Here is a 70,547-nt window from a genome sequence, read left to right as displayed (position 1 = left end):
TATTAGCTATTTTCTGTAGCACGCCGTTTGTTAAAAGTCAACTATTTTTTAAAAGACACATTCTTCCTGCCTCGTCTCCCACAGGTTCCTTTTGGTGGAAAAATCTCTCCTCCTCCTTCTCCTCATTTTTCTTAAGAATGCCCTAGTCATTCTGGATCTTATGCATTGCATTTCCTTATAAAATTTAGAGTTAACTGGTTAATTTCTTCCGGGAGATAGATAGATAGAGAGAGATGTAAAGAAAGAAAGAAGGAGGGAGAGAGGAGAATGTAGGGCAGGAGGGAGGGATTAAGGAAGACATTTAAAAAGCTGTAGTAGTTGGGGCGCCTGGGTGGCACAGTCGGTTAAGCGTCCGACTTCAGCCAGGTCACGATCTCGCGGTCCGTGAGTTCGAGCCCCGCGTCGGGCTCTGGGCTGATGGCTCGGAGCCTGGAGCCTGTTTCCGATTCTGTGTCTCCCTCTCTCTGCCCCTCCCCTGTTCATGCTCTGTCTCTGTCCCAAAAATAAATAAACGTTGAAAAACAAAATTAAAAAAAAAAAATAAAAAGCTGTAGTAGTTTTTCATTTGGATTGTACTGAATCTATAAATCAATTTGGGAGGAATTGATACCTTTATTGCTATTGAGTCTTGTAATCAATGAACATGCTATATCTTTATTTTAGGCCTTTTTAATGGCTCACAATGGAAACAAGTTCTTTCTTTTCTCTGTAGAAGTCTTGTACACGATTTGTTTTATTTGCCCCAGAACTTGATTTTTTAAATATTCGATTACGAACATACAATTACAAAATCAGTTTCTACCCATTTGGTCCTGGTATATACAAGCACAATTCACTTTTGTATTTTCATTAAAACAATTTTTGTCATAAAGAAACTTTGTTTGGGGGGGGCCCTGGGTGACTTAGTTGGTTAAGCCTCCACTTCAGCTCAGGTCATGATCTCATGGTTCTTGAGTTCGAGCCCCACTGGAATCCTTGCTTCGGATCCTCTGTCTCCCTCTCTCTCTCTTTAAAAAATAAATAAACATCTAAAAAAAAAAAAAAACAAAACCCTTTGTTTTGGATGAATTTCGATTTACAGAAAAGTTGCAAAGATAATACAGTTTCTGTATACGCCTCGCTGAGTTTCCCCCATTGTTAGCATCTTACATAACCGTGACACAGCTATTAAGGCTAAGAGATCAACACCAATACATGACTAATAAATAAATTCCAGATTTTATTTGGATTTCACCAGTTTTTCCAAGAGCGTCCTATTTTTTTGTTTCCAAGATACAATTGTGGCTACTTCATTGGATTTAGTGGGGTTTTTTGTATTTTTGTTTTTTTTAAAGTAGGCTGGGTGTAGAGTCCAATGTGGGGCTTGAACTCATTACCCTGAGATTAAGACCTGAGCTGAGATCAAGAGTTGGACGCTTAACCCACTGAGCCACCAGGTGCCCCTCGTTTAATGTGTTTTGGTTTTTGAAAACAGCTACCTGTGAAGCCCTCTTGTTAAATCTAATATTTATATATGGATTTCTCCGAAAATTTTAGGTATATAACCAGCAAATAGTGACAATTTTGTTTCTTCTTTCCTAATCCTTATATTTTTTGTTTCCTATTCCTGTTGTATCATATTAGGAAGGACTCTGATTTCTAGAAATAACAGTGGTGGCTATCCATCCGTGCTTCTTCAGTCCTGATCGTAAAGAAAAAGCTTTCAACCTTTCACCATTAGGGTCTGAGGTTTTCGTAAGCCTTTCTGAAGACTCTTTATCAGATCATGGACGTTCCCTTTAATTCCTAGTTTAAGAAGTGTTTTTAAAAATGGTGAATGAAGGGGCACCTGGGTGGCTTAGTGGGTTAGGCATCTAACTTCAGCTCAGGTTATGGTCTCCTGAGTTGGAGCCTCGTGTCGGGCTCTGTGCTGACAGCTCGGAGCCTGAAACCTGCTTTGGATTCTGTGTCTTCCTCTCTCCCTACCCCTCCCCTGCTCATGCTCTGTCTCTCTCTCTGTCTCTCTCTCAAAATAAATAAACATTTCAAAAAATTAAAAAAAAATAACCCATTAAATTTAACAAAAATAATGTACTTTCATGAAAAATAACTGTACTTTCCAAAATAAAAAAAAAATTAATGAGAAGAGTGGCATTGTTTTATAATTTTGCAAATCTCTTTAATTTCTGGCTTATTGAAGATACCTGATTCTCATGTCTGTTTCTAGCATTCAATCTGTTACAATAAGATTTTGGGTTCTTTGCTACAGTATGTGATGAAAATTTAGTTGGAAAAGGAGGAACATTTTAATAGCTTTTGGGATAATTATGGATATTCTTTTTTGACTTCTCACTAAAACTTGACCATATTGGTAGTGTCCTTTTCTTTTTTCTTTTCTTTTCTTTTTTTTTTTTTTTTTAAGTAGGCTTTACACCCTGCATGGAGCCACGTATTGTCATTTGTGGCCTCTTAAGTGATCTGCTTTCTTTTTTTGTTGTTGTTTTTTAATGTTTGCTTATTCTTGAGAGAGAAAGTGCAAGCGGGGTAGGGGCACAGAGAAAGTGGGACAGAGGTTCTGAAGCGGCCTCTGCTCCGATAGCAGAGAGCCAATGTGGAACTTGAACTCATGAACTGTGACACCGTGACCTGAGCCGAAGTCAAGATGCTTAACCGACTGAGCCACCCAGGCACCCCAAGTGATCTATTTTCAAGACTTTGTCTGCTGAACACCCATAGTTTGTAAAATCCAGCCCCCTTCACAAAGTAAAAATAGTGTTTGAGGGGCACCTGGGTGGTTCAGTCAGTTGAGTGTCTGACTCTTGATTTTGGCTCAGGTCGTGGTCTCATGGTTTGAGTTCGAGCCCCGCGTCCGGCTCTGTGCTGACAGTATGAAGCCTGTTTGGGATTCTCTCTCTCTCTCTCTGCCCTTCTCCCGCTTGCTCTCTCACCCTCTCTAAGAATAAATAAATAAACATTTTTTAAAAGTCTCTAAAACATGGTGTTTGATGAAAAAGCGGCTGGTTCAACTCATAACTCGGTTGCACAAGAGCTTTTCCTCAAGACAACCATCATGTTTCAGCTCACAGTAGAAGTCCTTTTGCTTTCTTTCCGTTTCATCACAGAATATTTTAAAAATGTATTCAAGGGTTGTGGTTTAATAAAAGTAATAATTTGTACTGCTTCACCAAGGACCTGTTGAAGGAAAACCGAATTTCCTGTGTGTGTGTGTTTTTTAAGTAGGCTGCATGCCCAGTCTGGAGCCCAACATGGGATCTGAACTCACCACCCTGAGATCCAGACCTGAGCTGAGATCAAGTGTCAGATGCTCTGCCCCTGGATTCTGTGTTTCCTGAGAGCACCTGGCAGAGAGAATTCAGTGGTGCTGGTAGAGCTGGGCACTGCGGCCTTGATTTGGCCAAGGCACCAAGAGTCTACCACTGCTTTTGGGCCATCAGGACTAATGGCGACACAGCAAAAAGGGGGCATGCCATGTCAGAATTGCAGTGAGAGTAGTTGTGACCTTGCAGACTTCGAGACTTGCAGAGGTAGGTCTGTGGACCACACTTCGAGAACAGATGCACTATGACCTTGACTTAACTGGGCCTAGAAATACTTGAGAGTCGCAAGAAACCTTAAGCCTTCAAGATGACGATGACGAAGATGATGGTGACTTCCACCATTTATTGAGTGCCCAATATGTTCTGTGTCTTGCTGAATCACGTATCGTGAACTCTTTCAATCACCGCCCTCTCCTTTTTAAAAAATGCACTGATGCTTTACTGGCGAGTGAGTGGAAAGGGAAGAGAGGCAGAGAGGAAGGAAGAACGCTTACTGGATGGTGCCACTGAGCCGGCCAAGGCCGGTTATGGGGTCGTGAGGGATTTTTCTGGAGAGGCCATCTGGAGTCCGTCCAATGCAGATCAGTGGCCTTCTGTGCAGCTGTGCCGTGATTCAGGGATCCAGGCCACCTGCATCCTGGGAGGCCGCCCTCTCCGCCATCTTGGCTCCAGTTAGGGGACAGACTTTATTATTACTTTCATTTCACAGATGGGAAGACCGTATGGCTAGTGAGTCAGGGAGCTCTGAGCTCTAGCTCTCTGGCTCTCCTGAACAACCTGGGGGGTTTGAAGGTAGCAGGAGTGGTCATAGAACAAGTTGAGTATGGTGATCCATCCACCATAGAGGTCCCAGTGAATCCTATGCTTGTGGGGTGATGGGGTGGGACTCTGGAGCTGGGCTGTTAATCTTGCTGCGAGCAAGGGGATCACCCTTCATCCCGTCTCTGCCCAGCCATGGGATGCAGACTGCCCTGGGTAAGGGGGCATGGTCCTGGGTGAGGTGGCTTCCTTGGGTTAAGGTCAATTCCCGGTGGTAGTGGGGGAACCTAAGCAGAGAGCTGTCAGCTACCAACTCTCTCAGTAGTGGTAGTGATGAATGCCTGGGTATGTGAAGGGGGATCTGAGAGGATCCTACTGTAGGGTCTGAGGCTCAAGATAGTTGACTACTTTAGTCTAGAGCCTGACTCCCAGTGAAAGGAGAGCTTCGCCTCTGGGGAATGAACGTAGCCAGGATGATAGGTCTGCGTGAGCTCTTATGAAACCCAGCAGTCTTCATTTTTTTTTAAACAAAGCTCTTCTAGTGATTCTGAGAAATCCACTGGGCATGGTGAGTTCCCAGCTCATGCCATATGCAATTCACCATGTCAGTTTCGCAATACTCAAGATGCGTCCTGTTCACTGATATGGGTCCACTGACCATGAACCTAGATGTCACAGAGAGTATCAGATTTTTTTTTTAATATGTATCTATATTTTATTTTATTTTATTTTTTCAACGTTTATTTATTTTTGGGGGGACAGAGAGAGACAGAGCATGAACGGGGGAGGGGCAGAGAGAGAGGGAGACACAGAATCGGAAACAGGCTCCAGGCTCTGAGCCATCAGCCCAGAGCCCGACGCGGGGCTCGAACTCACGGACCGCGAGATTGTGACCTGGCTGAAGTCGGACGCTTAACCGACTGTGCCACCCAGGCGTCCCATTAATATTTATTTATATTTTAGAGAGAGAGAGAGGCAGTGTGTGAGCAGGGGAGTGGCAGAGAGAGACAGAGACAGAATCCGAAGCAGGCTCCAGGCTCTGAGCTGTCAGCACAGAGCCTGATGTGGGGCTTGAACCCATGAACCATGAGATCATGACATGAGCCGAAGTCGGATTAACCGACTGAGTCCCCCAGGCGCCCTGTCAGATGGTTTTAAAAGCTTCCAAAAGCCCTCGATTTCTGTACTTATCCCACAGCAACCCATGGACAAAAACATTTCACAGGTGAGCGCTGGTCTCCGGACCGCAGTGTGAGTAGAATCGCTCCAGATCTGTGCTTCTCAAATTTAATGTGCTCGAAAATCACCTGGAGGTCTTGTCAAGGGGCACATTTGGATTCGCTACGTCTGGGAGGGAAATTGTGCATTTCTAAGCCCCAAGGGATAGTGATGCTGTGGCACCACCTAGAATAGCAAGGCTTTAGACTACAGCCTGTTCTTTGTTGTCATGAACATCTACCTAAGTGTCTGAAGCTGGCAATCACGCTCCCATCCCCAGGCATCTTCTCCAGGCTAACTACGACCAGTTGCCTCAACTATCCTTCAGCCAGTCAGGTTTCCACATGCCAAGCTCTCCCACGCCGCACCCCCCAATTTCGGCTGGTCCCAGAGACAGTATCCACTCCCTGGCCCTCATCCTGCACTGTCTCTTCTCTCTTTGCCCCTTTCCCCTCCTCTCCGCATTTGGAGCTGTTGCCTTCAGGATCTCCTAGGCTGGCTCCAGCCCCGGGGGGGATTTTCAGATTGCTCATGCTTCTGGGAAACTTTTTAGGCTAGAGGAAGGAAATCACTCCCGGGCTGGACAGAGCAGTATGCATCTGTCCGACCTGGACCAACGCCCTGGTGAGCTTCCTGCCCCCACCGCCCCGCTCCGAGGACTCCCGCCTACCCCCTCCGGAGTCACCCCAATTCAACACTTTGTTCTCTCTGCGGTCCCTTATCGCATCCTGGGGCCCTTGAGGGGCTGGAGGGTAGCGACAGAGCAGGAGAGGGGTCTTCCTCTGACCAGGCCAAGACGAAGCAGCCGTTGTGACTGAGTTGACAGTTTTGTGACACTCTTCCTACCACCCTGTGGTCTCCTGCTCAATCTCTTGTGACTGCCCAGAGCCAACTGCACTCCCGAAAAGCCAGCCTCCACCAGGGCTTTGTTTCAGAAGAAGGAACGGAATGGGGCCCGTCTCACGCCTGACCATCTCAGCAAGGATTCATCCGTCAAATTAGCAAAGAGTTTGCCCCGTCCCAGGGGCATTAAACTCACAGGTAGATGACCGTAAGAAATTACAAGCTTCACAGAGAAATGAAGACTCAGAAATTAGAAATTCCTTTTCATTTACCCTGACCATGGGCCTGTCAGACACATCCATATGTTTTCACAAGGCTAGGATCAGTACAGATATATTGTCTTTTGTTTCATTTCTTTTTTTTTTTTTTAAGCAGAGAGAGAGAACTTTCTTTTTTAATTTTTATTTATTTTTGAGAGAGAGAGAGAGACAGACAGACAGGCAGAGCATGAGCAGGGGGAGGGGCAGAGAGAGAGGGAGACACAGAATCCGAAGCAGGTTCCAGGCTCTGAGCTGCCAGCACAGAACCCGATGTGGGGCTCAAACCCACGAACCGTGAGATCATGACTTGAGCCAAAGTTCATCGTCCAACTGACTGAGCCACCCAGGCCCCCCTTGATTAATTTCTTTTAGCAAATACATTAATATATGCATCTCGATGTAGCCATATATTGTTTGTGCTTTTGTTTTTTTTTATCATATATATATATATATATATATATATAACCCTCCCAAGTAATCCTAGACCAGCACCGGGGTTGCAAGCTCGAACCCCACGACTGACTGGCTGTGTGACCTCAGGCCACTTCTTAACCTCTCTGAGCCACAGCTGTAAAATGAAAATAAAGTAAGAGGCGTCTTGTCAGAAACGAGGCGAGGCACGTAAAACTCTTTTAAAAACCGTCTGGCGCATAAAAAGAGCTCAGTTAATGTTAGCGGGTCTTATTCTAATGTATTCCCATGAATGCCGGCCGTCCTCTGTTACTGAGCATTTTGGGTTATTTGGAATGGTTTTCTTATAAAAGCGCTGTTATGGGCAGTCATCCTTACTGGCAACGCGTGCGGACTGCTTCATCCACCCCAGAACACCCTGAGACGGTGAAGAGCTGGAGGGCCCTTGATTTGCGTGGTGGAGAGAAACCCGCGCTGGCGGGGCCCCCAGAAGATGTGCTGTGCATTCGTGGCGGGCCCGGAGACAGCGCGTGAGGCAGGTGAGAATCAGGAGACTCTCAGCGGAGCAGCTGACATTTCAGATACATTTGGACCGTCTCCCAGAGGAAGGCACTTCGCACACTTGTTCTCTGTTTCACGACCGCGTTCCCGGGGCTCTGAAAGGCTCCTGGCTTGTCCCACAGCGTCTGTCAATTCCCCGCTGAATGCACGACGGTGGCCCCGCCTGCCTGCCTGTGGTGGGTTCAGATCCTGATCTGGGTCCAGATGTTTTGTCTGGCCCCACCCAGACCTCTCCTTCCTGACTCATGGGACAGGAAGCTCCCGGGGGGCTGCGGGGCAGAGACTCTGAGTCTTTCTCCCGTGTCGGCAGTGAGAGGCCCTACGTGGAATTTAGGTCACTGGCGGGGGTGGGGGAAGAAAGGACTTTCTGTGATGAGAAGCTAGACTCTTCCCAGGAGTGTGTGGAGGGGGGAGAGATGTCTGCTGGGTCCGCCTGCCAGCTGGTCCGACAGCGAGTGAGGGAAGATCTGGATATATCCTGTAACTCCGAGGCTGAGGTTAGCAGCAGTGACTCTTTCGTGGAAGGACATGAGCAGGGACAAGCAAAGCGAGGAAGGGAAGGGAAATGTTCACTGGCGTTCCTACATGGCCCACTTTGTGCCGGGTTCACAGCCGTGGTGCAGACGCGCCCACACAGCGGCCCTGTGGGAAGGTGCCATTAGCCCAATTCCAAAAGTGGGGAGCAGACTCAACAGAGCCCACAGCCACGCGCTGGTGAGCCCTCATCCTGGACGGTGGTGTTCTTCTCCAAGCTTCTTCCTTAGGGAGCAGGAACCTCTCCTAATAGGAGGATTAAGGCACACCCCTCCTCGCTCTCTCGGTTCGTGGGGTTCGGGCAGGGCTGACCCCCATGACTCCCACCTGACCAGTCTAAGCTCCCACCCTCCTCCAGCCACCTCCCGACAGGGCCCTGGACCATCAGAGCCAGCCACAGCCAGCCCTGGGTCGTTCTCAAAGAAAGAGAATTTCTTTGCTTTCGGCTGCCAGCTTAAGATTCAAAGATATAGGATCTAAGTGTGGCTGTTTTGGAGTCACAAAGGGGCAGCCTTCTTGGGAATAAAGTTAATTTAGAGGAATGCAGAAATGAGAGATGGAAAGAAAGAGGAAAATAAGAAATCATCTGAAAACCGAGCCCCCACCACATATTGGTGCATCCAGGCAGCTTGAAGATTGACTACCCCCGGAATTTTCATTTAGGTGAGCCGATAAATCTTCGTTTTTGCTGGACACCCGAAGCTGACTTCCCGTCAGAGGGGAATGAATTCTCACGACCAGGGCAGAGCACTGGAATTAGGACTGGGCCGGGAGGGTCCACGTTCCTTCTTGTTCTTGGTGCCTCACTCTGCAGGACGTAAACCCTTGTCTCTGAACAAAGACCTCTCACTTTGCTGCCTTGTATAGGTCGACCTCGTCCCACTAGGTGGGAGGCTGGTGGGGAGGGAGGTCTGGCCCTACAAACCCCGATACCTGCATGTACAGAATTGCAGATTGCAGATTTCATTGGTTCCACCTCATGCTGGTGAACGTTTAACAAGCGAACAAACAAAAAAGCTCTGTTCCGTTTCTGTGGTGTAAATATTTCCACCGCAGCCAATGCCAAGCTGCCAACCTGACATCAGTGAATGTGGGCGCAGGAATAAATGTAAGGAGCACCCCATTAAATAGTATTCCCACCATGGAGTTGTAATAGTTGTGAATAACCGTAAGATGATAAGAAGTAGGGATACTCAGCCAGTTATGCATCCGACTTCAGCTCAGGTCACGATCTCCCGGTTTGTGAGTTCAAGCCCCTCATCGGGCTCCACGCTGACCGTGCGGAGCCTGCTTGGGATTCTCTCTCTCCCTCTCTCTCTCTCTGCCCATCCCCCGCTTCCAGTCTCTCTCTCATTCTCTCTCTCTCCCCAAATAAACATTAAATTGCCTTTGCTTTTCATATATTTTATCCCCTTGTAAGTTTATATAATTTAATTTTTAAAGTTAAAGATTTTTTAATATTTATGTACTGTTGAGAGAGACAGAATGTGAGCGGGAGAGGGGCAGAGAGGGAGACACAGAATCCCAAGCAGGCTCCAGGCTCTGAGCTGTCAGCAGAGCCCCACGCAGGGCTCGAACTCCTGGACAGAGAGATCATAACCTGAGTGGCAGTCAGATCCTCAATCTACTGAGCCACTCATGCACCCCTTGTTCTGGTTTAAATTTTTTAAAAAGGCGGGTGGGTACAGGCGGGTAGGGGGGAGCTGAGAACCTGGAAGCAATCCTGAAAGCTTGATTTTGGTGAGGGTCTGTACCAGGTTGAAGTGAAACTGAATGTGTAATTAACTATCTGGATAGAATTTATGATCCAAAGGTGTCTGTGGGCAAAGCCAGGTAGCACTCTGTAAAAGGAGATTGCCAAGTGCAGGAAGCCCCTCCAGAGAGTCCTGGGGATGGGGCAGGGAGGACACTGAGGAAGGGGGCCTAAGCATCCCCTCCTGTTGCAATTTTTGGAACACCTTGGACTTTTCACCTTTGTTCCTTGCAGCTTGTGAATTACACCACCACCCTCCTGGAACACACCCTTCTACTTTGCACTGAAATAGAGATAATGTTGCATCTTCTAGCTGAATAGCCAGTCCTGCAGTAAACAGTTTAACTGTGTCAGGGCCGATCATCATTCTTTGAAAACAACTCCTTGTAACCTTGTGGTTTTTGCCTTTATGAGCCTGTTGATTCTGCTAGGCTGGCGTGCCTCCCGGATTTCAATCCTAAAACCTCAAATAAACGCTCTGGTTCCTTTGCAGCCTCTTCTTGGTCCACAACTCTTCCTGGGCGAGGTCTGCTGGTTCTGCTCCAGAGGAGGGTCTGGGAGCCCTGAAATAGGTGTGCGGGGGGCCATAGGTGAAATAGGTCTTGTGTCGGGCAGCAGTCCAGCAGGAAGTAGAGGGCACGTCCACATTAGCATGATGTGAGGTTTTCCGGAGATGCGCTTTACAGAGGTGCGGTTAGGTACCCAGATACAGTAGGGGGGCAGCTGGACTCCAGGCCCGATAACATCCAGGTTCCGGGACCCTGGGTGTGAATGTGCAGGCATCGAGGGCTTGAGGACCAGTCACCGGAGATGGGGACAGAGGGGTCTGGGGAGAGTGGCACGTCTGCTCAGAAATGGGACCTTTCCCTGCGGATCTGCAGGGAGGGACCCAGGGAACAAACACTCTTGACCTCACTCTCCTCCTTCCTTCTGCGTTTCTATCTCAACGTGGCATTGGCTGGACCCGCTCATAAGCCAGAGGGTAAGGAAGCTGGCCATTTTCAGCCTCTGCAGGAGACCGCAGGGGTCTGAAGGTCAAATGGCACCGGTCTTGACCTTGGGTATCTCGCCGAGTCGTGGACACCCTGATCCTCTGTCTTGGGGCTAGGAAAAGGGCCAAGGAACATGGCTTTTGGAACCACCCTGGGCCACCTTTATCCCAAAGGCATTCAGGATCTGGTCACCTCCCCTGCTAGGGGCAGCAGGGTGTTTCTGAAGGTGCATTGCCCTCCACCCTGGGGCCAATCCTGCTTTTCCAGCCTGGCAAAGCTTCCTGGCATAAGGAGAAGGGGTCTGGGGGGCAGACCCCTGGCAGTGGTCCCAGCCTTTGTTGCCAGAGGCATCGCCAGGAACCGCTGGTTGGTGCTCGCCCTGCATCTCGAGATTCTACAGGGGCCTCTTCCATGGACACTCAGACGAGGGAGCCCTTTCCTGGGGGATCCTCAGGGACTGTAAGACCTTCTTGCTAATCTGAATTTTCTCATCTGCAAAACTGGAGGGCCTGGACCAGATGATCCTGGTTCCGAAGGATACCTCCAGCGCTCCGAATGTCTAATGTCTGGGAGTGGAGTCTCAAGGTCATTCCCATGATGGCAAGTGTGTCCTTCTACAGCCAGGAGGTGGCAGCAAAGCCCTGTAGGCTAGGGGGAGGTTCTGCTCTCCAAAGCACGGTTTGGTGGTTGGGCTTCTAGACTGAACAATAGTAATCAATGATAATGGCAACAATGTCATTATCGTTGCCACTATTGTGAGCAAATAGCAGCAGTGCCTCCTGAGGTTCACTCTGTACTGTGCAGGTGAGGAAACTCCTTGCACAGTATCACATAGGAATTTTCCAACAACCCCATCCTGTCCGTGGGTATAGTGCCAAGACTTCCAGCCCCATGTTGAGGCTCAGGGACATTACCTGACCTGCCCAAGGACTTCTAGAAAGCAGGACACGCCAAGACAGGAACGCACACTTTGATCCTATGCACTCTCTACGTCACTGCACGGGAGACCCGAGGCGAGGAACTTTCTGCCACCCTCTTGGTTTTTCCAGAGAGTTAGAGGGGTCAGAGGGGCTGAACCAAAGAGTCTGAGTGAGGCTCTCCCTGGAATTTGGTAAGGAGATGCCGGGAAATAAAACTCAACACAGGAGCCTCTTTTTTCTTATTCCAGTCCTTAGAAAAGAACTTTATTAAAAAATTTTTTTTTTATTCTCATCAGGACATACTTGGTGTCTAGGTATGGAAGATTCTCATTCATTCATGCATCCCTTCATTCAAGGACCAGGATGCTGATGTAGAGTAAGACACTGGAATGCACTGGGAAGCTTATAGGAACGTTCTTTCTTTCTAACTCAGAAATCTGGGGGCCCAGAGCTTGGATGTGGGGAGCTAAGTGCAGACGTGTGGGGGTGGCTCATCGTTGGGGGGAGCCTCGAGTAAACTGGGGAATGTTGGAGCCCATGGGGATTCTGTTGTTGTTGTTGTTGTTTTTAATTTTTAATGTTTATTTATTTTTGACAGAGACAGAGCATGAGCGGGGGAGGGGCAGAGAGAGAGGGAGGCACAGAATTGGAAGCAGGCTCCAGGCTCTGAGCTGTCAGCACAGAGCCCGACGTGGGGCTCGAACTCACAGACCTCGAGATCATGAGCTGAGCCGAAGTCGGACGCTCAACCGACTGAACTACCCAGGGGCCCCTATTGGGATGTCAGAAGGGAATGGAATTCTAGAGGAATTTTTTTGATGACCCTCCTCCCCCACGCCTGCATGGTGTAATTAAGTCCTCAAACCAGCGGAAGCCCCTTAGAGACACAGCCCAACCCCAGACTGTTGTCCATCTGGTCCCAAGTCTTACACTCCACCCATGTCCTGAGGCTTACCCCTCCCCACTGTGATGACGGGTCCCTGGAATGCTAACTGTGTGCCAGGCTCTAGATCAAGGGTGCTTCTTTATTATCTTATTTATTTCTCAAAATAACCCTATAAAGTGCATTGTTACACCCCCGTTTTACACGCCAGGTAGCTGAGGCTTAAAGTCATGAAGTGACTTGCCCCAAATCACCAAGCTAGTTAGCGACGGGGAGGTCTGGGACCCACGCAGGTTGGCACCCTGGGGTGGCTCTTACCACCACATCACGTGCCTACGTGGAGGCAAAACCCACCGTGTGAGACTATGTGCTGTGCGGTGAGTCTGAAGAACTGTGATCTTATCTTCTCAACACGGGACAAGCCGTAGCCTGTCTGCAACACTTCTAGATACGAGGGCATCAATATTGGCCTGATCTGGCTGGCTTGTTTCGTGGCTTGAATGGAAAGGAAAACAAACATGCACATGTGAATGCTGGAGATGAACAAACTCGTTCTGTGTGTTTGCATTGCTATCATTACTCTTATTGGGAGGGCTGGACTGGGGCTGCTTTCTGGGGGCCTTGAGAAGGACCTCCGTTTCCTTGTCTGCAGAATTGAGGAGGTTGGGCCCTTACTTCTTTATATGCACAGCAGACTCTTAAACCACCCCGAGCAAGCAGAATGAATGAACACACAGAGCCGGAGAGACGAGGAGTCAGGAGATTTTATTCCTCACAACATTGTGCCTCCCGCCACCGTCCATCTCCTGAGGCGTCCCATGGCAATGGGCGTCCGGAAGGCCTCATTCTTCCATCTTCTGTGGGAAAAAAACAATTAGGGAACGAGTCAAACCAAAGGCAAGGTGGACTGTTGCCTTCATGTGGAACAGCCGGAAAGGCACGAAAAAGATTACAGAGTGGCAGGGTTTCCCCCTTGCACGTCATAAAAACAAAGCCGGGAGCCCCTGAGGATGGGCGAGCCCCCCCGAGAAAGTAGGGGCTTCCTGGGCAGTGCCTCTTACCACAAAGAGGGACAGGGATGATTACATGTCTGGCCCCCTTGTTCCCCTCTGCCCCATGAGCCTGGAGCCACCGGGGGCCTGGCCAAGGCGTGGCATCTGTGAGTTCATGGTCAGCAGCGGGGAAGAGGCTGCAGCCTACGTCCTCCACACTCTCCCAGGGGTGCTCCCCTGGTCCTGGTCTCGGGACGTCTGCCCTCACCTGGCTCCCCACATCTCGGCTCTTGGCCCGGAGCTTGTTGACCTGGGACTCTGCAATGTCGGCCCTCTCCTCCGCCTCCTCCAGCTCGTGCTGGACCCTCCGGCACTTGGACATCTGTGTGTTGGCCTGCTCCTCCTGTGGAAGACAGAGGGGCTAGAGGCTGAGGAAGCCCTTCACTCTGGCTCTGAGGCTCCGAGTCCCTGCGGGGCCTTGGGGGACACTCCCAGCCCCTGATGGCTGATGCTGTCTGATCACCTCGAGGGTACTGCTGTCCTAGGACCCCCGCCTGTCCCCTCACGTCCCTACTCTGTGCTAACACCCCCACTGGAGCTCTTTGGCGGGGACCCCAGTCCCGAGTCCTCCTGAGGCACCTGGAAGGTCAGAGGCCAGTAGCCCAACCCTCCCCCCCCGCCGGCCCTGGCCTCCTCCAGCCCTTGTCTGCCTGTGGCCTGGCCACCGTGCACGTCTGTCAAGGGCGATCTGAGAGTTCTTGAAGAAGGTGGCCTCCAGGGAAGTCCTGCTGCAACTGTGCTAATCCAATGGGTACAAATCCCTCCCCCATTTAATCAGTTCAGATCTGCTTCCTTGTGGTCAGGGTGGAACTGCCAGCCCCTTGGGCATGGAGGAAAACAGGACAAGGAGAGAAACCATATATGCTCAGTCATTTGTCGACCGCAGGGTCTCCCCAATTTTGTTCCTCAGGACACCAGTCTGGTGGGCTGCTCTACATACAATAAAAGGTTCTGGGGTACTGGGTGGCTCACGTCAGGATCTTGCAGTTCGTGGGTTCAAGCCCCGTGTCGGGCTCTGTGCTGACAGCTCAGAGCCTGGAGCCTGCTTCAGATTGTGTGCCCCCCCCACCCCACCCCACCTCTGTGCCTCCCCAGCTCATGCTCTGGCTCTCTTTCTCTCAAGAATAAATAAACATTTAAAAAAAAACGGTTCCGAGTTCCACTAAGGGTGAGCCACACTACGTTCTAGAATATTCTGTCCACTTTGAAGAGTGCATTTCACGTCACCTAAAAAATCTGAGAAATCCTTGAAAGCAACCAGTTCAACTCTGTTTAACCTAGAGTTTCCAAAACTATTTCTTTTCTGTAAAATAAAAAGTACCCCCCCTTACCCCCCCCCGGCCCCCCCCCCCCGAAGGTTCCTGCTAGTAACTTCCCTTAGGTCTATCTGATCAGGGTGGTGGGTGGCAATTAGAGAGGGCAGGAAGGATAAGGCCCTGGGGACCAGGGATGGGGGCAAGGGGAGATGCCGTGAACCAGGGTAGGGGGGTTTAAGGTGAGGCTGTGGGGTATGCTGAGCTGGCTGGAGTGTCAGGGCAAAGTGAGGCCGGCAGGGTGGGGATAGGGGATAAAATGAGGGGGCTGGCCACGAGACTGAGGCGGGAGGCACCCAGGAGGTGCAGCTGGGGTTTGGGGGACAGGCTTGTTTGACACAAACCAGGGGAGGGAGGAAGGGCAGGTGTCCCTGAGTCGGCAACCTACAAATAAAACCCCAGGCCTCTGGATCCGTGGACGTGGCCCTGGGCTGGGGGTGCTGGGGCCCCCCTACTCACAGCCTCCTCGGCCTGCCTCTTGTACGCCTTCACTTTGGCCTGAAGCTTGTCCACCAGGTCCTGGAGCCTAAGGATGTTCTTGCGGTCCTCCTCAGCCTGCGAACACAGCGCCGTGCCAGGGTCCCCCAGACCCTCCTCTGCTCCCGAGGGGGCTGGCGCTCGAGGAGGCTTTGGAGCCCCTTACCTGGTACGTCATTTCCTTGACTTTGCGCTCATATTTGTGAGCCCCCTTCAGAGCTTCGGCCCCCCTCTTCTGCTCGGCGTCCAGCTCACTTTCCAGCTCCCGCACCTGGGTTTGGGGGGGAGAGAGCACAGCATCCGGGTCGGAGCCCCTGTGCTTCTCCTGCACACGTGTGAGTGGGGGGCATTTTCGGGCAAACTCGGGATCCTCTGATGATAGTTTGTAAAAATGTCTCCTCCTCATGCTCAGGAACCACATTTTTAATTTATTTTTAGTTATTTTTAAAAAATGTTTATTTTTGAGAGAGAGAGAGAGCACGCGTGTGAATAGGGAAGAGGCAGAGAGAGAGGGAGACACAGAATCCGAAGCAGCCTCCAGGCTCCAGGCTCCCAGCTGTCAGCACAGAGCCCGAGCGGGGCTCGAACCCACAATCCGTGAGGTCACGACCTGAGCCGAAGTCAGAGGATCAACTGACTGAGGCACCCGGGCACCCCGCTCAGGAACCACACTTTGGTCACAAGGCCACCACGGTCTGTGCAGTGGCTTTGTGCAAACAATAGCAAGATGTCCTCCTTGGGCAGTGACAGCTCTTAGGGGCACACGGCTGGGCTATCAAGCCGGGCTCTGCATAAGACGCCTCTTTCTGTGGGGCCAGCAGCCCGGTGAGGCCTGTGCTCTGGCCCCGACTTGTCCCCGCGGGCGAAGCCGGCAACGACCATCTGGGGTGGCCCTGATTCCTGGTTAATGAGAATGTGTGGGTCATGGTGAGAGCCTGGGCCAGGAACGGTCTGGGTGTGTTGAAGGGCCTGGTCCAGCTGATTGATGCTGAGCAGGTCAGGGGCTGCTCCTGAGAATGAGTTCTTATGTGTCTAGGATGGACATTATAATTCCTTCCCCACTTACCTCAAATGTGGGGATCAATTAGACAAACGAGGGGCGCCTGGGTGGCTCAGTTGGTTAAGCGTCCGACTCTTGGTTTCTGCTCGGGTCATGATCTTACCGAGTCCCACATCGGGCTCTGTTCTAACAGTGTGGAGCCTACTTGGGATTCATTCTGTCTTTCTCGTCTCTCTCTGCCCCTCCCCCACTGTGCTGAGTCTCTCTCTCTCTCTCAACTAAACTTAAAAAAATATCAAAGTATGTGCAAGTATGTTTGATAAAGCGCTACATAGGTGTTGTTCATTTCATAGCTGCCTCTGCCTTTCCTGAAGTCTTGAGAGGATAGGTCAGCCACTGAGAACACAGGTCACTAACTAGCCCCGACTCCACAGTCCAGGGACCGTGGCAGCCAGTCCCCGGGAATCCCACAGATGGCCACAGACGGGGGCAACTCAGGCCTTGTGGACTCACCAGGTCAACCTTGAAATCCACCAGTGGAACGGTGTAACTCTGGGCACTGTCCCAAAACAGATCCCTGGGACTCCTGGCCACCCCGCAAGCTCTGGGAAGCTTTAGGTTCTACAAAACGCGAGTGCTCCTGGCAGTGCTCCTGTGGCCTCTGCGAGGTTTACAGAACTAAAGATAACTGGGTGGCTGATATTGGAGGCCAGTCGAAATGCCTCGTGTGCGAGGGGAGGCTGGCCGAGGAGGGCTCCCTGCCAACCCAGGAATCAAAGAATCATGGAGGATGGCATGGGATCTAATCCCTCCCTCAGTGGAGGGATCCGTGAGAAGGACAGACCTAAATTCACTTAACACTGTATGACTGGGAATAATTAAAAAGAAGCATTTAAAGAATTTTGGAGGACAGCGCTTAGCGCAGAGCCTGATGCGGGGCTTGAACTCACAAACCGTGAGATCATAACCTGAGCAGAAATCAAGAGTCCAATGCTCAACTGACTGAGCCACCTAGGCGCCCCCTGGTGTTGACTTTTGTTACTCACATGTCCACAGCTGCCTCGTTTTTAGCCAAAAGTTCCTTTTTACAGCATGTATGTGCTGGTGACATCCTTGGGAGGCTGGCATGAAGACTGACCGCATTTGAGGCCCTTCCCTGCTGGGAGAGGTCATCTCCTTCCCTTTGCCAGCCCCTCCCGCCCTTCCCCACCTACGTTTCCATTTCCTCCCTCTGGGACAACGGGGACTTTCTACAAACTCCCCCCAAACCCCAGCCCTTTTCCAGAACTTCGACTGGTAGTGGAGCCCATTTTCAAAACAAAAGAAATAAGAACCTTCACAGGTCTAAAAGGAGAAGCAATGGGTACAGGAAACCAAGGGAGAAATTAGCAAAGAAAGGAAAACAAACACAAGGCGGTGAATTTTCCTGCGGGCATTGGCGGGCGGTGGGGGGGGCGGAGGGGGAGGAGGGGGGTGGGGGGAGCGCCAGTCTAGGAAGGAGCACACTGTTTTGGACTGCGTTGGGACTGGGAGAGCTGGAAAGGAACAGGAGCCAGAGGTAAAGAGACACTATAGACTTTAGGTAGGTCGGGCCACTGCTCACCAAAGTGGGGGCTGGCCCCAAATGGGGCTCCCACCAAATATGTGATTTTAAGAATGTGAAGTATATTCCCCCCTTATTTCTGTGGGTCCCAGTTCCCATGAAAACAGGACGTGAACATTTGCAAGTGTCATTACCCCGAAGCTACCCAGGCATAAGCCTTGTAAAGTGGGTGGGGCTGTGTGTTGGGCTGTGGGAAGCAGCGAATGTCTGGACCGCGGCTGTGCCCCAGGTGGCGAAATCCGATATCACTTGGAGAGCCAGAGTCCTCTCCAGCCGCCGCCCTACCCGCCCTACCCGGTTCTCCAGTTTCTGGATCTGCTTCTTCCCGCCCTTCAGGGCCAGCTGCTCAGCCTCGTCCAGACGGTGCTGAAGGTCCTTCACCGTCTGCTCCAGGTTCTTCTTCATCCGCTCCAGGTGGGCGCTGGTGTCCTGCTCCTTCTTCAGCTCCTCGGCCATCATGGCCGCCTGATTAAGCGCATGGAAAGTATCAGTGGGCCACCTGGCATCCCTTACCCGGCGCACGGGGAGGATGCCGTCAAGGTCAATACTGAGCGTGTTGGTCCCGCCTCCCTCATTCAGTCTGCACCACGAGGCACCTCCTCCCCACGTTGTCTCTGCGGAGGCTTCATCTCATTCCCTCTGCTGACGGCAGGTCAGCCGGAGACGAAACCCACTTGCCTGGTCTCGGCTTAGAAGCCCCTTCCCCACCAAGCCAAGCACTTGCTCTGAAAAGAAGGAACGGAGCTCACATCCGTGATGGCCTTCTTGGCCTTCTCCTCCGCGTTTCTGGACTCCTGCATTGAGTTCTCCACCTCCGCCTGGCACTGAGCTATGTCGGCTTCCAGTTTTTTCTTGGTATTTATCAGGCTCGTGTTCTATAAAAAGAATCAGATGCCAGAGGTATAGGTTGTATTTGGACGCTCGAAATAACCGAGAGGGAGAAAGTTGGGTGTGGACGGAAACATATCATGATCGTGTTTCTTATTTCCCACACGGGGATTTGCTGGATGCTCTTTTATTCGTGACCGAACACAAGGTCCTGAAACAGACGCAAGAACTGCACATAAAATAATTGGTTAAATGATACAAGTAGATTTTCCCATAAATGAGGAAGAATAGATTATTCAGTAAGAGGTGTTGGAACAAAGAAAGGATGGGTAGACATAAGTATATAAAATGTGAAATTTGTTTTTTTTTTTTTTTTTTTGAGGGGGGTGGAGGGGCACAGAGAGAGAGAGAGAGAGAGAGAGAATCCTGATGCAGGGCTCAAACTCATGAACCGTGAGATCATGACCTCAGCCAAGATCAAGAGTTGGATGCTTAACCAACTAAGCCATCCAGGTGTCCCTAAAATGTGAAACAATTCTTTAAAAAATTTTTTTAATGTTTTATTTTTGAGAGAGAGAGAGAGAGAGAGGGAGAGAATGAATGAGTGGGTGAGGGACAGAGAGAGAAGGAGACACAGAATCAGAAGCAGGCTCCAGGATCTGAGCTGTCAGCACAGAGCCAACTGTGGGTGTTGAACTCGTGACCATGAGATCATGACCTGAGCCAAAGTCAGACGCTTAACTGGCTGAGCCACTCAGACGCCCTGCTATTTTTCTTCTATTCATGTGCTTGTATTGTCTATACTTTGCAACAAATAATTAAAAAAGAAACTTTCATAAAGGTAGGGGTGCCTGGAGTGCCTGGGTGGCTCCGTTGGGTAAGCGGCCGACTGGTGATTTTGGCTCAGGTCATGATCTCACAGTTTGCGTGTTTGAGCCCTGCATCGGGCTCTGTGCTGACAGTGCAGAGCCTGCTTGGGATTCTCTCTCTCTCTCTCTCTCTCTCTCTTGGTCTCTCAAAAATAAATAAGTAAACTCAAAGAAATTAAAGAAACTTTTACAAATGTAACAACATAATTATTTTGAAAGACAATTCTCATTTTCCAAGGTTGTGGCTTGGATGTCTCCTCCTCTGGTCTCGTTATGTAATAATTCATCCTTGCCTTCTCTGATTTCCCCACAACGTGCATCACCTTGTATCTTCAGCTTAAAGACAGCTCAGAAATCTGGCATCTGGAGCGTACTTATTCCAAGAACGAAAGCTTAAGGCGACTTGCTCTTGACCGCTGGTCTGGGAGGAAGGGAGGGTGCTGCCTTCCACTGTATGGGTGGCCTGCCTGCCCCCCCCCCCCCGCGCCCCTCCGGACGGACGCACCTGCGAGTTCAGGAGCTGCACGCGGTCGCTGGCGTCCAGAAGCTCCTGCTCCGACAGCCTGCGGGTCCGCTCGGTCTGCTCCAGGGCCGCCTTCAGCTCGTCCAGCTCCTCCAGCAAGAGGCCATTCCTGCGCTCCACAATGGCCAGCTGCTCCTTGAGGTCCTTGTTGCTCCTCAGGGCGTCATCCAGGTGCAGCTGGGAAGCCTTCAGGGAAAACCTGGCGTGAGGCCGGAGGCCGGAGCCCGGGCCGAGAGCCCCCCGGGTCCGCCAGGGCCTGCGCGCTGACCTTGAGCTGGCCCTGCACGGTGTGCAGGTGCTTCTGGGTCTCTGCCACCTGGCGGCTGGAATGGCCCAGCTGGATCTCCATCTCGTTGAGGTCTCCCTCCATCTTCTTTTTCAGCCTCAGGGCATCGTTCCGGCTCCGGATTTCGGCATCCAGCACGCTTTGCATGGCCTCTGCGGCCCGCTGGCTGTTTCTTTTCAGCTGCTCGATTTCTTCGTCCTTCTCAGTGACCCTGCGGTCAAGCTCGGATTTCACCTGGCTCAACTCCAGTTGGATGCGCAAGATCTTGCTCTCTTCGTGTTCCAGGGAACCCTGATGAAAGGAGACGGGTGACTGGGTGGGCAGCTGTCTTCTCAAACGGCCGTTTTCCTCCCCATTACGAGAAAACGGGTGTTATTCTACCCGTTTTACAGAGAGCCAGAGGTCAAGCAATTTGCCCCCAAATAACCCTCCCAGTAATGAAACTGGAACTAAAACTTTGTATCTGTCATTAACAATTTTATGTCTTGGGGAGGATGGAGCATCTTTTTGAGTTAGTAAAACCTTTATTGGGTGTGTCTATTCTAAGTGACCATAAGTCAGGGGCCACTTATTCTCCAAAATGACAGGGTAATTGCTTCCCGGTCGTCCTACGTTATGCAAATTTCCCTAGACGCAGCTCGACTGTCCACCCGCCCTGCGCTGGCCACACTGATCAGGGCATCGGGACACTGAGCCTATATGTTGCCTTTACAGAAGTCCCAGTGGCCAAAGATGGTTGTGTGTGACTGTCAAAACCGAGCAATTCTGAGACAGCTCTCAGGATGTTTGATGATGGATTCTCGCTTCCTGGGAGGAAGACACTGAGGGCATAATGAACACATTTATTTATTTTCAAAAGGGGAGATGTGATGAGCTGAGCTGGAGGGGCCCCGGGAGGAGAAACACAGCACAGCTGTTTCCCCGGGGATGGCTGGATGTTAATTCCCATGAAGCCTTGGCATCTCCTGGTAGGAGACAGCCCCAAAGTCATGGTCTAGTCAGTCCCCCCTCCTTCAGGGTCCCGCCCTCCTGAGCTTCCTCCTGTCTTGCCCCAGACACTTACCTCCACCTCCTCCAGGGCCACCTGGAGGTCTGACTTTTCTTGCTCTACCTGCTTCTTGGTCTTTTCCACTTCCTGCAGATTCTTGCCAGTCTCTGCAATCTGCTCGGTTAAGTCGGAAATCTCTTCTGCAAAGGACAGGCTCGATTTAGATCGTTTCATCTGGTTCCAGTTGACAGGCGAGGCATTTTGCCAGGGATTTTGGGGATGGGTGACGCATTCACGTTTATATAGGACAGGATACAGTGGGACCCTTCAGGTGAGGGGTCAGCAGGACACAGGTTTGTTGCCTCACCTGAACTCTGCAGAGAGGAGTGGTAAGAACAACACCCTGTGGCCCTTAACACTTCACAAAGTGTATAACAGGGTCACGGTGAGGGCCAGAAAAGGAAATTTGTGGAGACGATGCATAGAATATAGGATCATCGTCTTTCGGAGCCAGAAGGAGTTTTAGGGGGTGTAGGATCTGGTCTGATTTTGCAGATCAGGGGTCTGAGGTCCTAAGGGATTTAGTGATATGGTGGAGGACACAACGCCACGTAGAGACGGAATCCATGGGGGAACTTGTTCTCCAAGAAGAGGTGAGCTTAGCAATTCATTTTGCCCTTTGTGCTGCAGAATGAGACCTTGGTGTGATTGCTATACATGAGCAGGGCTGAGCTCTAGGGTCAGCTGAACAGATGGGAGGGTTTTGAGGGACAGCGGGAAGAAGAAAGAGGGAGGAGGCAAGAAGGGGTACGGGTGCAAACCTGGGGTGCGGAGAGAACTCACCTTGCAGATTTTTTTAAAGCTTATTTATTATTTATTTGGAGAGAGACAGAGACAGCATGAGATGGGTAGGGGCAGAGACAGAGAGAGAAGAGAGAGAGAGAGAGAGAGAGAGAGAATCCCAAGCAGGCTCCAGGCTGTCAGCACAGAGCCCGACACGGGGCTCGAACCCACGAACTGTGAGATCATGACCTGAGCCGAAACCAAGAGTCGAACACTTAACAGACTGAGCCTCCCAAGCGCCCCATCACCTTGCAGATTTTTATTCTCCCGCCTCAGTGTCTCTAGCTGGTCCACCACCTCCTCGTAGGCATTCTGCATCTTGAAGATTTCAGTACTAAGTGACCTGGATCCTTTCTGAGCGGCTTCCAACTCAGCCTGACTCTCGTCCAGCTTTTGCTTCCACTCTGCAAGGACCTGGGAGATGACCAAGGGACACGTGAGCAGCAGAAAGGGCCAGGGGACCCGGGAGAGCCCACGAAAACAAGGAAGCTTGTGTCAGCAATGCCAGGGTTTCACCCTCCCGTCCTGGGGCCCCAAGAAACAGGTCTAGATCACGGGCCCCAGACTCTGCTATTCCCACAGGCCGTCTGCTGGGTTCCTATAGGTGTTTGGGTTCTCCAAGGGAACCTGAATCAGCTTGCTCTAAAAATTCACTTTGGAGAGACAGTCACAAAAGCAGAGAGGCGTTGTAAATCCCAACCGCCTACACCGTGATTTGCTGCTCAGAGGGTCTCCCTGATGTGTGGGCATCTCACACATCCCAGTGTGAGAAGCCGGGGCTCTCGGGGGGCAGACCTTATCCAGGTCTCTCTGCTTCCTGTCCAGGATGGCACGGGCTGTGTTGGTGCGTTCCAAGTCCAGCATCAAATCATCCACTTCCCCCTGAAGCCTCTGCTTGGTTTTCTCCAAGGAGGCGCACTTGGCACTCACTGCCTCTGTGTTTTCCTCTGCTTCCTGGAGCCTCTGAGCCAGCTTTTTCCTAAAAGAACCAGAGTTTCCCCCCCACTTGGCAAAGGTGGACTATTTCAGAACTACCTGTTAGACCGGATGAGGAGGAACAGTCTGTTCAGGACTGGAACTTGGTAAGACCAAGACTTGGAAGGTCATGAGTGGACAGGGTCTAGGTATCACCTGAAGAATTGCTAAGTGCTGGGTGGCAAAGCAGGCCAGCGAGAAGCCACCAAAGCAACAAGGTGGAGTGGACAGTCCCAGGGGAGGGACAGGGATGCCCCGTCTGAAAGCTTAAGAAAACTCAAGGGTCTGGAGAGGAAGGAAGAGAGAGTCTCTCAAAGTAGGAAGAATTCTCTGTCTCTTCACTTGTGTCTTGGGGTCACCTCTCCCGCCGTAGCCCGGGACCCCGTACTTGGCCTCCTCCAGCTCCTCTGTGCGCTGGATGGCGTCCGTCTCGTATTTGGTCCTCCACTGGGCCACCTCGCTGTTGGCCTTGGACAGCGCCCTCTGCAGCTCGGCCTTGCCCTCCTGCTCCTCCTCGTACTGTTCCCGCAGCAGGTCACAGTCGTGGCGGGAGGACTGCAGGGCGTGGGCCAGCGCGTTCTTGGCCTGCGACAGTATGATGGTGAGGCTGCAAAGACGTCTATCTGGCCATCTTCCAAGCTAAGGTATTTCCACTTTAAACCAGCATTTCCCAACGTGAACCATTCCCAAGCTGCCTTCACAAAGCTTTGCCACACCTCCATACATCCCGTCTCATTTAAAATTTTTTTAAAGCTGACTCCCTTATTATATTTAAATACGTGCATTTCAAAAGTAAACCTTTACACTGCATTAAATCGCAAAGCGTTAGCATTTGCCATAAACAGGAGGGAACCGTTAGAATAAACGCCACGGAGATAAAGCCGAGTTATCTATCCATCACCTTCTAGCTAGGTACTTTCGGCCGTGGCTCTGTGGCTGAGGCCTCCTCTCTGTATAACGAAAATAAGCACCTGCTAGAGAGATGGTGTCCAACTTGAGATCTTTTCCTTATGTAATCAGAAGAATCGAAACAGAACGAGAAAGGAATAATTGTCTCCTTGTTTGATGCAATGTTAGGGAAAGCTTTCCCTGAGCTTAGCTGCTACTGTATCCCAGCCTGAGGACAGCCTCGTTCCTATAGTGGATCTTCTCGCTGCTTGTTCGTACTCTGCTTCTTGCCACAACCCCCACCCCAGCCCACTGAAGACCCTTAGCATATGACAGGAAGATGGCAGACAAAAAGTGCTCGTTCTTTTTTTAAGGGTATGCGGAGCTCGGCAGAACTCTGAAAGATTGCCTTGTAAATCTTGGCCGGTGCATGGCAACCTCAAAAATCACCGAATGCAGCTTTGTGGACTCTTGGACTCCCATTCTAACGCTTGAACACACATCGGCAGCATTTATTAGGCATCTGCTGTGTGCACTGTTCTACGCACTGTACCTACTGTTTACCACGAGGGAAAAATTATTCTTGCCTAGGCATTTATAGATCAGTGCGGGGGAGGGAATGGGCATGATGGACATAAATATCTCGATATCGAAGTCAAGAACATGATGATGATGTGCATATTTATGTACGTGTCCCAAATGTGTCCCTAAAGCCATGCGGTGTTTTTGGAGGAGGAGAGCTTAAGAGCGGGTGTTGTAGCAGGTGATACATGAGTGATGTGGAAGAAAGAGGAGGGCGTTTCGGGTGGTCAGGATAAATGGCTGAGCAGGGGGAAAGGATACACAGAGAGAGGTAGAGGAAGTCAAGCTGGTGCAGTGAATGGGGCCGGGGATGCCCTGGCTGGAGAGGCATGTTTATCAGACCACCTCGTGGGGAGCAGAGGAACCCAGAGGATGGGGCACCCTGGCTCTGAGGAAGGAGATCCAAGGTCAAAGTCCTGTAATCTCAGAGAACAGGTTCCTGTAGGTTCCTATGCAGCAGAGGAGAAGCTTTCTACCTCCTGCGGTCACACTGCCTCCAACCATTTTTTGTGGCTTCTCAGGTTCTGACTGTTCCAGAAAGAGGCATTCTTACCTTGGTTTCTTCTTCCAGTTGCCTCTTAAGCTCCTCCAGCTGCTGGGTGAGGGCCTGCTTGCCTTTGGTTAGCTGTGAAATCAGAGACTCCTTCTCTTCCACTTGATGGCTCAGCTCCCCTACCGAACAGATGCATGAGTGTTGCACACCGTCCTCTCCTGTGGCCTGGCTGCACCCCAGGGCCCTGCCCATCCTTACCATTTTGGGTCTGCAGTCTTGCCTTCTGCATGTTCAGATCATGGATCAGCTGTGTCTGTTGGTCATCCTTGGCCTTGATCTCATTAAACTGGTCTTCCATGGTCCGGCACATTCTCTCCATGTTATTCTTTTAAGAAAGAAGTCAACACGAATGGGAAAAATGGGTTTCCGGTGTCCAGGACTGAACTGGGAAGTATGGTGGCTTAGGCTTCTTGTCAGGTAAAATAAAACAAATTTGCTTATGTTTATTTTTGGGAGAGAAAGTGAGAGTGTGAGCAGGGGAGGGGCAGAGAGAGAGGGACACACAGAATCTGAAGTGGGTTCCAGGCTCTGGGCTGTCAGCACAGAGCCCGACATGGGGCTCGAACTCATGAACCCCGAGATCATGACCTGAGCCGAAATCAACAGATGCCTAACCGACTGAGCTACCAAGGCTCCCTGAATGTCAGTTTAAAAAATTACAATCACTTCAGATTTGCTTTATTTTTTTCTGTCTGTGAATACTGCTTCGCCCCAATAAGTTGGAGCAACAGGGTTTTGGTAGCTAAGTATTGATTGGTTTATAAAAGACACCTTTGAGGAGATGCTATTCAAAGGAACCCCAGAATCTTCTTGCAATGTAAGTAATTCGATTGCCATTGGAATAATATTACCTTCTGATTTGTTTGCAAGCAGTATATTCAGGTGACAGTGTCGAACATTTCACTCGATTATACAAAAGGTTCTGTATGGTAGAGATAGCAGGAAGGGAGTCACTCCTGTAGCCTCTAGTTGGCCTGTATTTTTGTGAAATTTGTTTCAAAACCTTGCATATATTATCGACTTCTTCCTCCCGCCTCATGTAACACAAGATAAATGTATTGAGTGCATATTTTCCCTTAGACTGTGAAGTATAAGACGGCAGCAGAAGAGTCAGGGGTAGGGGCACCTGGGTGGCTCAGTCAGTTGAGTGTCCAACTTCCACTCAGGTCATGATCTCATGGTTCATGAGTTCAAGCCCTGATTCTGGCTCTGTGCTGATAGCTCAGAGCCAGGAGCCTGCTTTGGATTCTGTGTCTCCCTCTGTCTCTCTGCTCCTCCCCTGCTTGTGCTCTCTCTTTCTCTCTCAAAAACAAACAAACATTTAAAAAAAAAGAAGAGGCAGAGATATTAGATTCTAAGGAAGTTCTCAAAGTGCTTAGGATATCTTTGAGAAAATGACATATGAACATAAAATAATTTTATCTGGGGTAGTTGAAAAAGAGACAGCAGACTCACAAGGAGAAACAAAATCAAAGGATACAACAACTTAAAAAAATAAAGCAATATAAAAGACTTCCTCCACTGGATTAAAAAAAAAAATTTTTTTTAACGTTTATTTATTTTTGAGGCAGAGAGAGACAGAGCATGAACGGGGGGAGGGTCAGAGAGAGAGGGAGACACAGAATCGGAAGCAGGCTCCAGGCTCCAGGCTCTGGGCCATCATCAGCCCAGAGCCCGACGCGGGGCTCGAACTCACGGACCGTGAGATCGTGACCTGAGCTGAAGTTGGACGCTTAACCGACTGCGCCACCCAGGCGCCCCTCCACTGGATTTTAAAATTGAGAACCGAGAGCGGGAAGCATGACAGAGAAAGGGAGGTGACAAGGCGGTGCTGCGTGTGGGTGCTGCCATCCTCACTCCTAACCCAGGCAACCCTGAGACCTGGCCTGTGTGTTACGGGGGAGAGGGACAGAGATGGAGACAGAGAATACATAACTTCTGAGAGGGAGGACAAAGCCAAGAAGGGCAGAAAACCGGGGAGGCAAGCAAGAGAGAAAAAGGAGTGGCAGTCAGGCAGTGAGGAAGCAATCAAGACGAAGCCCCGGCTGTGAATCCAGATCCTAAACAAGGACAGCAAGAGGCACCACGAATCTAGAAGCACATAGTCACTCCGTGAGGAAGGTTTGCCTTGAAGTCACACAGGAGCGGCTTTACCATGAATCTGCTGAGGTTTGAGCTTCACAACCCTCACTTCCAGGGGCCCTAGATCATGCAGGTGGCTATAAAAGGTTCCAGGTGGGGAAGGAAGCTGCATGCAAGCAGAAGAATATATTTCTAGGGAGGCATTTCTGGCAAATGGCCCGAAGAGGTGTCAGAAGACGGGGACCTGATTTGTTTTTCTCACTCTAAATGAATATTTACTTTTGTGCTTAACTTTGTATTTATAATGTTGGGTACATTTTATTTTTCGTTTTTAATTTTTTTAAAATTTATTTTTGAGCAAGAGACAGAGTGTGAGAGGGGGAGGGGCAGCGAGAGAGGGAGACACAGAATCCGAAGCAGGCTCCAGGTTCTGAGCTGTCAGCACAGAGCCCGACGCGGGGCTCGAACTCAAAAACTGCGAGATCATGACCTGAGCTGAAGTCGGACGCTCAAGTGACTGAGCCGCCCGGGTGCCCCTAATTTTGAGTACATTTTCTTAAAGAGCCCCTCCCCTCCTGAGTTTTACTTCGAGCGGCACAAAACTCGGATCCGCCCCTGTTCTCACGCATAACTTCACATGGGTAATGCCACCCAGGATTAACACGGTGGCTAGGGAGGAAGTGGCATGTAGAAAACCATGCCCAGCAAGGCCCTTTGGTACAACCCATCAATCGATTTAGCTGTAGAAAATGCCAGATGGGTTGGAAGGTTCTGAAAGCTTTCTGAGACTCTGGGAAGGATGATGAGACCTTGCATCGCAAGGAGATCATTGGGTCAAGCTTGAATGACCGGAATGGATTTCAGGTGTTGGGAGCAGGAAGAATTGGGGGAGAATCGGTTTAGAAGGGGAAGTGAATTGGCAGGCATCAAATTACATCTGCCCCCTGGGCAGGTGGATGTGACTGCCTCACAATTGCTACGAGCAGGGAGTCAGGTACCTTGGCCTTGGAGACGGTCTCCATGTTACTGGCCAGGTCGTCGATCTCCATCTTCAACTCGCTCTTCTCCTTCTCCAGCTTCTGCTTGACCCTCTGTAGGTTGTCTATCTGCTCCCCCAGCTCGGCCACGCTGTCCGCGTGCTTCTTCCTCAGGGTGGCCGCCGTGGCTTCGTGCTGCAGGGTGGCCTCCTCCAGGTCCCTGCGCATCTTCTGGAACTCGGCCTCCCGCTTCTTGTTCATCTCGATCTGGGCAGAAGTGGCCCCGCCGGCTTCTTCCAGCCGCTCGCTGATCTCCTCCAGTTCGCGGGAGAGGTCGGAGCGCTGCTTCTCTGCTTTGGCCCGGGAGGCCCGCTCTGCCTCGATTTCCTCCTCCAGCTCTTCTGTGCGGGCCTGAGAGAGTCACTGCATCAGGCATATTGGGGAGGGGGGAGTAGCCCTCTTTGGAAGGGGCAGGGTGGTGAGGGACTGAGGGTAGGCATCACAAAGAAAAGGATATGCTAGAACATTAAATTAGTGAGGAACAAACTTGGAAACAGTCTAAATGTCCTTCAATATGGGACTTGTCGGGCTTTGTGCTGTCAGCTCAGAGCCTGGAGCCCGCTTCGGATTCTGTGTCTCCCTCTCTCTCTGTCCCTCCCCTGCTCATGCTCTGTCTCTCTCTGTCTCGAAAATAAATAAAACATTAAAAGAAATTAAAAAAAAATATGGGACTTGTCAAATCCACCATGATGGGGCCGTGTTCCAGGAGTTCGTGAAGGGTTAGACTGGACCCATGTCTATCACAGACAGGTCTGCAGGGGCAAGTTGTGGGACGCCTGGGTGGCTCAGTTGGTTAAGCATCCAACTTCAGCTCAGGTCATGATCTCACGGTTCGTGGGTTCGAGTCCCGCATAGGGCTCTGTGCTGACGGCTCAGAGCCTGGAGCCTGCTTCGGATTCTGTGTGTGTGTGCCTCTCTCTGTCCCTTCCCTGCTCTCACTCTCTCTTTCCCTCTTTCTCAAAAATAAATAAAGATTTAAAAAATTAAAAAAAAGAAAGAAAGAAAGGAGCAAGTTGCAGAACCAAAGCCTCTGTGGTATCATATTTAAACTAAGAGATATAAAATATCCATATATTTAATGAAAAATTTACACGCATAAATATATATGTAAATATATATAGTTCAATGTTCTTGTTCCTTTATAGTTTAATGTATATGTGCATATACATATGTACGCATTAATATATCCTATTAGTTTCTTTGGGTCTTTTCTTAAAAAAAGATTTTATTTTTATGTAATCTCTATGCCCAACGTGGGGTTTGAACTCACAATGCCTAGATCAATGTACATAAATCCACAGCAAAAGACCCCGGAGGATACACATCCCACTGAGAGTGGGAGTGACTTCTTTTTTTTTTTTTTTTAAGCTCATTTATTTATTTTGGGAGAGGCAGAGACAACATGTTGGGGAGGGACAGGGAGAGGGGGAAAGAGAGAATCCCAAACAGACTCCATGTTGTCAGTGCAGAGCCCAATGCGGGGCTCAAACTCATGAAGCCGTGACATCACGACCTGAGCTGAAATCGAGAGTCAGACGCTCAACTGCCTGAGCCACCCAGGTGCCCCAGGAGTGACTTCTGAGAAGATGTGGAGAGCACCCAGCTCACTGGTGGTGATCAAAGCACCCTTACCAATCCCATTTAGGCAACACTGTAATATTCTCAAGGAGATTGCCTATGTGCTACTGAGAAAATTAAGGTGTTAATTTCAGAGACATAAAGGGAAGGACAGGACATTCTGGCTCTGAGGACAGGAGGAAAAACAGCAGCTAAAGAAACAAAGAAACAAAGAAACAAAGGGAGAAGGGCAGGAGGGACGCTTGCAAAGGGTTTTCAGGGTGGGGAAGGTTTTGATGTTTCCACCTGTAGTTCTTTGATCTTCTTTTGTAATTGCAAACTGTGTGCTTGTTCGTCCTCAATTTTGGTTTGTAACTGACTGATGTCAAACTCCTTCCTGCAAATATAACACGAAATACAAGCCTTTTAAAGGGGGTCGGCTGGCTTTCAGGCTCAAACACAGAGGTCAAACATGAAATACCTACTTTTTCAATTTCTCCTCTAGTTGCTGCTTATCATTTTCCAGATCCATGATGGATTCCTGGGACATTTTCAGGTCTCCTTCCAGCTTCCTCTTCATTCTCTCCAGGTCCGCCCGGAGCTTCTTCTCCTGCTCCAAGGAGCCCTCAAGCTGGGGAGACGTGGGTGCAAAGGTTGAGACCCCCCGGGGAGAACATGAGCTCGCCCCTTGAGCCAGTGTGGCCGCCCACGGCTTCTGAGGACCTAGATTGAACACCGTCACTCCTCCCTCGCTCACATGCATGGTGGTGGTGGGGGGGGTGATGAGTGCAAATTAGTGAGTGTGCCCGTGTGTGGGTGCACGAGGGCGTGTGAGGAACAGAAAAACTGATGCCATCCAGACAAGTTCAAGCCACAACCGTGAGTGAAACCTGAAAAACCTCAGACATGGTTCTTGCACCGAGAACAAAAAAATGTTAACACGATGGGGAACAATGGTCATTGTCATGGTTACTGAACGCTCTCCACCTCCTGAGCTTTTTCCACGGAAATCCTCCGAGGTGGATCCATTTCAACAGGTGGAAACGGAGGCTGAAGAGTTTAAGGGTCTCACTCAACATTCCAGGCTCCTGTGGAGGGGGCTGAGGTCCAGACTCAGGGATTCTGATTCAGAATCAGAAGCTGGACCCCACCCCACCCCCACCCCCATCCCCCTCTTGCCCGTGCTTCTGCAAGCAATAGCTCTTAGAACGCAGTGGTAAAATCTCCTTACATCATCCGTTTGCTGTTCCAGCTTGACATTTATTTTGATTAGACCGTTGACTTTATCCTCCTCAACCTGGAGATCATCCAATGTTTGCTGATGGGCCTCCTGCAGAGACTTCTTCTCTTTGGTCAATTTGGAAATGTTTTCCTCTAGTGCTGTAATTTCCTCAGAAAGATTCTTTACCTGGAAGAGTATCAACACAATCGAATCGTGCAAACAATGAAGTCAGGGGCTTCCAGCAGAACCTAGATTGTTCATTTTCTTTACTTTCTCTTTTTTTTTTTTTTTTTGCCACTGCCTCTTTACCTCCCTGGCAGGTGCTTAGTGTGTCGTTGGGTGTATCATCCTGAAACTGGCAGTCTATGAATTCTTAATCTTCCTGACTGGCCTGCACAGAGAGCCTCAAATCCTCCCGTTAGGAACATTCCTTCAGAGAGGGTTAGGGATCTCACAGGGCAGCATATTGATAGATGCAGATAGGGTGCCTCTGAAGGACAACCGATCAATCTGTATTTATCATAATATATCAATGAGAATTTGGGGGTTAGAATAAGGTAGGAAGCATAAGGAAAGAGATGCAGTGCTATGCAAGAGCATCCAGAATGGGAGTCTTGTGCTGTCAAGAAGCAGAAGGCGGGGAACCAAATGTGAAGTTGCAAGGCATTTATTTATTTATTTATTTATTGATTGATTGATTATTTTATTATTTTATTTTTATTTTTTTTTAATTTTTTTTCAACGTTTATTTATTTTTGGGACAGAGAGAGACAGAGCATGAACGGGGGAGGGGCAGAGAGAGAGGGAGACACAGAATCGGAAACAGGCTCCAGGCTCCGAACCATCAGCCCAGAGCCTGACGCGGGGCTCGAACTCACGGACCGCGAGATGGTGACCTGGCTGAAGTCGGACGCTCAACCGACTGCGCCACCCAGGCGCCCCTATTTTATTTTTTTAATGTTTATTTATTTTTGAGACAGAGACAGAGCATGAATGGGGGAGGGGCAGAGAGAGAAGGAGACACAGAATCCGAAGCGGGCTCCGGGCTCTGAGCCATCAGCACAGAGCCCGATGCAGGGCTCGAACCCACGAACCGTGAGATCATGACCTGAGCCGATGTCAGATGCTTAACCCGACTGAGCCACCCAGGCGTCCCTGAAGTTGCAAGGCATTTAAATTAAACTTTGTTCCACGTACGACACCCTTCCAGATCAGAGGTTGTTAAGCACCTGACTTGTGGGCTGAATCTGGCCGAAGACATGTTTTCTTTAGTCCATGTAACAGTTTACAACTTTTGAGTTAAGTTACCAGGGTGGAAAAAGGAAAAGCAATTTCACATAAGATCTGGACTCCTGGCTTCTCATGGAAAATCAGAGGCTTTGGCGACAATGGATTCCCATTCCCACCGGGAGGCAGTTGGCTAGAGCCAAGTCATGGCTGCCGTCTTGGACAGGGCAAATGCCCTTCTGTTTGCCACAATCTCCACCCCTCCTGATTGTCCCTTTTCCCGACTCCTGGTTGTCTAACCAACACTGACTCTGGGTCGTCTCACACCAGGGAAACCCTATCCCTTGCTCTATCTCATTGGCAACCATTACGATGTGAATCAGGTGTTGCATTTTTCCCTTGTTTCTGTAAAATGTGTATTCTTGTGCGTACATGTGATTTTTAGTTCACGTGAATGGTATCGTATTGTACCTTTCATTTTCCTATTTTCAGCGTTAGGTCTTTCGTATCCATCTTGGTGCCCTGTGTGTACAAGCCTGGTGTTCCTGCTGGCTTTGTAGAACTCCCTGATGGGCATCTTCTACTCCTCAAATGTCCGCTCCCCAGTGTGGACCCTGATACTGCCTCTGGCTCTCCCCTACCACAAGCGATGCTACTGAATGTCTCCCCTTTTGGGCTGGTGGGAGAATTCCCTGGTCTAGACACTCAAGAGCAGAATCATTGGCTCAAAGGATATGTGGATTCTTAATGTGACCAAGTATTTCCAGATGCTTTCCTGAAAGCTGCATCAGTCTGTACTCTGCCAGTAACACACAAGAGTCCCTGTGCCCCCACGTCCCTGCGAGCGCTTGGTGTGATCCAGCTTTCTGCCCCTGTCCCCACCTGCCTGCCTCATCGTCTGCCTGGCCCCTGGAGGCACTTGGGTTTGCTCTTCCTGGGACAAATGTAAGTGATGATGAATAAGACGCCATCCTTCTTCTCCAGGATCACTTCCTTTGTGCAGGATGGGTTGGGGCTGGAAGTTTGGGGTGCAGCCGGCCAGGCAGGAGGAGGGTTGAGCAGAGTCTCCAGGCTCCAGAATGAGGCAGAGGAGAGGACTGGGTGGGACCTCACTAACTGTCCGTCCGTTCCTACCCCTGACCTCAGGCAATGTCTCCTCCTCACAGAGAGGGAGCTCCAGACACTCTGGGGACCCCTGGGGTTGCCCACCTTGTTCTCAGTGGCATGTTTCTCCTTTTCCACTTTTGTCAGGGTCAGCTCCAGATCGTCGATGTCTCTCTTGAGGGATGAGCATTTATCTTCCAGGTTTCTCTTCTTGGCCACCAGCTCCGAATTCATCTCTTCTTCCTCTTCCAGCCTCTCGCTCAGCTCCTTGACTTTGGCTTCCAGTTGAATCTTGCTTTTGATGAGTCCCTCACACCGCTCCTCGGCGTCCATCAGATTTTCTGTTTCCTGAAAGAGCCAGGTCATTGTGTTGTGGTCAGACTCTCGGCAAACCTTACAAGGGAAGGGCTCTGCCCTCCAAAAGCCCACTATCTAGACCTAAGCCAAGGAGTAGGTCACACACACAAACATGCACCTGCACACACACTCGCGTGCACACACACACACACACACACTCACATGTCTAAATGCAAACACACACGCACACATTCATGTGCACACACGCACACGTGCACACACACTCATTGGCACAGATGCACACACACCACTTATATACCATTTGTATACACCTTTTTAAAAATCTTTATTTATCTTTGAGAGAGAGAGACAGAGCGTGAGCAGGGGAGGGGCAGAGAGAGAGAGGGAGACACAGAATGTAAAGCAGGCTCCAGGCTCTGAGCTGTCGGCACAGAGCCCGACGCGGGGCTCAAACTCACGGGCCGCGAGATCATGACCTGAGCCGAAGTCAGATGCTTAAACCAACTGAGCCACTCAGGCGCCCTTGTATACACCTTTTTAAAAAAACCACCAGGGACATCCACTTACTAGAAAACACCTAAAATAATTGCAAACAAAGGAGTGCATGAAGTTCATAAAGCTTCTGCAAGTTTGTCAGATTTGGGCACTGGCCATTTCATGCTTCCATCTACTAGGGGGTGAAAAACGACTCATCTACTCGATGCTACCACCAGCTAAGTGGCATTTTTGAAACATTACTACCTTTTCACTTTCAATGGAAAAGTCCTGTCGATGCCTAGTTAGCCCTGCCTCCTGGAGCCACAGGGCAGAAAATTCAAAACAGACAGGAACGAAGTGATAACATACAAATGTATCCCAGAAGGCTCTGTAATGAGTCTCTTGGACAGACAAAGATTAGCTAATTATATTCTTAAACTTAATTGGGCTACTTCTTTTTTTTTTTTTTTTAATTTTTTTTTCAACGTTTATTTATTTTTGGGACAGAGAGAGACAGAGCATGAACGGGCGAGGGGCAGAGAGAGAGGGAGACACAGAACCGGAAACAGGCTCCAGGCTCTGAGCCGTCAGCCCAGAGCCCGACACGGGGCTCAAACTCACGTACCGCGAGATCATGACCTGGCTGAAGTCGGATGCTTAACCGACTGCGCCACCCAGGCACCCCTTGGGCTACTTCTTTTTATGTAAGAGTTGTAAAAACTGGACACACATCCCAAGGTTATGGATAAGAATACGTGTGTGTGTTAACTGAACATGTACTATGTGCTAGGCATTTTGCATGCAGGGACTCATCTGATCCTCCCCATAACCCTAGGACATGGGTGCTATTACTGTGGCCATTTTACAGATGAGGAAACCGAGGTACGAAGAGGCTAAGAAACTTGCCCGAGGCAGCACAGCCATCAAGTGGAGGGCCAGGGATATAAATCTAGCTCTCTGGTTCCAAAATTAGTCCTCTTGCCCACTCGGCTTGGGAAAATGCTCTTAATAACCACCTGTACTGACTGGAAAGTGAACAACGGAGGAGAAAATGCTTTGCAAGTGCCAGGCATTTAGGAGTTCATTCAAAAGGGCAAATGATGGGGCGCCTGGGTGGCGCAGTCGGTTAAGCGTCCGACTTCAGCCAGGTCGCGATCTCGCGGTCCGTGAGTTCGAGCCCCGCGTCAGGCTCTGGGCTGATGGCTCAGAGCCTGGAGCCTGTTTCCGATTCTGTGTCTCCCTCTCTCCCTCTGCCCCTCCCCCGGTCAGGCTCTGCCTCTCTCTTTCTCAAAAATAAACATTAGAAAAAAAATTTTTTAAATAATAAAAATGCTTATCAGGGCGGCTGGGTGGTTCAGTTTGTTGAGCGTCCACCTTCGGCTCAGGTCATGATTTCACTGTTTGTGAGATTTAACCCCATGTTGGGCTCTGTGCTGACAGTGTGGAGCCTGCTTGGGATTGTCTCTCCCTTTCTCTCTGCCCTTCTCCCGCTTGCGTGCGCGCACACACACACACTCTCTCTCTCTCTCAAGATAAATAATCTTTTTTTTTTTTAATTTTTTTTTTCAACGTTTATTTATTTTTGGGACAGAGAGAGACAGAGCATGAAGGGGGAGGGGCAGAGAGAGAGGGAGACACAGAATCAGAAACAGGCTCCAGGCTCCGAGCCATCAGCCCAGAGCCCGACGCGGGGCTCGAACTCCCGGACCGCGAGATCGTGACCTGGCTGAAGTCGGACGCTTAACCGACTGCGCCACCCAGGCGCCCCTCAAGATAAATAATCTTAAAAAATGCATACCTTCAAAGCTTTTTTTTAGTAGAATCCTATTATCAAAACCATATATGTAAGATTACTCTTTCTCCTTTGAATTATTTTAGTGATTTACTTTTATTTTTAGTTATATGATTTTCCGGTGCATTCTGGACAGTTTTTAATTATGATGACATTCCCTTCTGGAAGACAGAGACAAATGAGGGCGAGCAGAAATTCACTTTGTAGACTTGCCCCCAGCAAGCACCTGTGCTTGGGCTAAACCAAGCCCCCTCATCCCTGCCTCCAACTGGCTGCAATACTCTGTAGTCCCACTAGGTGGCACCACTGCCCCTTGAATCGATGCACCTGCTGGGCCTCCCTTTTGTTCCTCCTTTTCTAGCCTCCTCAGGAAGGTACTTACAGACTGGACCTGTAGCTGGAGGTCATTTTTTTCCTGCAGCAGGCTCACCATCTTCTCCTCCAGCTCCTTCCGGCGAGCCTCGGATCTGGCCAGCTCTTCCTTGGCCCTCTCGAAGTCCTCCTTCATGGTGGCCATCTCCTTCTCGGCCTCCGCGCTCTTGAGGAGGGGCTTGATCTTGAAGAACAGGTTCATCCAGGGCCAGTGCTTGACGTTCATGAAGGCGCGGATGTTGTACTGGATGCAGAAGATGGACTCCCTGTTCGCCCAGTAGGACTGGGGTTACTGAACCACAGCAAGGACTTGTGTCCACCCCCACCTGCCCCGTGGGCCCAGACCCTTCACCCTTCCCCGCTACGTGGGAAGCAGGGACGGCTGAGCCGTGCAGCTCCTGTGAACCCTGCAGTGCTCTCTGAGGGTTCAGAGGAAACAGCACTCGTTGAGGTTGGGAGCTGAGGGAGGACACGGGCCATCTGTGCCTTCCATGGCTCCCCAGCCCGATGACCCAGCCTTGCCTCATTAACTCGGTGCAGGGGAGCCCACGTTGAGCGCCACTCCCTCCTCGCTCCCACCATGGTGGCCTCCAAGCCCTCCTTTCTCAGGCCATGCAAAGCTTGCTTCGGAAAGTTCTTTCTTCAGCCAGCCCCAACTCCCAGCCATGTGGAGGGCTTTCCTCACCACCCCCCCCATTGCCCTGAACGTGACTCTGACATTGCACTTGTCACGGGCGTTACAGTCAAACATGCAAGTGTCTGCTTCCGGCCTGTCTCTGAGCTCCTGGAGGGAAGGACTCCTTTCTGCATCCCCAGCACCACGCGGGGTCCCCAGCACAGAATGGCCGCTCAGCAGGTGTCGGTTAAGTGAATGAACGAGGACGTTAGTGCCCCAAGACTAAAACCAGGAAGCAGCAGTCAGCTGCTAGGTAGGGAGGGCGGTGTGAGCTGGGACGAGGGTCCACATCACCTCCTCTCCATCATCTTCTTGAACTCCACCCGCATCAGGTACCCCCGGCAGATGGCCTGCGTGTGTGTCATTAGGGTCGCCAGCTTCTCGTCCCTCATCTCCTCCAGGAGTCCAAGAAGTCCGGCTTTGAAAAACACCTGAACCAGGGGAGACATGAGCCTGGCTTTGTTCTCAGCACGTGTGGAACCTGGGCCCTCCCAGGAGCCTGTTTGTGTCCAAACCAGCCCCCGGCCTTCAGCACCCTGGCTTGGGACTGGCAGCCATCTGGGCTCCACAGTGGACCCTCCCGTGCCCTGTTCCAAAGTACATTCCAGGCCCCACCAACGCACAAGGACCGACTGGGACAGACCTTACGTATCGGAGGCGAGGATGAGTCCAGAAGTAACCTCAGAACTCAACTGTGCCCCGATTAGGAGAAATCCACAGACAGTTCTGCCTCCCCATTCTCCTGTCTGTCTGAGACTAGTCCCACCCTGAGCCCATGCACCCACGGCCCACACCAGTGTTCCAAGGAAGCAGGGAACCCTTGGAGGCCAGCAGGCCCGGCTTGGCCCTTTCCAGGAGGGAGAGTTCTGGAGTCAGGCCAGTATTTGAAGCTGGCCTTGGTGCCTCAGTGTCCCTGGGACCTCGAGCAAATGTTTTGCCCCCTGGCCCGACCTGTAACCCCACGAGGTCAGAACCATCCTTATCACCTTCGGGATACTGGGAGGACTCAGTGCAAGGTGCACAGAGGGGGGGTCACAGGGCTGGCTCCACATGTGATCACTAGATGGCAGCCATTTTTATCTGTTGTAATCATTCCCTCCAAACTGTCACTGTTCCTGGAATCCTTGCTGTGTTTTCCTCTCTCCTTGACTCTCTTGTCCCATTTAAGAGTGCCTTTTCTTGGGACACCTGGGTGGCTCAGGTGGTTGAGTGTCCGACCTTGGCTCAGGTCCTGATCTCACGGTTCATGTGTTCGAGTCCCGTGTCGGGCTCTGTGCTGACAGCTCGGAGCCTGGAGCCTGCTTCGGATTCCGTGTCTCCCTCTCTCTCTCTCTGCCCCTCCCCTGCTCGCACTCAGTCTTTCTCCCTGTGTCTCAAAAATAAATAAACATTAAAAAAAAAAGTGCTTTTCTCTGCTCTCTCAGGACACTAGAACTTTCTATCGCTTTCCTCCATTGCTGAGGAGGCCCTGGCTTCCAAATTAAGCTGCTGGCCACTTAGAAACAAACACAGAGACAGAACTCTCGACACCTGGACCCAGGCTGCCTCTGCTTGGGCTCCTGTGCAAAGGGGTTTCCAGGCTGACCGGACGGGTCAGAGCCCTTTCCCCTGAGCAGCCTGGGGCTGTGGGTTACACGGGTTGGGAGTGTCCCCGCTTCACATACTCTCACCTTGGTGTGGCCAAACCTATACTGCTCACGGTCCACGTCGATAGAGCTCAGCAGCTTCTCAGAAGCGTTTTTGCTGTCAATAAACTGCCCTTCGGGGATGGCGTTGGCATTGAGGATCCGGTAGCTGAGGGGGGAGACAGGCTGATGAGATACCTCCCGGCAGCTGGGTGTGGGGGGGGGGGTGTCTCCGGGGAGAAGGGCCTCGGGCCGCACAGAGCTGGGAAGGTGTTCCCTTCATGCACTTTGCTCTCTGTCCAGGCCCGGGGGCCTGAGAGCCCTGCCAGGGCCCGGGCCAGTCATTCTGTGAGACCCGGGTCAGGAAGGCCATGCCCTCCCCCGAGGAAAGACAGACTCCGGAGAGCCGCCGCGGTTTAGGCGACAAGACTCTGCCAGCAGTTGGCCAAGCACACAGGAAGCACATGCAAAGACCCCTCACCGGCACTCAACTCCGGCACTGGAAGCTAGGTCAGGCCTACTCCCTGCTTGGGCCCTCTCAACAGCATGGCAGTGATAGGCTGGATGGCAGTTTCAGTTGAGGGACAACATTTCCTGAATGGATTCAATCCCCGAGAAAGACCCCGGGCTGTTTGCTTTCAAAGGAAATGGTTCTCATTTGACATAAAAGAACCTTGACATCAACTACGACTTGCAGACCTCTGGGCCTCCTACGTCTGGAGCGTCCCCTCCCTTCCTCTGTTCCAGACAAGGCCTGGACTTGTGGGCCCAGATGGCAGCTGGGAGGAGAGTGCTGGTCGGGAGCAGTGGGGCTCAAATGGGGATGATTTATTCCCCCTCTAAGCCCCCACCCATGCCCAGGGGACATGTGGGAATGTCTGGAGACGTTTTTGATCGTCCCAGTTTGGGTGGGATGTGCTTTGCTACCAACATTGTAGGTAGAGACCAGGGATGCCGCTAAAATCCTACAACACACAGAGCAGCCCCAACAGTGGAGGATTATCTAGCCCCGGATGCCAACAGGGCAGAAGTTGAGAAGCCCTGGTCTGGAGGGTTGGGGCTTGGACCTTGCGACCACTTGGGGCTGGCCCTGCACTTGCTTTGAGCTTAGATCATCCTCCAGCTCACGGAGACCCTGGGAGGCTGTGAGCTCACCCAACACCCAGCCGGAGGGGCCCCTTCGGGAAACGCACACAGTGCCCTCAAAAGGAGACAGAGGCAAAGTCACGTGACCTACCGCTGTTTAAAGTCAGCATAGAGGATCCGGCTGGGGAATCCTTTCCTGCAAATCCGGATGCCCTCAAGGACCCCGTTACAGCGCAGTTGATGCATGACCAAGTAGTGGTCCATGACTCCTGGGGAGAGAAAGCCCCAGGGGGGGGGGGGGGGGTGTCAGCAACTTTCCCATCGTCTTTGATGGTTTGGCTGCCGTGAGACATGCCAGCACACCCAGACTTGAGTGGAAAGAGTCAGTGCCAGCTCTAAGATGGAGGGGTGGGGAATGGCTGGAGCCTACCTACAGCGTCACAGAAGAAATAGTCCCAACCTCCTAGGGACACTCGAGCGTTCCATTACTATGGGATAAAAGACATACTGATCTTTAGCCTTGAGTCTGTAACTAGGCTCCAAGGGAGAGCAGAATGGGTGTGGGTTCCCCTTGGACTTCCCATTGGAGAACTCGAGATGCCCTTCTCTACTCAAGGACAGGGATGTAGGCTCTGAAGGCTGTGCCTTTAGAGGGACAGAGAAAGAGAGGGCAGCATGAGCTCTGGGGAAGAAGGGGGACCACCAAAGCTGGGTGGGAGGAGAGGAGCCATAGGAACAAGTCCCCCAGTGGGGGTGCTCTTGGGTCAGGCACCAAACGGGGACTGGGAAAATTCTATACTGGGGCTGGGTGAGGGATTAGGAGCAGTATCATGGCTGTGTAATGGCTTTTCCTTGTGGGTTCCCTAAGTTGCAGGTTTGGGGGAGGGCTAAAGCTGTCTTTAATGAAACTTCTGGAAACTTCTAGAAGGCCCACACGTTTTCCTGGTTGCTGGGTGGAGAGAGGACTATTCATTTATGCAGTTTTCAAGGTTCTGCTAGAGCTGTGCTGGCTGGTACAATAGTTTCTGGCCGCGTGTGGTTGTTTAAATTCAATAAAACGGCAAGTTCATTTTCTCGGTTGTGCTCGCCTCACGTCTCGTACCCAGTGGCCGCCATACTGGACAGCAAGACGTAAACATTTCCGTCATTCCCGAAGATTCTACTGGACAGTGATTCTCTCGAGGAAGGAGTGGTTAAGACCAAGGAGCACTGTATCAGACACTCAGAGGACTTCTCGGGTGAACGAAGCTTAGGGCTCACCTCGTCCAGCTCCCAGTATTTGCCGGATGAGGATTCTGAGGGGCTCAGATGCTGGCTGTGCCGTTTGCTAGTTGTGTGAACTTGGACTTTCTGTGCCCCCCCTTCCTGGAGACGTGAGGGTCCTGCTGGGTAGTCGCAGAGCTGAGACTGGACCCCTCCTCCTCAGGGGCCCCTGCTTTTGCTGCAGGCTCAGAAGAGGGTTGACGTCTCACAGGGCCCTCCCGTGTCCCTCCCAACCCAGGGGGAGACGGTCTCTGGAAAGCCCATAAAAAGAATCCTCTTTGCCCTCTGACCCACGTGCAAGACTTCTAAAAAGTCCCCCGAGCTATTGCTTTATCTTTCTCGGGTTACCGTTGCTAAAGAATTTGCTCTTTACCCCTCATCCATCACCTCCGTCACTCCTTCCCTGCCATCTCAGCTCTGTGGGCAATCGTGTGAATCGTGTTTCTTACACCCTGTGTCTTACGAGGCTTTGGCATCTTGGGGCCTTGCAGACCCCGAGGGGCTGCCCTTCCCAGAGCTGGCCAGTTCCAAGGATGACTAACTGCCCCCCTCCCCGTGAGCACCCCCCTCACAGAGAAAATGAAGAGGCCCCACTAGGCGCCTTCCAAAGCGTCACCCAGGCTCCTGTATGTCTAGGGTCTATTCATTATGTAGTATATATATTACATATATGCATACATACAATACATATATTATACATATGTACATACATATAATATGTATTCCATTACATGTCTTATTCTATTAGTCTAATAGTCTATTAACCTATCAGTATGTATGTCTATGGTATTGTCTTAGTCTATTCTCAGAAATGGGAAAGAAAACAGGTGCCAGAGTGAAGGAGAAGCCAAATGAAGAGGAAGACACGGAGATTTCCCCACAATTTACCTTCCAAGAGAAAAAGTAAACCAGTGGACCGCCAGACACCCTGGGGGCCCCTAGAGGCACAGGCTGCAGCCAGCAGGATGTAACCCCCTGTCACTTGATATTTGCAGGCATGCGCCCTATGGGTAAGTCATGCCATACGTGTTTGATTTGTGCAAACACGCCCATAAAACACCAATAACGGAACTCAATTTTCTTTATGATACAACATCCACACATAAGCCAATAATTTTGTTCGACGCTTACCCAGGGGGACAGCTCCGTTCCAACACTGGGGGAGAAACGGGCTGTGTGCTGGGCACACTGGGAGGGGTGCAGCGTGCCCAGACAACATGGGTCCCAAACAGCGCGGCAGCTGATTTTTGCCTTTGACTTAGACTTTCACGGAAGATGAATTCTACCACACATAGTAGACTTGCTTCTTCGGAGAATTAAAATGTCTGGCTTGGGGCACCTGGGTGGCTCAGGCGGCTAAGCGTCTGACTTTTGGTTTTGGCTCAGGTCGTGGTCTCACGGTTTGTGGGACGGAGCCCCACGTCGGGTTCCACGCTGACAGTGCGGAGCCTGCTTGGGATTCTCTCTCTCCCTCTCTCTCTGCCCCTCCCTACCCATGCTCTCTCAAAATAAATAAGTAAGCACTGAAAATATAAAAGTGAAAAAATAAAATGTCTGGCTTTCAGTAGTAACAATAATAATAAATATAATAATATAATTGTAATGTAACCATTAATATAATAATCAATATAATAATTATTAATAGAATAGTAAAATTATTTCCCCACAATGTTATTATTGCTCTCATGATTATTATCATACATAATGTTATTATAATTCTTCTCATAATACGAATAACAACTGTTGCTATTATAATTGAGAGCTGACATCTGAGTGTTCGCGATGCGCTTGGCCTCAGTTAAAATGCTTGACATCAAATCCTCACTGCAATCCTCTAAGGCAGTTAATTATCTTTCTTAATAAAATTTTTTATGTTTATTTATTTTTGAGAGAGAGACAGAGTGTGAGTGAGGGAGGGGGAGTGTGAGTGAGCGAGGGAGACCCAGAATCTGAAGCAGGATCCAAGCTCCGAGCAATCAGCACAGAGCCCGACGCAGGGCTGGAACCCATTAATCGTGAGATCATGACCTGAGCCGAAGTCAGATGCTTAACTGACTGAGCCACCCAGGTGCCCCAGGTTATTTTTTTTAAACTGTATTTATTTATTTTGAGAGAGAGCACGTGAGTAAGGGAGGGGTAGAGAGAGAGAGAGGGAGAGAGAGAGAATCCTACTTTCAGTGCACAGCCTGATGTGGGGCTCAATCCCACAAACCGTGAGATCATCACCTGAGCCGAAACCAAGAGTTGGACACTTAACCAACTGAGCCACCCAGGCGCCCCTAAGGCAGGTTAAACGAATCACTATTTACAAAGTTTACAAGCACTCATTAAATAAATGAATAGCTAACTAAGTGAACGCATGCATAAAATGCCACTTTAATCCTCGTTTTATAGCCCAGAAAGCAGAAGTCCTCAGCTAAGGTTCCCATGGGCGGTGACAGGTGAAACGGGTTTTCTCCTCCAGCCTTCGGATACCTCCGGTCACTTGTCACGTTGCCAAGGCAGGACACTCACTCATGTTTGGGACAGATAACTCGGCTGCCTCCCAGCCACAGCTCTGTGTGACCGTGTGTTCTCTCTGTGACAAATGACCCTAAGCCACACCTATACTCTTAAGAATATTTGTGGATCGCGGCGCCTGGGTGGCTCAGTCGGTCAGGCGTCCGACTTCGGTTCAGGTCATGATCTCGCGGTCCGTGGGTTCAAGCCCCACGTCGGGCTCTGTGCTGACAGCTCAGAGCCTGGAGCCTGTTTTGGATTCTGTGTCTCCCTCTTTCTCTGACCCTCCCTGTTCATGCTCTCTCTCTGTCTCAAAAATAAATAAATGTTAAAAAAAAATTTAGTAAAAAAAAAAAAAGAATATTTGTGGATCTGGGACTGAGTGATGGTTAAAGGTCTATTGTACTGCACAGTTTTCTAGATCTACAGTTCTGTTTTCCCATCTGTAAAATGCAGACGGTTGTTAGCAATAGAAAGAGTAGCTGCATCCCATATAGACTCAGAAAACAGGTGTTACTGCTGCTGTTTTAATTGTAAAATACCCCAGACGCGGTGACTGTCTTTGGGAGAAAGGGAGCCACGGGGCCCTGGGAGAACCTTAATGAAAGTCACGAATCCAATGTGCCTTCATACGTATGTACATACACTACTTTGGATCTGACCTCGGAGGAGGGATTGCCAGGTACAATATAGGACGCCAAGTTGAATTTGAATTTCAGATACAGCGAACCAGTTTTTAGTACGTGTATATCCCAAATATTGCGTGGGTCATCCTTACACAAAGAAGTTTTTCATTGTTTATGTGAAATTCGAACTTGACAGGGCAGCTGGTATTTTTATTTGCGAAACCTGGCAATCTTGCTTCGTAGACGATATTGAGGAGTAATTAAGGCTATATAACGCTTTCTTTGGGCAAACACACACACACATGCATGCAGGCATGCATGCAGAGTCCTGTTCTGATGGGTTCTTACTCACCAGGAGTCTTGGTCTCGTTGGGAATCAGGCATCGCACAAAGTGAGGGTGGGTGCTCCTTAAATTTGTCATCAGTTTGTTTAAATTTTCCTGGGACACAAATCAGAACAAGCACGTTTAACTTGGTAAATGCCATTTCGCCGGGCAGAAAAACAACAGAATGTGGAACTTGCCAGAATACAAACCCTGAACACTGCGGACACAGTCTGGAAGGAGGACCCCTTCTTCTTCCCGCCCTTCTTGCTTCCCCCGGAATCTCCTGGATGGACACAGAAGGTGTGTCAGATGCGTCCCTGAGGACACAGTGGTGGCCTCTCCTCATGCCCCCAGTTATATTGACATACAAGTGACGTAACATTGTGTGACTTTCAGATGTAGGACATAATGACTTGATACATGTATATATATATATTTTAATTTTTTTTAATCTTTGTTTTTGAGAGAGAGAGAGAGAGAGAGACAGAGACAGAGAGAACAAGCAGGGGAGGGGAAGAGAGCGAGGGAGACACAGAATCCAAAGCAGGCTCCAGGCTCTGAGCTGTCAGCACAGAGCCTGATGTGGGGCTCGAACTCACGAACCGAGAGTTCATGACCTGAGCTGAAGTCAGACGCTCAACTAACTGAGCCACCCAGGTGCCCCTCTTAGCAACTTTTAAATATGTAATACAGGGATGCCTGGGTGGCTCAGTTAGTTGAGCATCCGACTTCAGCTCAGGTCGTGAACTTGCGGTTCGTGAGTTCGAGCCCCACGTCGGGCTCTGTGCTGACAGCTAGGAGCCTGCTTGGGATTCTTTCTCTCCCCCTCTCTCTGCCCCTCCCTTGCCTGTACTCTTTCTCTTGCTCTCTCTCTCCCTCTCTCTCTCTATCCGTCTCTCAAAATAAATAAATAAACATTGAAAAAAAGATCTACCCGTGTAATCACAAATCCAAGGTTTTGTTTTTTTTTATGGCTGAATAGTACACCAGATTTTCTTTATCCATTCATCCACTGATGGCCACTTAGGTGATTTCCATGTCTTGGCTCTTGTAAATAATGTCGCAATGAACACGGGGTGCAGATATGTCTTTATGACAGTGATTCTGTTTCTTTCAGATACAGACCCAGAAGTGGGATTTCTGGATCATATGGTAATTTCATTTTTAACTTTTTGAGGACCCTCCGTACTGTTTTCCATAGTGGCTGCACCAATTTACATTCCTACCACCAGTGCACAAGGGTTCCTTTTTCTTAGTGGTGGCCATACCCTTCAAACCCTGGAATGGAACTTTGGGTTTTCTTTTGATGTAACAGAGCTGCAGGGTGTTTATTTCTTGTTTGTTTTTAAAATGTGTCTCAAACTAGTCGTATTAGGGAAAACTCATATTTATCACTAAAAGATGGGGTGGGGTGGGATGTGGGTGGCATTTGACCAGGAGTATAGCTTAGACTCTCAGTATCAAAGCCGAGTCTTCTCCTGTAGGAACCAGACAAGTCAACTCAACAATTGGCAAGATTGAGATATTCCTCTGGATGGACTATAGTTTCTTTCACGAGTCTACCTCCTTCTTGCGTCCCTGTTTATCTTGTGATGAGGAAGTAACTGAAACCAGTACAACTGATGCATCTCAAGAATTTTCTTCAAGTCAGTTTCTCTTCTTGTCTCAAAGGAACAACCTAGCTTTTTGGCTTCTCTAGGAGTTGGTGATATTGGGTCTACTTTTTGTGAATGGCTCCATTTCAGATTTTGCCTCCCACATGCGATCAAGATTTAGTCTAGGGGAAATAAATGTCATGCCTCATTCTCCACCCATCTTCCTTGCCTTCAAGGGCTAGCATGAAATGTGGGTAGCAGGACAGGGTGGGCCAGAAAGCCACTTCCCAAGACCCAGACCTACACAGGGCCTTCTCCGTAGAGTCTTGGTGATATCACTGAGTGCGGTTGGGCAACACAGTCATAGAGATGCCCTCACTAGATTTGAAGAAAATGATATTCATCATTTGAGTTTAAACTTGTGCTCAGTTTTTACATTCTACTATCCCAGAGTACACAGGATGTTAATATTTAAAAGTGATCTAATTATAGAATGAACATATTGTCTATATCTTCATGTTATGAACAGTAATTTTTAACAATTTGTGCATTTAAGATAGTTCATAATTTTAAAACCCTATTTTGGCAATTATTTTAAAAATAGAAGATGGGTAACTTAAGGAGTGATACTGGCTTGTGCAGCCATATTGGAAAACAGTCTGGAGGTTCCTCGAGAAGTTAAATCTAGAGTTATCATATGACTCAGCAATTCCACTTCTAGGTATGTACCCAAGAGAACTGACAACATATACCCACACAGAAACTTGTATACAAATGTTCATAACAGAAGGGTTCACAGTAGCTAAACGTGGAGACAACCTAACGTCCATCAACTGATGAGTGGATAGAGGAAACGTGTACTCTCCATCCACTGGAACATTACTCATCTTAAAAAGAAGTGAGCTGGGGGTGCCTGGGTGGCTCAGTCCATTAAGTATCCAACTCTTGACTTTGGCTCAGGTTATGATCTCACAGTTTGTGGGTTCAAGCCCTGCATCAGGCTCTGTGCTGACAGTGCAGAGCCCGCTTGGGATTCTCTCTCCCTCTCTCTCCGCCCCTCCCTTGCTCTCTCTCTCTCTCGCTCTCTCTCAAAAGAAATAAACTTAAAAAAATAAATAGAAGTGATGTACTGATACATGCCATAACACAGACAAACCCTGAAACCATTCTACATGAAAGAAGCCAGTCACCAAAGACCATGTAGGGTATGATTCCATTTACATAAAATGACCAGAGTAGGCTGATCCATAGAGACAGAAAGTAGATGTGTAGTTGCCAGGACCTGGTGAAGTGGTAACAGGGGTGATGAAAGCGTTCTCGAATTAGATGGTATGGATGGTTGCACACCTTTAAATATACTAAAACCACTGAATTTTCCAAAGAGTAGATTGTATAGTGCATGAATTATATCTCAATATTTCAAAACGTTTTTATTTGTTTAAGTAATCTCTACACCCAACGTGGGGCTTGAACTCACGACCCCAAGATCAAGAGTTGCACGCTCCTCCAACTGAACCAGCCAGCCACCCCATCTCAATTTTGAGAAGTTATTAAAAGATGTGGTTTTGGCGGGCTCCTGGGTGGCTCAGTTGGTTAAACACCTGACTTCAGCTCAAGTCACGATCTCATGGTTTTTGAGTTCGAGCCCCACGTTGGGCTCTGTGCTGACAGCTCAGAGCCTGAAGCCTGTTTCAGATTCTGTGTCTCCCTGTCTCTCTGCCCTTGCCCCCCCCCCCTCTCAAAAATAAATAAACATTATAAACAATTTTTAAAAATGTGGTATTGGCTATTTTGTTCCCTGAGAGGCCCTGTTACCTCCATAGAACTCAATCTCTTAAGGAAGAGGAAGAAATTGAGAGACCAAAGACAAAAGACATCCAGCTCAGCCTGAAGCTCACAGTTGACTACTTGATTTTCAAGGACACCTTTGGGTTATGAGTAGTTACACGGAGCGTTTCACACGGGGGTGGGGAGAATTTCACCTGCTTCTGCGCCAGCATAGTTGGAGAAAAGGAAAGACAGCAGCTTCAGCGAAGACTTCTGGTACAGCCCAACCACGGTCTCGTTCAGCGGGTCCTTGTTCTTGTCCAGCCAGCCGGCAATGTTGTAGTCCACGGTGCCGGCGTAGTGCACCAGCGAGAAGTGGGCCTCGGCCCTGCCTTTGGCAGGCTTGGGCTTCTGGAAGTTGTTGGACTTGCCCAGGTGCTGGTCATACAGCTTGTTCTTGAAGGAGGTGTCCGTGGCCTTGGGGAACATGCACTCCTCCTCCAGGATGGAGAAGATGCCCATGGGCTGAAAGGAGAACAGACCATGTCTCAGCGTTTAATAGTACGTTTCCATGACTCCGTTGACTGCAGGAGCCAAAAACAACTTCTTCCTTGCTACTGCTTTCTGGCTAAGAGCCTTGCAAGGTAAGTGCTGTGAGAGCAAGGTGTGATGACAGAGCAGAACTAGCCGTGTGGTATGTGCTTAATGAACGCTTGTTGAACAAGAGAGCATGGAAAGAGATTGTATGTGTTTATTATAAACGTAGCTCACTTTTAGCGATCGGCTTACCCCCCAGAAAGTAAAGTTACATACCTACACATAAAATACTATGAGTTATATATATATATATACACACACACACACATATATACACATATATATACATATATATACACATATATATACACATATATACATATATATATATTTACTTATTTATTTTTGAAATTTATTGTCAAATTGGTTTCCATACAACACCCAGTGCTCATCCCAAAAGGTGCCCTCCTCAATACCCATCACCCACCCTCCCCTCCCTCCCACCCCCCATCAGCCCTCAGTTTGTTCTCAGTTTTTAAGAGTCTCTTATGCTTTGGCTCTCTCCCACTCTAACCTCTTTTTTTTTTGTTGTTTTTTTTGTTTTTCCTTCCCCTCCCCCATGGGTTTCTGTTAAGTCTGGACATCTCAGGAGCCACTTCAGAAAGATAAACTCATTCCAGTGTGACAGTGCTCAGAATGCTATGGGGATTCCTTTTTTAAAATTTATTTTTTATTAAAAAAATTTTTTTTTAGCATTTATTTATTTCTGAGAGACAGAGAGAGACAGAACACAAGCGGAAGAGGGGCAGAGAGAGAGGGAGACACAGAATCGGAAGCAGGCTCCAGGCTCTGAGCTGTCAGCACAGAACCCCATGCAGGGCTCGAACCCATGAAACATGAGATCATGACCTGAGCTGAAGTCAGATGCTCAACCAACTGAGCCACCCAGGCGCCGCCCCCCCCCCACCTTTTTTTAAAGTTTATTTACCTATTTTGAGAGAGAGAGAGAGACAATGCGAGTTGGGGAGGGGCAGAGAGAGAGGGAGACAGAGAATCCCAAGTAGGCTCTGCACTGTCAGCACAGAGCCTGATTCGGGGCTCAAACTCATGAATCTGAGCCAAAATCAAGAGTCAGAAGCTCAACCGAGTCACCTAGGAGTACCCCCGTGCCTTTTTTTTTTAAGTTAATGTCCTCTGCTATTTTTATAATAACATGGTTCTAAGAACTCCTCACATTCTTGGGGAGAACAGAGCCCTTGGATCTTAACCACCCAGGTACCCCTTAAGGTGTCTGAATTACGTGTGCTTTCCAAACACTTACTCTTCAGCTTCAAGGGGATTCGGCTCTCTTAAGGCTGGGAGAGTAGGGTTAGGGTCGCCACTCGATTAGCAGGGAAGAGTGAGAGCAAAGATGTGGTGGTCCCAAGTCCCTGGGGAGCACCTCTGTTTCTCTACCTTCTCAATGAGCTCGATGCAGGCAGCCAGGTCCATCCCAAAGTCGATGAACTCCCACTCGATGCCCTCCTTCTTGTACTCCTCCTGCTCCAGCACGAACATGTGGTGGTTGAAGAACTGTTGCAGCTTCTCGTTGGTGAAGTTGATGCACAGCTGCTCCAGGCTGTTGAACTAGGGCATTGCAAACACCAAAGAGCTCAAGTGAGTTTGGGAAACCCAGGGGGAATTTGGCAGAGCAGACACGAAGTGGAGGGGCCTTAACAGGGCCGCTTATTCCAACAACTCACATCAAAGATCTCAAAGCCGGCGATGTCCAGGACCCCGATGAAGTACTGTCTGGGCTGCTTGGTGTCCAGCTGCTGGTTGATGCGGGTGACCATCCACAGGAACATCTTCTCGTAGACGGCCTTGGCCAGGGCGCCCACCGCGTTGGTCACCTTGAAGAAAGATCACTCGCTCATCCCTCAAATTAATGTTTATATGGTGGTATTAAGTTGAAGCATGAACCGGATGACATCTTCAGGGTCAAAGCTGTTGGAGATGGGTCCAACCTAATATTAAATATTTCTTTTTTTTTTAGGTTTGTTTGTTTGTTTGTTTGTTTATTTATTTATTTATTTTTGAGAGAAAGAGAGAGAGAGAGAGCGAGCACAAGAGGGGGTGGGTTAGAGAGAATGAGAGACAGAATCCTAAGCCAGCTCCGTGCCATCAGCGCTTAGCTGATGCCGGGCTCAATTGCACGAACTGTGAGATCATCACCTGAGCCGAGATGAAGAGTCAGCCGCTTAACCGACTGAGCCACCCAGGCGTCCCACCCCCACCCCCCCATTAAAAATTTCTTGAAATGTTTGCTACCTTAGAATATTCCCCTTTCTAGGGGCGCCTGGGTGGCGCAGTCGGTTAAGCGTCCGACTTCAGCCAGGTCACGATCTTGCGGTCCGTGAGTTCGAGCCCCGCATCAGGCTCTGGGCTTATGGCTCAGAGCCTGGAGCCTGTTTCCGATTCTGTGTCTTCCTCTCTCTCTGCCCCTCCCCCGTTCATGCTCTGTCTCTCTCTGTCCCAAAAATAAATAAACGTTGGGAAAAAAAAAAAAAAAAAAAAGAATATTCCCCTTTCTGTGAGAACCATTGTATGTACAAAGATAACCTTCTAACAACCATGGTTATGACATGTGACTCTAGACCCTGGCCGCACGTAATTGAGCCACAAGGGGACATTTGATCCAAGTTGGGTTGTACAAAGTGTCTCTCCTGCGAATTTGGAATTGGGATCAAAGACACTGGTCTCAGTCTCAGCAGGAGGCTGAACTACAGAGATGTGAAGCTGGGGGCTATGGGGTGAGCAGGAGAGATGGAGAGAGATTTTTTTCCTGGTGAGGACACAGGAGAGGAGAGCAGACAGCCCATGGAGCCCCCGGGAAGGAGCTGCACAGGGGGTGCAGCCTGGCTCCAGAGGACCCTTCGGTTTCTGGCTCCAGGCCCTTAGGATGCCCGATGGTACTCTTGATTTACATTCCTTGAGCTAGCTACACCTAGGGTCCTAAGAATGAGACTCCCCCTAATGCTGACGCCAGTTACATATGTATTTCTGATATCTTCAACTGAGAGAGCTCTAAGATGATGGTTACTGTTTATTTACCTTTGAGTGAGAGACAAACAGAACACGAGAGGGAGAGGGGCAGGGAGAGAGAGAGGGAGACACAGAATCGGAGGCAGGCTCCAGGCTCTGAGCCGTCAGCACAGAGCCCAATGTGGGGCTGGAACCCACGAACCGTGAGATCATGACCTGAGCTAAATTTGGACGCTCAACCGAGTGAGCCACGCAGGTGCCCCTAAAACGATGGTTAAAATAGCAACATCACTGAGTCAGCTGAACTCAGATCATCTCCATTACCTGCTGGACATTTTGGCCTTTAGTGACATACTCGTTCCCAACCTTCACCCTCGGACAGCACAGGCCCTTCAGCATTTCTGCAGAGTTCAGACCCATTAAGTATCCAGCTTTGTCAGCCACTGGAGGAAGAGGGGAAATAGCGTCACACAAAAACAGCAGCTGCTGATGTGGCCAGTCAGGCCCCAGGGGCCTCCCAGAAATGTTTCCTACAATCCTTTTGTCTTTGTGTGTTTGTTTTTAAATGTTTGTTTCTTTATTTTGAGAGAGACAGACAGAGAGTGCCAGTGGGGAAGGGGCAGAGAGACAGGGAGAGAGAATCCCAAGCAGACTCTGTGCTCCCGGCTCGTGGGTTCGAGCCCCGCGTCGGGCTCTGTGCTGATGGCTCAGAGTCCGGAGCCTGCTTCGGATTCTGCGTCTCCCTCTCTCTCTGTCCCTCCCTCTCTCACACTCTCTCTTTATCTCAAAAGTAAATAATAAATGTTAAAAAAAAAAATTGAAGAAAAGATACAGTTACATAGTAATTTTGGAGTCTGATAATGCAGCAAAATGGTGTCTGAGTGAAGGAGGCACCATTTGGACATATAGCTAAGCACCTTCTTGATTTATGCAAGCTCACAGCTGAGAAAGAAGTACAAAACTTTGCCCCAACCTGCATGTGTTGGAAGAGGTCAGAAGCAGTCGAGTATTGGCAATTTCACACAGTTCACTGGGAGTTCAGTTGACTTGGGGACGGACCTGGCTGCCTGCACTAAACTAATCGAGAAGGTCAAGAAATGTTGTTTCCCTAGAGACAGCTCCTTCTTGGCTGGGACCGTCACCTTATTGCTGGCTCGGGAGATGAGCTAATAAAAATCCAGGACAGTATTTGTTAAGTATTTAATAAGAGGCCAAATGGGTGCTATCCTCTTTTCCTGCTTTGCCCGCTTAGGTGGGTGGTATAATTATTGTTCTAGTCACTTAAACTTGAATGCTTGGGGTTGATCATATCCCTCCTTTACATCCCTGATGTGCCTGTGGTCATCAAATCCTGCTCACTTCACCTTCAAAATGGCTTGGATCTCCATTGTTTGGAATAGTAGAGTGGTAGAGAGCTTGGGCTCTCGACTCAGCCTGATGTTCACATTTTGGTTTTGCTTCCTCGTACTCACGGTTTTGTTTTTGGTTTTTGGGTTTTTTTTTTGTTTTTGTTTTTGTTTTTGTTTTTTTGTAAACTGGTGGCAGGGTGATTCTTGGTGGTTTCCCGTCGGTTCGGTTGTTGGGAAGTAGGCCTGGTGCATGGTGAGCCCTCAGCAAACGTTTACTTGGATTGGCATCCTCATCAGAGGACCTCAGGCCTGGATCACTTTCCCCTGTTCAGGCTCTTTCTGCTCCTAAGCACTGAGCACACGGCTGCCAGGGCTGGAAGGGGGCCTGGGGCCCCACCATGATATTTATAATACGAGATCCACCCTTTGCCGAGGAGCCTGGTACATTTTCTTTTCAAACCCCCACACTCTTGGCAACCTTGACTGGTCACAGATGAACTCACACGAATCTCCCCTCCTATGTGGAGCGTCCGTGGTTTCTGGTGCCTATCACATCCATTCTAGGCCTTTGAAAAGGCCTTTTCAAACTGAGGCCAAAATAACTACTCTTTAATTCCCATGTCTCACACTTACACACATCCTCTTCTGCAGCCAATGTCGACCACTCTGCTGTTTATTTCCATCACATTCCTTCTCCTGCCCCCTTGATCATCATGTTTCCTCTGCCCAGACTGTCTTTCCTTTCAACCATACCTTTCAGGATCTACCCACCCTTCAAACTCTGCATCAGTGCCCTCCTCCCCCAGGAAGCCCTCCTCGATTACCCCCAATCAGAAGGGCTTCCTGTTCTGAACACAGCCTCTCTCCCGCTGCTTATCTGGCACCATTGCCAGAGGCAGGATTCCAAGATGGCCTCCAGGATTGGTGCCCCTGGTATATATTCCCTGCATAATCCCCTCCACTTGTGTGGGGGTAGAACCGGTGAATGGGATATGACCTGTCACTCCTGTGAAGAGGTCACTAAGGAAAAGAGATTATCCTGGGCAACCCTAGCCTAATCAGGCGAGGCTTTATGGGCAGTGGTCAAGTCACGTATATTTTCCTGGTCTTTCTTTCAAGGCTACTGCACCCCTGTATCATCTGGGGTTCAAGACACAGTGCTTCCCGTAGTGTGGGGATGTTACAACAGGTAGGATTACTGGAGATGAACCAGTCTTTTACTTAACAGAGCTTGGAAGACACGGCGGGAGAGAGATGAGGGGAAGAACAGGGGGTACGGGGGGGCGGTCCTGCTGCTGTGAGCCCCTCCCACTGCCCTCTGCTCTGTTTCCAGGAGGGGGACTGGAGATCATCCAGGTGAGAGCCATGGGGCGCACGGAGATGCATACGCTAGTCCATGGTTCGGGGTTCAACTTCAACAGATGTCAGAATTAAAGGCAACGAGAGGAGGAGAACTCCTCACCTGGTCTTAGGCTCAGGTGCTTAAGGACAGTATTCTTCTGGACGCTCATCATGGCGTGCACAGAGAGAAAGTGAAGTTCATGGAACCATATCCTCTTAGAAATGTCTACCCCCAAATAACGGGTGAGCTGTGATAGGGAGCAGTAGTGGTGTGGACAGTGATTATTCACTCACGAGAATGCCCAGACGTGGTTACCTTCGGTGCCGTCAGGCTCCGCCTGCTCTTCCCGCTGCTTCTGCTTGAACTTCATGTTCCCATAGTGCATCACGGCGCCCGTCAGCTTGTAGATCCCGACTTTCTCCTCTGAGCTGAAGCCCAGAATGTCAATGGCGTTCTGGGAGTTAGAAAAAGGACAGTTGTCACAGAGACTCTGTTTTCCCTGGTGAAGACCTCATCCTTTCTGTACAGCCCGGGAGACGGCGTTTGCCCAAAGGAGTGGTTGACAGGTGGGATGTGTTAAGATAGGGGTTAAAAGCCATTTCTTTGTGGCGCCTGGATGGCTCTGTCGGTTAAGCGTCTGACTCTTGATTTCAGCTCAGGTCATGATCTCATGGTTTGTGAGTTTGAGCCCAGCCGTCGTGCTCTCTGCTGACAGTGTGGGGCCTGCTTGGGATTCTGTCTCCCTCTCTCTCTGCCCCTCCCCTGCTCGTTTTCTCTCTCTCTCTCTCTCTCTCTCTCTCTCAAAAAAAAAAGTATATATATATATATATATATATATATATATATATATACACGTCTATATATATTTGATTTAAAATCCATTTCTCTAACATGTTTATGTGGGAGGGGGAGATTATGGAAGAAAATGTGAATCGTCTGTAAGAACTGATTTGAATCCTTTATACATAGATTTGGGGCTGTTTTCTGGAGGAGGCTGTTGGGAACCATTGTGTGATAGCAGGAGAAGGAAGTGTCATGGAGAGTGTCTGAGGAAATGTCCAACAGCTTGAAAGCCTGGCATTGTAAGCCGGGAATTCTGGTGTTGCTCAGAATTGAGACAATATGGCGCCCCAGGCAACTAGAGCCTCAAGGGACGGTCATGGAAGAGAATGCCACCACTTTTCAAATAAGGAAGCGGAAAACTTTTGCAGAGCCTACCTGTGCTAGGCACACCCATATACCGCCCCGTTAAGTCGCTATGAGAACCTTCTAGGTGTGCAGATGTTTCCAAAGTTACGGGTGAGACCTGAGGTTCTAAAAGGATGAGTGACCTGCCCCAAGTCACACAGGCAGGATGGGATAAAACTGGGGCCGGAGCAAGTGCTTGGGTCACTTCAGAGCCTACAGCGGTTGCTGATTTGGTCTGACAGCCCTTGGCCCATCATCTACCACAAAGACTTAAATTAGCGACTCCTTCTCTGGGGTGTATGTGTTGACTATGCAGTAGGTCTTGCAGCCTGAGCCTAAGCAATCCCCACTGGTGGATTTGACATGTATGGATGTGCTGGTGAGCAGGTTGGTCAGTGTCAGCAGGATGGCACTCTTGGGGTCGTGCCCCCTTTTGGAGAGGGAGAGTCCATGCCAGGAGCCGTGATGGCCTCCTTGACTCCATATCCCACCCCATCAGATGCATATCTGTGTCCTAGGAAGGGGTCATTGTAGGTTAAGAGAGAAAACCTTTCATTAAACTTTGAAAGGAACCAGGTGAAAGCATTACTGTCTGGGGACCCTCCTGGAGAACGCAGTCCCTGGAAGGGAGAAATCCCTTTCTGCTCGGCCGTAAACCATCACCCAGGAAAAGCTCCAGGAGAGGGATGAACAGTGTCAGCCCCTGACAGCTGGGGAACTACGGTGAGGACCTGAGACATATTTGGTGACTTTAAGAATTACCTAAGGGGCGCCTGGGTGGCTCAGTCGGTTGAACATCCGACTTCAGTTGGGGTCATGATATTGCGGTTCATGAATTCGAGCCCTGCATTGGGCTCTGTGCTGATGGCTCAGAGCCTGGAGCCTGCTTCAGAGTCTGTGTCTCCTTCTCTCTCTTCCCCTCCCTCCCCCTCAAAAATAAATAAAAAACACACAAAAAATTTTAAAAATTACCTAAGAGGCCCTTTCTTGGGGGATGGAGACCTTGCCCTGGTCATTAACCCAATCTTTCCATCCTCATCAGTTGGTAAGGGCTGGGGAAAATTGGTAAAAATATATACAGCTAGGTTTGAGTTAACTAAAGTTTATTTGCCCAAGAACATTCTCTTCTTGTCTTTTTTGTTTTTAATGTTTATTTATTTTTGAGAGAGAGAGAGAGAGAGAGAGAGAGAGAGAGAGAACAGGGGAGGAGCAGAGAGAGAGGGAGACACAGAATCAGAAGCAGGCTCCAGCTATCAGCACACAGCCTGACATGGGGCTCGAACTCATGAACCGCGAGATCATGACCTGAGCTGAAGTTGGACACTTAACCGACTGAGCCACCCAGGAGCCCCACATTCTCTTATCTTAAAACAATCAGCGTCACCTGGAAATGTCACAAAATGAAAGCCAAGGAGCTGACACTGGACAGTGCCCCCAGCCTGTTGGACAAGACCCCTTTCCACCAGCTCTTATGGGTCCTGTGAGGGCAGAGCCAACAGCAGTGGAGATGAATTGCCCAGAGATGATGTCTGCCCATTAAAAATGCAATTAATTAAAAAAAAAAAAAAAAAGGAAGTCCTGGGGTTGGGCAGATCTGGCTTCAAATGCTCTAACATTTACAAGCTCTGTCTTTGAGCAAATTGTGTGTGTGTGTTTTTTTTTTCTAAGACTCCACTTCCATCTTTGTGAATCAGAAGTCATAGTTGTTACCTCTATCACAGGTTTGGGGGAGGCTTAAACAAGATAACACGGACAGAGCCCTTATCTTAGTTCCTAGCTCATGTAAGTGCTCAATGCACTTCGTTATTATTATTCTAGTTATTAACCTTAGAAATGCTTCCCAAAGCTAACGACTGGGGGTGGGGGCTGATGGGTGTGCTAAGGATGTGGGAGCTGAAGGTGAGCCTGAGTGGGCAGGTAGCCTGAGGAGTGGAGCATCTGCTACAGAGTGGGTTATCTTTCCTGCTTCATACTTGGCTGTGTCTTAAAATTTTTCTTGGGGCGCTTGGGTGGCTCAGTCAGTTAAGCGTCTGACTTAGGCTCGGGTCATGATTTCTCGAGTTCGAGCCCCGCGTCCGGCTCTGTGCCGACAGCTCGGAGCCTGGAGCCTGCCTCCAATTCTGTGTCTCCCTCTCTCTCTCTGCCCCTCCCCCACTCACGCTCTGTCTCTCTCTGTCTCAGAAATAAACATTAAAAAAATTTTGTTTAAATTTTTTCTTAAAGAACCGTGCAGATAGTTTTGTAACCTGAGAAGTTCCAACAAAACCTTTCAAAACCTTATATGTGCGAACATCTAAAGTGCTGGAGAAGGGAACGGGAAGTCCTGTTTGGGAGAACGTTCTGGATCCCCCACGGGATCTGCTGAGGTGGTGCTGGGTGCTGGGGAGGGGTGCAATCTGGACGAATTGTCTTGACATCTCCATCTCTGAGATCTTGGGTCTGATCACCTAACATCTCTGGGGCCCCGTTTCTCATTAGATCGCTAGGATGCCTCTCCGTTCACAAGCTCAGTGATTCCACATGGAAAGAAAGGAGGAAGGAGAAAAGATGCTTACATCAGTCGCCAGTAGCTCTTTACTGTCATCGATGCTGGCCACGGTGACCTCTCCTTGGCTCACGAAGGGGAAGTCAAAGGGATTGGTTGAAATGAGGAGCAAGTCTGTGAAACACGAAGGAGGTCCCGTCAGCGCCTCGCGCACCTTGTACGCGGGGTGTTTTTCCCACGTGACTGATTTGGAAGATGAGAGCAATAACCCCTAAGACCTTACCGATTAGTTCTGGCTTCTTGTTTGACATGATTTGGTAGAAAATGTGATAGCTTCTCTCACTGGACAGCTGAAATGTCACTCTGGATTTTTCTAAGAGATCTAAGGGAACAGGAAATAATGTGATTTGAGGTCCCTGGGAGATGCCTCTGTGGTCAAATCCCATGGTGCCCAGTGGGGTGCCCTGACTCACAGGTTTCGATGTCTGCAGATGCCAGCTTTCCCGTGGCTCCGAAATGAATCCGAATGAATTTCCCCTGTCCAATGGCAGGTAGACAAACATCACCATTACTTCATGTATATGGTAGTGTGGCTGGCTTTTGCTAGGGACTACCAGCCATGAGTGGGAAATGTAGGGTCACGGAGAAAGTGATGCCAGATGCAGAGGACTTGCCTCTTCTCTGTCTGCCTGGCATCCGGTGTCCCCATTCTGGGTCCATCAAGACTCAGATAGTTCTACCCAAAGCATCTGGCCCTGTTCCTCCAGCTCTGGGGACGCCCACAGCCTCCCTCACCAACTTCCTTGAGACCACCTCACGCTAGATTGTCCCCTTGGTTTTTAACCTGCTCTCTGGTACCCGGATTCCCAAACACTTCATGACAACTTTGATGGGTCTCATTGGATTGTCTTGCTGACCTCCTTTGTTCCTTCTGAGATTTCTTCCTTTGGTTTCCCTTACTGCTTACTACAGGCAACCCTAGCTTCCAGGCTCAGGCCAGGCTCTCTGGCTCCCCAAATACACATTCTGAGTCTGAGTTCTGCCCTTTGGAGGGGAGGCGAGAGGTGAAATTTTACGAGTGATTGGTCTCTACCAAACTGTGAGCAAATTTGAGGGCAAAAATGTTGCCTTGCTTATTCACCCATAGTCAGGAATATGGTCGTTACTCAGTAATATTCTCAATATTTTCTTCTTTTATTTTGAGCTTATTTATTTATTTTGAGAGAGATAGGGAGAGAGAGAATCCCAAGCAGGCTCCACACTCTCAGTGCAGAGCCCAAAAGGAGGCTCGATCCCATGAACCGTGAGATCGTGACCTGAGCCAATACCAAGGATCAGATGCTTGAATGACTGAGCCACCCAGATGCCCTGGTATATTTTCTGAATGAAACTTGAGAAGAGTTGGTGTAGGGCCAGTGGAGGTATGAGTGAACTGTAAGTGTTGGTCTTCGGTATTGTTAGCTGCTCAGTGGGAGATGATGGAAGTTTTAGCCTGCAGATGTTTGGTGGGTGGGCGGAAGGTAGACAGAATACCCAGGGTGATCGTGACTTCTGGGTCTGGGCCAAGAGGAGAGGCCTAAGCACTATAGGGGGTGTCTAAAGGCATCGTCTTCCTCAGGGCACCAGGTTAGCTCAATAACTGACTTGATGCCAATGTATGCACCATGTCTCTGCTGTGTAACATGCACCCAGATCCCCTACGAGCAAGAGATTTTAGTTGTGCACAGGGAGGACAGATGTGCAAATGAGCAATGCACAGAGGACCGAGGGAAAGAAAGAAAGAAAAGTCAGGGCTCATTGTCACAGTCCTTGATGGCTACATCTACTCTCTCATCGGTGACCATTTTATCTTCGAGAAATAACGATGAAACACAAGCTTGAGATTATCCACCTCCTGAGATGTATGAAGTCCTGATGTACTTTTGCAACTACAGGCATAAATGAGGGCTTCACCTCGTGGTATTTGCTCACCTCCTGGTACAGTGAGATTAGGTAGAGGACTGGTTGTTTATTTGCCGATGGAGGAAGTCAATGCCTCTTTGGCTGAGCTAAACTTAAGTGAGACATTGAGGGATGGAACATATCTTTCAGTATTTTCAACATCAACTTATTCCCAGGTTTTGGGCTCTCCTGCCTTCACAGGACTTTTCCTTTTCCCAATGACTCTGACTTGGAGAAATTAAAGCTGCTCACTTAATTCACACTAAGGTTTATGTGGCTAATAAGCCAATGAGATTGCTCAACGGACTTCAACATTTTAAAATGTGCTACCTCAAGGGGCGTCCGGGTGGCTCAGTAGGTGAAGCATCTGACTCTTGGTATCGGCTCAGGTCATGATCTCACAGTTTGTGGGATCAAGCCCCTCATCAGGCTCTGTGCTGAGCCTGTAGCCTGCTTAAGATTTTCTCTCTCCCTCTGCAACCCCCCCCCCCAAAAAAAAGTTTCTGCCTCAAGAGACCAATTTTAGCATAAAAGAATTGCTCTCTACTTGTGGAACCTGAATCACCATAACTTCAGGATGCTCTGAGATGTCACTGTCTAGTTAGGAAGGGACAGATAATTCTCCCTCTGCCAAGAATGAGCCAACACATTCTTCAGTGTATCAGAATATCCCAGCAGGGCAGATAGATCTGAATCATGTGAGGGTAGAATAGGGCTGGCTATATTATGGTTTATGTGGCATTTTTTAATATCCAGCATTTGAGGAGAGGGTTTGGTTCTGGGGTGGGGGTGGGAGGGTGTGGAAAACTGGACTGGGTCTTACAAATCTTGAGGAGTTGTCATTCCTCACAGTCTTGGCGTTTCCAAAGGCCTCCAGCAGGGGATTGGCCTGGATGATTTGATCTTCCAGGGTCCCCTAATAATAAACAAGAAAAGACAAAGGGAGGACTTTGGACTGTCCCCTGAAGGAGCCCCCTGGTGACTCAAATGTGTGTATGCTCTGGGCAGGGTCCGAGGAGAGATGCTGACCAGTCCAGCCCGGTGGCCAGTGCAGATGTGAGAAGGAACCCACGGCCTCACCCCCCACCTCCCGAGGAGGCTTCAAGGTCCCATCAGGAGACGGTCTGATTAGTATAACATTGACGTGACTCTGGTCACACCAGATTTCAGGCTTCATCTTGATTTTTCAGGCTGCCTTTCTTCTCTGATAACACTTCATTATAAAGCACGGATTTTTAGAATACATACACCCGTTACTGCATGCATCGGGACCCAACTAATAGATTTGGATTCAGAAGTATAAATGGAATTGAGCAATTAAAGTGACCCAAGAGATCACTTATAGAAATAGTGGTTCTCAAAAAAATTTTAAGTAGCAAAAAATATGTCATGAGAACTATTGCTCAGAAGTCCGCTTAAAGAAGGTGTTGGGCTCTGTGCTGACAGCTCGGAGCCTGGAGCCTGCTTCGGATTCTGTGTCTCCCTCTCTCTCTGCCCCTCCCCCACTCATGCTCTGTCTCTCTCTGTCTCAGAAATAAACATTAAAAAAATTTTTTTAAGAAGGTAGAACTTTTACCCTCACCCCCCACCACGACTGCTTATCCTTCTGTCTCCAGGGCAGTTTTCAAACTCCTGTCCTGCCCAGCTGGTTCTCAAAGTGTGATCCCTGGACCAGCTGCGTGAACAGAGGGAACGTGATGAAAATGCAAAGCGTCAGCGTTGTGAATGTGAGATTGGCATTTCGGTCAGAAATTCTGGGCCAGGGGCTTAGCGATCGGATCGGTCATTCACAAGCCCTCCTGGGGATTCTTACGTGCGCTCACCTGTTTTTTTAGAGCCCCTGGCCTGAAGCATCCCTCCTGGAGGGGAGTGCATAGTGAGTTGCTCACCTGTCCCTGGCTTTTCCTGATGGAGCTGGTGCCACCACCTCCCGCCCTGCCCCGCAAGCACCCTTAGGACACGACTCGGTGCACTGCCTACACTTGGTGCTCACACACTCTTTAAGTTGGACTTATGCCCGCAAACCTCCTGATGGAGGGAGCTGCTTACCTGCATTTTGCCTGGCTGCTGCTCCTTCTTTTTGTCCCCAGTGACCGCAATTGTTGCGAAGTACTGGATGACACGCTTGGTGTTCACGGTCTTCCCCGCGCCGGATTCTCCGCTGCCGATTTAAAAGTAAGGGAGATAAAAGGGTGGAAGGGGCGGTGCCGGCTTCCGTGTCCTCATGGTGCAAACAGAGGTTACTCACGTGATGAGGATGGACTGATTGTCTCGATCTGGAAATGCAGAGGGAAGAAAACGGAATAAAGAAACAGCAAACACACGGAATAAAAAACAAAAAACAAAAAACAGGGCAACATCGGGTGTGGTCGGGGTCCATGTGGCGCTGACCTGAACTAGCGGTGTGAGGCTGGGGCGTGTCTAATCTTCCTCGAGACCATTGGTGCAGGTTTCCCAAATGTGGGATGTGCACCACGGACAGCGTGGCGAGTGAACAGTGAATCCCACAGTGTGAAAGTTTTTCTTGTTCATGGGTCTTTAACTCCTTGCCAGCCATTTCTCAACAAAGAACAAGTCTCAGACTCAGGGCTTGTGGGAAGGCACGGCTTCTAATTAGAATCTATGGGCACTGATTGGTTGTCATTGAGATTTTCTTTTACCTTTATTCTGTACTCGTGGAAAGTGACCGTGGTTTTCCATTTACAGTCGCTTATGAGTTGAGTGGTGTCCCCCACAAATTCATATGTTGAGATCCTTACCCCCAGGACCTTAGAATGTGACCTTGTTTGGAAACAGGGTCTTTGCAGGTGCTATTGGTGAAGATAAGGTCGCCCTGGGGTGGGTGGGGCCCAAAACCAATATGATTTCGGTCCTTATCAAAAGGAGAGGTTTGGAGATAGATCCACTCAGGGAGAACACCATGTAAAGGCAAATGTATAAGCAGAGTGATGTTTTTACAAGCCAAGGAACCCCACAGATAGCCAGGAAACCCCCAGAAACTGCAAGAGGGGCAGGGGACAGATTCTGCCTCTCCGCCCTTGGAAGGACCCAACCATGCTGATACCCCAGCCTTGGACTTTCCACCTCCAGACTTTGAGACAATAATTTCTGTTGTGTAAGCAACCTGCTTTATGGGATTTTGCCACAGCAGCCCTAGAAACTCATACAAATAGTGGTATTGGGGGTGCTTGGGTGGCTCCATCAGTTAAACATCCGACTCTTGATTTCATCTCAGGTCATGATCTCATGGTTTGTGGGATCGAGCCCCACGTTGGGCTCCACTCTGAGTGTGGAATCTGCGTAAGATTCTCTCTCTCTCTGACCCTCCCCAACTCATGTACATGCCTTTCTCTCTCTCTCTCTTAAAATAAGTAAATAAGCTTTAACCCCCCGCCCCCTCCACAGGGCACCTGGGGGCTCAGTCAGTTAAGCCTCTGAGTTCGACTCAGGTTATGATCTCATGGTTTGTGGGTTTGAGCCCCACATTGGGCTCTGTGCTGACAGCTCAGAGCCTGGAGCCTACTTTAGATTCTGGGTCTCCCTCTCTCTCTGTCCCTCCCTTGCTCATGCTCTGCCTCTCTCTCTCTCTCAAAGATGAATAAACATTAAAAAAATATTAAACCCTCCTCAAACAAACAAAAAAAATAGTGCTATTGATCTTCCTTTTCAAACTGATGTAACTTTAGTTGATTTGCAGACAAACATGAAATGTACAGTAATGTCTAGGACTGAGTGTGAGAGAGGAAGGGCTGAGGTCTGGACAACATGAGGTTTAGGAGATGACTTTCAGGGTCGTCAAATCTCAGAGGCTTGCTTCTGCTTCTTGAGTCTGCACCAAATCGAGTCAGGTGAAAGTAGCACAGGTCAAAGTGACAGAAAACAGGGTGTCGTCTCAGAGACGACACTATGGTCACATCTCTACATCCTGTGCCCTCCTGGAAATTTAGAGAAGAGACAGAGGAACCCGAGTCTGGGGAGGAAGACAGCGCAGGGACTTTGCTATGCGCATTTCTCCAACTTTGCTTTCTAGCTGCCACTAATAGGCTCCCTTCTAAGCATGCTCATGTTGGGGGATTCTGTGGAGGTAAGGGCAGGGCATCTCTCTGCGTTCCTGGTCCCCCCCCGCCCCCCAGTAAGCATGTGCGCAGCGCAGCATCAGTCGTCAGCACTGGCCTACGAACCATGGCTGCTAATGGAAGATACTGCAAAATCATCATGTAATCATCGGAGTCTCCCAAGGTCACTTTGCTCATCGCCCCATCCAGATGATCGAAGGGCTTGAATAATTAGCTGAGAAGCAGTCCAATTAAAGGGCTTGAATAAGGAACTAAAAACTATTCGCAAAAAATACGGATTGAAGAAATGACTCACCCGTCAGCATGAACTGATAGGCGTTGTCGGAGATGGAGAAGATGTGGGGCGGGGCCTCCTGGCGCTTCTTGCCTCGGTAGGCGGCCACCACCTCGGGGTTGTACACCGGCAGCCACTTGTAGGGGTTGACGGTGACGCAGAAGAGGCCCGAGTAGGTCTGAGAAAACCAGAAAATGCAGCATGTGGATCTTGCTTTACTCGGAGAGGGGGACGGCTTAATAAGGAGATGCCAAAGGGCACTCACGTAGATCATCCAGGCTGTGTAACGCTCTTTGAGGTTGTACAGCACGGCGGGCTCATGCAGATGCGTCATCATGGCCATGTCCTCGATCTTGTCAAACTTGGGAGGGTTCATGGGGAACACCTGGTCACTGTTCAGGGTGAGTGTCTGGGGATTGAGAGGAAAAGCACATGATGAGTAGGAGAGCCAATGCTCTGTACCCCACTCTACCTGGTGCGGAGGAAGTCGTGAGACACTGCAGTGTGATCACCCCACTACCATGAACAGCTTTATGGATCATCTCCGTTCCCAGAGATGATCCACAAAGAACTATCCTTGATTAACCTAATCCCGGTCAAACTGCATAACCGGGTCTGGTCTGGTGCCCCCTGTCAGCATGCCATCCCATGTGCGGGGAATGAGCCACAGGTACGCACGGCAATAGAGCCCTTTAGCCCTCGGGGTCCAAGTGGGACTCGGGATGGCCAAGGCCAGGGCAGGGCGGGCCGCCTCTGTTCGACCCATTTGCCGTGAGTGCTGATATGAGACAAAGGTCGAGAGGCTGGAAGGAAGTATTCCAGTGTATTCTGTGCATTTCCACCTCAATACCTCTGCTCACATGGGTTCCTTTGTCTCGAGTACCTTCACCGAAATTATGTTCAGAACCCCTCAAAGTTCAGCTCAGGCGACACCTCCCCTGTGACCTGTTTCCTGTCTCCCTATCTTTTCCGGGGTTCCATCATTCTTTGCATTTACAGCATTTGGGCTTGCACCATGGTCCGTGGTCAAACTGTATATTTCTGAGACTATTACTTCATTTCCCTTCTGTGGGTTTCCCCTCAGAAGGCAAAAAGGCGGGGATTTGTTGGTACGGGCCAAATCTCTTGAGGAAAGGAGACTCATTTGCCCTGCTGCTCTGCACTAGAGTAAGATACCCAAGATGGCATAAGGGGAGATGGAAAATTCTGTGTATCCTGAACCTTCAGACATTGGGACTTGTTTCTTTTCAGATCATTCAGGGAAGCAGTGAGATCCTCAGCGTGTGACCGTGTAAGATTCTGAAAATGAGGCACAACCAAGGGAGGGGCCCCCAAGAATGACTGAAGAAAATTTATTTCCAGCTCAGTGCAAAGAGGCTGAAATCAGAGGTTAAGTTCAATAAACAAACAACAAATAAAATAAAGATCTGCCTTGTATGCCTGAGTTTGTGAACTGAGACTCATACCTGCCACTCACCTCTTGATTCCTACACAAGATGGTAAACTTTGGGAAGGCAGGTTGTGAGATTTGCTTCTGTCTGCAAAGTGATGGACGCCGGGCGTGGTGGGCGTCCAGTGAATATTGAATTGAATGGTGCCCTGTAATTCTCTACATTAAGCTAGGAATTGCCTCTAGTGTTTTCTCTGTAAGTCACTCTGCAGCCTAGGGAATGACATTTGCCTGGCCCATCCAGCAGCAACCAGCATCGATCTTTCCCTTAAATGGTCCAACCTCTGCCACCCGAACCTTCTCCTTTCTCCAAAGCAAACATCACAAAAACTCTCAAAGCCCAAGTCCCAGAAAAACGAAAGAAGCAGGAATGAAGGCGTTTGCAAATGTCACTTCACTACGGAATAGATCAACGTTAGTTGTGTTCTGTCTTCACATTGCTACGGACTAGCACGTGATCTCCAAAATTCCACGCCAAAGGTACATGAGAATGCCCACATTTTCAAGGACATCTGAGATCAACACTTACCCGGTCATCCAGCGTCTTGACCGTGACTTTGTCATTTTCCCTGCTCTGGATCATACCTTTCACGTACATTTCCTTATCATCTACTGCAAAGCAGGCTTTCTTAGAATCAAAGGGGCGGTTTTGTGCCTCGATTCTCTCCTTCTCTGGCTTCCGCAGGTAGGGAGCTGCCTCTCCAAAAATGGCCATCTCGGCATCGGAACTCATGACTGCAGGGGGGCTGGGAAGACCAGGGAGATGGCTGAGTCTGGAGCCTGGGTGACTCCTGAATCTGAAGGGTCCCACCCTATTATTTCTACCCATCCCAGGGGGTCGGATCAAAAGCTCCTGGGATTAATTTAGGTCATGAGGAATCCAGGACCATGTCTAGGGGCTTAGAGTGGGCAAGGAGCAATGAGCTAAGGGAGAGACTGCATCCTAAGAAAAATGGTTGAGGGGTGGTTTTCATCCCTGGGTGCTGATTTGGGGGGTATCTCTTAGTTCAGCTCCACGCTCGGAAGGAAGTCTGAACCAACCAGAGTGAGCCCAACAAAGGTGAGCCCAACAAAAGAGGACTTGGGAAGCACTTCCTTAATGACATACCTTGTTTGAGCCCTGTGATCTCAAATCTTAAGATGCTCTTCAGAGTCCCAAATCTTAAGGGTGTCTGAAAACAGTGATTGGGATGTTGACAGTTCCTAGTAGAAATTTCAGACAGCCCAATGGAAAGTAATGACTTGAACATAAATACTCTTGCCACACTCGCTTAGAACATTCTAGGCAGCAAGCTGATGGGAAGCATTATGGCCAAATACAGTGGTTCTACATTTTAATGTGCACCAGAGTTTACCTGGAGGGCTTGTTAAAACACAGAGGGCTGGGCCCCAACCCTGGAGTTTTGATTCAGTAGGTCTGGGGGAGGGCCTGAGAATTTGCATTTCTAGCAAGTTCCGAGGTGATGCTGCTGCTGCTGGTCTAGGGACCACATCTGAGAACTGCTGGCCTCAAACTTTCTTATAAATGTGGTCCTTGAACCTGTTATAATTGCACCACCCAGGGATGTGCTGGAAATGCAGAACCCACGCCAGATACAGAATCAGAAGCTGCATTAAAAAATTTTTTTTAATGTTTATTTATTTTTAAGAGAGAGAGAGAGAGAGACAGGGTGTGAGTGGGAGAGGGGCAGAGAGAGAGGGAGACAGAGGATCCGAAGCAGGCTCCAGGCTCCGAGCTGTCAGCACAAAGCCCGATGTGGGGCTCGAACCCACAAATGGTGAGATCATGACCTGAGCCGAAGTCGGATGCTTGAATTGACTGAGCCGCCCTGGTGCCCCCAGAAGCTGCATTTTAATGAGATCTCCAGGTGATTTCTAGGCATAGCAGACTTGAGAGGTATTGGCCATCGTGCAGTGTCCTCCAAATTTCACTTGTGTGTAACAGTGTCAGGGTGTGACAGGCGGTGTTTAATTAGATTAACACCTGCCTTACAACTCACTGGCTGGTGTGTGTGTGTGTGAGTGTGTGTACACGTGCCTCTGCCTCTCCCTCTCTCCCCTCTCCCTCCCTCCATCCTATCCCTCCCTCCCCAAACCATCCCCCCTTCATTGATCCTTCTATGTATTTTCCCTGCTTAGAAGCCAGAAAACCTGGCTTTAATTTCTGGCTTTAACGTCCCAGTGCTGCACTTGGTCAAACCACTTAGCTTCACCGGGCCTCTGTTTCCACTTAATTTTTTAAAAAATGTTTATTTATTTTTGAGAGGGAGAGAGAGAGAGAGAGAGAGGCCACAAGCAGGGGAGGGGCAGAGAGAGACACACAGAATTTGAAGCAGGCTCCAGCCTCCATCCGAGCTGTCAGCACAGAGCTCAACGCAGGGCTCGAACTCACAAACTGTGAGATCATGACCTGAGCCGAAGTCGACACTCAACCAACTGAGCCACCCAGGCGCCCCTCTATTTCCACTTAAAATGAGGTCGCAAGTCTAGCTTATTTCTAAGGCCCCTGCAGCTGCTGTGACTCTCAGACTCCTTTTCTGTCTCTGCACCTGCTTGTCCCGCCCCCTTTGGATTCTGACTGCCCCCCTCCCACCCTGGGTCCCCTCCACTTCTTTTCCCCCAGTTACCCACCTTCCCTTTCCCTCCTGTTTCCCTCCTACTTGTTCTCCTGTAACTGATTATAGAGTGAAGTTACACACGTGTATCCCCATAGCTCTCTTAAGAGAAGTTCATCTCTTTTTCTAATAAGGCCTTTTACGTTTCCTATTAAAAGTAGGAGGATTGAACTGTTTATGGTTCTCTCTTGGAAGTCAGTCTCCCCCAGCTTACCCGTTATGAAATTGCTCTTCATGGGTAACAGTTGTTTTATTATTCCTTCTGGTGCCACTGTGGGGTTTTATTCCTACAGGCAGAGAAGCATTTGCTTCCCTCTGGGCCTTATTCGGCTAGGCTGCATCGTAATTCTACTTTGGTCAGTGCCTCCGCTGAACCATGGTGGTTAGATTTTCAGAGGAGAGACTAGACATTAGAAATTAAAGTGGAGGGGCGCCTGGGTGGCGCAGTCGGTTAAGCGTCCGACTTCAGCCAGGTCACGATCTCGCGGTCCGTGAGTTCGAGCCCCGCGTCGGGCTCTGGGCTGATGGCTCAGAGCCTGGAGCCTGTTTCCGATTCTGTGTCTCCCTCTCTCTCTGCCCCTCGCCCGTTCATGCTCTGTCTCTCTCTGTCCCAAAAATAAATAAACGTTGAAAAAAAAATTAAAAAAAAAGAAATTAAAGTGGAGAGCATTTAAAAATATTCATTAATTCGTTTAAAATTACTATTAGGGACACCTAGGGGGCTTAGTCGGCTAAGCATCCAACTCTCGATCTCGGCTCAGGTCACGATCTCACGCTTTGTGGGTTTGAGCCCCATGTTGGGCTCTGTGCTGGCAGTGTGGCACTTACTTAGACTTCTCTCTCCTTTTCTCTCTGCCCCTCCCCCCCAAAATAAATAAACTTAAAAAATAAGTAAAATAAAATTACTATCAAATCCATTACCTGTTAGTGTAAATAATACATTTTTATGCAAATGACTATATTTTCCAGAACAAAAATGAATTAGTGTGAAGAGTAGCATTGTTTCTTATTTTTGCAACTTTCTTTAATGTCTGCTGAATAAAAGACAGCTGGATTTTCACGCCTGCTTCTGTACTCAGTCTGTTACTGGAAGTTTTATTTTTGTTGTTAATTTTTTTTCACATTTATTTATTTTTGAAAGACAGAGCAAGACAGAGCATGAGTGGGTTAGGAGCAGAGAGAGAGGGAGACACGGAATCCGAAGCAGGCTACAGGCTCTGAACTGTCAGCACAAAGCCCAATGCGGGGCTCGAACCCATGACTGTGAAATCATGACCTGAGCCGAGGTTGGATGCTTAACCGACTGAGCCACCCAGGTGTGCCTTGCTTATTTGTTTTATTTTGGTTAAAGTAAATACAGAAAATCTGGCCTTCTACAGTTACGTAGTTTGGAAAAGGAGAGAGTATTTTCATTGTCTTTTCAAATAATTGTGAATATTCTTCTTAGATATTGTACCAAAACATGACAAGTGGTAGTTCCTTAAAGGCTAATTGCAATGTGGAATAAAATCTGAAACTGTATCCAGGAATATTTGTACGATGTGGGGCTCAAACCCATGAACTGCGAGACCATGACCTGAGCTAAGTTGGACGCTTAACTGACTGAGCCACCCAGGCGCCCCCTGTATTTGAACTTTGAATGGATCTTTTCCCACCTGTGAACATCATACGTGAGTCCCTTGGAAAATACTGGTTCCCTGAGTTATACGAAACTTCCAAATGTTAACATGTTTCGAAACAGGATATGAAACAATCACAATTATCAATGTCTGCACTGACTTCATTAGAAAATTCTTCAAGTATTAGGAAGTTGTCAAGTTAGTGGTAGCAGATGCAAGTATTCAAAAATTCTAATTTTTGCTTGAAAGCTCAAATATAGGACCACCTGGGTGGCTCAGTCGGTTAAGCATCTGACTTTGGCTCAGGTCACGATCTTACAGTTTGTGGGTTCGAGGCCCGCATCGGGCTCTGTGCTGATGTCTCAGAGCCTGGAGCCTGCTTCGGATTCTGTGTCTCCCTCTCTCTCTGCCCCTCCCCCACTCATGCTCTGTCTCTCTCTCTCAAAAAATAAATAAGCATTAAAAAAAAAAGAAAGTTCAACTGTATCATTAGTAACAAATACTGTCAGGTGTTTTTCTCAAAATGATAAGCAGACTTCATTCCTTTCTGAGAACATGTCTGCCAAATATCCAGTTCTGGAAAACCACATTTCTTTCAAGTATTGATGGCACCGTGTGAATATAGTGGCTAGCTCATACTGCAACTCAAGCAACTGTGCATGTGCTTTTCCTGGAGACAACCACCTAACTCTGTCTGGTACGTAGCAGGAGTGCCTTCCACAGACTTCCCATTTCATCACAGAGAATATTCTAAATATATGTATG

The 70,547-nt window shown here is 49.2% G+C and overlaps 1 protein-coding gene across 1 annotated transcript; it reads right to left on the bottom strand.

The window, feature by feature from the left end:
• Positions 1 to 13,197: 13,197 nt before the first annotated feature.
• LOC121015902 (myosin-13) lies at positions 13,198 to 66,294 on the bottom strand. The gene is made up of 39 exons (XM_040453191.1): positions 66,078 to 66,294; positions 64,364 to 64,507; positions 64,120 to 64,276; positions 61,997 to 62,024; positions 61,798 to 61,909; positions 60,572 to 60,664; positions 58,281 to 58,344; positions 58,091 to 58,189; positions 57,878 to 57,981; positions 54,450 to 54,588; positions 51,768 to 51,886; positions 50,162 to 50,311; positions 49,875 to 50,045; positions 48,098 to 48,407; positions 44,730 to 44,803; positions 44,547 to 44,634; positions 39,958 to 40,075; positions 38,766 to 38,889; positions 37,390 to 37,526; positions 36,430 to 36,685; positions 33,566 to 33,808; positions 31,139 to 31,315; positions 30,393 to 30,538; positions 30,214 to 30,304; positions 28,312 to 28,701; positions 25,430 to 25,556; positions 25,232 to 25,350; positions 23,597 to 23,793; positions 23,029 to 23,212; positions 22,482 to 22,647; positions 21,466 to 21,590; positions 20,385 to 20,693; positions 20,099 to 20,302; positions 18,646 to 18,771; positions 18,191 to 18,361; positions 15,460 to 15,564; positions 15,276 to 15,371; positions 13,712 to 13,846; positions 13,198 to 13,308 (listed from the first exon to the last, which is right to left on the bottom strand). Exons 1-39 carry the CDS (start codon positions 66,279 to 66,281, stop codon positions 13,294 to 13,296), a joined length of 5,817 nt encoding a protein of 1,938 aa, XP_040309125.1. The 5' UTR covers positions 66,282 to 66,294; the 3' UTR covers positions 13,198 to 13,293.
• Between the last annotated feature and the right edge of the window lie 4,253 nt (positions 66,295 to 70,547).

This window comes from Herpailurus yagouaroundi, unplaced genomic scaffold (assembly GCF_014898765.1).
Source record: "Herpailurus yagouaroundi ecotype Mexico unplaced genomic scaffold, PumYag 208, whole genome shotgun sequence".
Classification (NCBI taxonomy): Eukaryota; Metazoa; Chordata; class Mammalia; order Carnivora; family Felidae; genus Herpailurus; species Herpailurus yagouaroundi.
This window is presented reverse-complemented; position numbering and strand designations above follow the sequence as displayed.

Excerpts from the sequence above, each read along its gene's own strand:
- LOC121015902 (XM_040453191.1), bottom strand. The coding sequence starts at position 66,281 with ATGAGTTCCGATGCCGAGATGGCCATTTTTGGAGAGGCAGCTCCCTAC. Across the intron at positions 61,910-61,996 it reads AATCAGTCCATCCTCATCAC|CGGAGAATCCGGCGCGGGGA; the intron begins GTGAGTAACCTC and ends TTAAATCGGCAG. Across the intron at positions 30,539-31,138 it reads TGGAACAGCAAACGGATGAT|CTTGAGGGCTCCTTGGAGCA; the intron begins GTAAGGAGATTT and ends ACGTCTCCCCAG.